General features: G+C 47.5%; 2 protein-coding genes and 1 long non-coding RNA gene across 19 annotated transcripts; 2 read left to right on the top strand and 1 right to left on the bottom strand.

Annotated features, from left to right (window-relative positions):
- Positions 1-20,450: 20,450 nt before the first annotated feature.
- Positions 20,451-22,078, top strand: LOC123071608 (F-box protein At5g62510). The gene has a single exon (XM_044495188.1). It carries the CDS (start codon positions 20,705-20,707, stop codon positions 21,767-21,769), a length of 1,065 nt encoding a protein of 354 aa, XP_044351123.1. The 5' UTR covers positions 20,451-20,704; the 3' UTR covers positions 21,770-22,078.
- A 26,336-nt stretch (positions 22,079-48,414) lies between these two features.
- On the top strand, positions 48,415-57,931 carry LOC123071606 (uncharacterized). Of its 16 annotated transcripts, XR_006434455.1 has the most exons (13): positions 48,415-49,078; positions 49,167-49,967; positions 50,116-50,170; positions 50,338-50,504; positions 50,602-51,831; positions 52,609-52,862; positions 52,972-53,620; positions 54,689-54,971; positions 55,073-56,400; positions 56,481-56,570; positions 56,673-57,351; positions 57,450-57,507; positions 57,590-57,930. It is a non-coding gene; the product is annotated as an uncharacterized lncRNA (long non-coding RNA). The 16 variants fall into 16 exon arrangements; XR_006434458.1 differs by having other exon boundaries at positions 49,167-51,831; positions 55,073-55,820; positions 56,060-56,224; positions 56,317-56,400; positions 57,590-57,931; XR_006434454.1 differs by having other exon boundaries at positions 50,338-51,831.
- Positions 57,932-61,452: 3,521 nt separating this feature from the next.
- Positions 61,453-65,444, bottom strand: LOC123071605 (chloride channel protein CLC-c). 2 transcript variants are annotated; one of them, XM_044495187.1, is made up of 8 exons: positions 65,091-65,444; positions 64,584-64,908; positions 64,303-64,503; positions 64,032-64,209; positions 63,687-63,949; positions 63,102-63,371; positions 61,878-63,009; positions 61,453-61,797 (listed from the first exon to the last, which is right to left on the bottom strand). In XM_044495187.1, exons 2-8 carry the CDS (start codon positions 64,838-64,840, stop codon positions 61,711-61,713), a joined length of 2,388 nt encoding a protein of 795 aa, XP_044351122.1. In that variant the 5' UTR covers positions 64,841-64,908; positions 65,091-65,444; the 3' UTR covers positions 61,453-61,710. The 2 variants fall into 2 exon arrangements, with proteins under 2 accessions (XP_044351122.1, XP_044351121.1); XM_044495186.1 differs by having other exon boundaries at positions 65,103-65,444.
- Between the last annotated feature and the right edge of the window lie 6,645 nt (positions 65,445-72,089).

The following is a 72,089-nucleotide window of genomic DNA, read 5'->3' as shown; positions in this document are numbered from 1 at the left end:
TACGGCAAGGTTTACATCGGGTCTGGTACACAGCATGGCATACATAATAGATCCTATGGCTGAAGCATAGGGGATGACACTCATCTCTTCTTTATCTTTTGCCGTGGTCGGTGACTGAGCTGAGCTCAGTCTCATACCTTGTAACATAGGCAAGAACCCCTTCTTGGACTGATCCATTCTGAATCTCTTCAAAATCTTATCAAGGTATGTGCTTTGTGAAAGACCTATGAGGCGTCTCGATCTATCTCTATAGATCTTGATGCCTAATATATAAGCAGCTTCTCCAAGGTCCTTCATTGAAAAACACTTATTCAAGTAGGCCTTAATGCTGTCCAGAAATTCTATATTATTTCCCATCAGGAGTATGTCATCTACATATAATATGAGAAATGCTACAGAGCTCCCACTCACTTTCTTGTAAACGCAGGCTTCTCCATAAGTCTGCATAAACCCAAACGCTTTGATCATCTCATCAAAGCGAATGTTCCAACTCCGAGATGCTTGCACCAGTCCATAAATGGATCGCTGGAGCTTGCATACTTTGTTAGCGTTCCGAGGATCGACAAAACCTTCCGGCTGCATCATATACAGTTCTTCCTTAAGATGCCCGTTAAGGAATGCTGTTTTGACGTCCATCTGCCATATCTCATAATCATAGTATGCGGCAATTGCTAACATGATTCGGACGGACTTTAGCTTCGCTACGGGAGAGAATGTCTCGTCGTAGTCAATCCCTTGAACCTGTCGATAACCCTTAGCGACAAGTCGAGCTTTATAGATGGTAACATTACCATCCGCGTCCGTCTTCTTCTTAAAGATCCATTTGTTTTCTATCGCTCGCCGATCATCGGGCAAGTCTGTCAAAGTCCATACTTTGTTTTCATACATGGATTCTATCTCGGATTTCATGGCTTCAAGCCATTTGTTGGAATCCGGGCCCGCCATTGCTTCTTCATAGTTCGAAGGTTCATTGTTGTCTAACAACATGATTTCCAGGACAGGGTTGCCGTACCACTCTGGTGCGGAACGTGTCCTTGTGGACCTACGAAGTTCAGCAGTAACTTGATCCGAAGTACCTTGATCATTATCATGGTTTTCCTCTTCAGTTGGTGTGGGCATCACAGGAACGGTTTCCTGTGCTGCGTCACTATCCCGCTCAAGAGGTAGTACTTCATCGAGTTCTACTTTCCTCCCACTTACTTCTTTCGAGAGAAACTCTTTTTCCAGAAAGCATCCGTTCTTGGCAACAAAGATCTTGCCTTCGGATCTTAAGTAGAAGGTATACCCTACAGTTTCCTTAGGGTATCCTATGAATACGCATTTTTCCGACTTGGGTTCGAGCTTTTCAGGTTGAAGTTTCTTGACATAAGCTTCGCATCCCCAAACTTTTAGAAACGACAGCTTAGGTTTCTTTCCAAACCATAATTCATACGGTGTCGTCTCAACGGATTTAGACGGTGCCCTATTTAAAGTGAATGTAGCTGTCTCTAGAGCGTATCCCCAAAATGATAGCGGTAAATCGGTAAGAGACATCATAGACCGCACCATATCCAATAGAGTGCGATTACGACGTTCGGACACACCGTTTCGCTGAGGTGTTCCAGGCGGCGTGAGCTGTGAAACGATTCCACATTTCTTTAAGTGTGTACCAAATTCGTGACTTAAGTATTCTCCTCCACGATCTGATCGTAAGAATTTTATCTTTCGGTCACGTTGATTCTCCACCTCATTCTGAAATTCCTTGAACTTTTCAAAGGTCTCAGACTTGTGTTTCATTAAGTAGACATACCCATATCTACTCAAGTCATCTGTGAGAGTGAGAACATAACGATATCCTCCGCGAGCCTCAACGCTCATTGGACCGCACACATCGGTATGTATGATTTCCAACAAGTTGGTTGCTCGCTCCATTGTTCCGGAGAACGGAGTCTTGGTCATTTTGCCCAAGAGGCATGGTTCGCACGTGTCAAACGATTCATAATCAAGAGACTCTAAAAGTCCATCGGCATGGAGCTTCTTCATGCGCTTGACACCAATGTGACCAAGGCGGCAGTGCCACAAGTATGTGGGACTATCGTTATCAACTTTAAATCTTTTGGCATCTACACTATGAACATGTGTAATATTACGCTCGAGATTCATTAAGAATAAACCATTGACCATCGGAGCATGACCATAAAACATATCTCTCATATAAATCGAACAACCATTATTCTCAGACTTAAATGAGTAGCCATCTCGTATTAAACGAGATCCAGATACAATGTTCATGCTCAAACTTGGCACTAAATAACAATTATTAAGGTTCAAAACTAATCCCGTAGGTAAATGTAGAGGCAGCGTGCCGACGGCGATCACATCGACTCTGGAACCATTCCCGACGCGCATCGTCACCTCGTCCTTCGCCAGTCTCCGTTTATTCCGCAGCTCCTGCTGTGAGTTACAAATATGAGCAACGGCACCGGTATCAAATACCCAGGAGTTACTACGAGTACTGGTAAGGTACACATCAATCACATGTATATCAAATATACCTTTGGTGTTGCCGGCCTTCTTATCCGCTAAGTATTTGGGGCAGTTCCGCTTCCAGTGACCCTTCCCCTTGCAATAAAAGCACTCAGTCTCAGGCTTGGGTCCATTCTTTGACTTCTTCCCGGTAACTGGCTTACCAGGCGCGGCAACATCTTTGCCGTCCTTCTTGAAGTTCTTCTTACCCTTGCCCTTCTTGAACTTAGTGGTCTTATTGACCATCAACACTTGATGTTCTTTCTTGATTTCAGCCTCTGCTGACTTCAGCATCGAGAACACTTCAGGAATGGTCTTTTCCATTCCCTGCATGTTGTAGTTCATCACAAAGCTCTTGTAGCTTGGTGGGAGCGACTGGAGGATTCTGTCAATGACCGCCTCATCTGGGAGGTTAATGTTCAGCTGGGTCATACGGTTGTGCAACCCAGACATCTTCAGGATGTGCTCACTGACAGAACTGTTTTCCTCCATCTTACAACTGTAGAACTTGTCGGAGACATCATATCTCTCGACCCGGGCATGAGCTTGAAAAACTAGTTTCAGCTCTTCGAACATCTCATATGCTCCGTGATGCTCAAAACGCTTTTGGAGCCCCGGTTCTAAGCTGTAAAGCATGCCGCACTGAACGAGGGAGTAATCATCAGCGCGAGACTGCCAAGCATTCATAATGTCTTGGTTCTCTGGGACGGGAGCGTCACCTAGCGGTCCTTCTAGGACATATTGTTTCCTGGCAGCTATGAGGATGATCCTCAGGTTCCGGACCCAGTCCGTATAGTTGCTGCCATCATCTTTCAGCTTGGTTTTCTCTAGGAACGCGTTGAAGTTCATGTTGACATTAGCGTTGGCCATTGATCTACAAGACATATTTGCAAAGGTTTTAGACTAAGTTCATGATAATAAAGTTCTAATCAAATTATGAACTCCCACTTAGATTAGACATCCCTTTAGTCATCTAAGTGTTACACGATCCGAGTCGACTAGCCCGTGTCCGATCATCACGTGAGACGGACTAGTCATCGTCGGTGAACATTTTCATGTTGATCGTATCTTCCATACGACTCGTGTTCGACCTTTCGGTCTCCGTGTTCCGAGGCCATGTCTGCACATGCTAGGCTCGTCAAGTTAACCCTAAGTGTTTTCGCTGTGTAAAACTGTCTTACACCCGTTGTATGTGAACGTAAGAATCCATCACACCCGATCATCACGTGGTGCTTAGAAACGACGAACTGTAGCAACGGTGCACAGTTAGGGGAGAACACTTCTTGAAATTTTATAAGGGATCATCTTATTTACTACCGTCGTCCTAAGTAAACAAGATGCATAATACATAATAAACATCACATGCAATTATATAGTTGTGACATGATATGGCCAATATCATATAGCTCCATTGATCTTCATCTTCGGGGCTCCATGATCATCTTGTCACCGGCTTGACACCATGATCTCCATCATCATGATCTCCATCATCGTGTCTTCATGAAGTTGTCACGCCAACGACTACTTCTACTTCTATGACTAACGTTTAGCAATAAAGTAAAGTAGTTTACATGACGTTATTCAATGACACGCAGGTCATACAAAAAATAATGACAACTCCTATGGCTCCTGCCGGTTGTCATACTCATCGACATGCAAGTCGTGAATCCTATTACAAAGAACATGATCTCATACATCACAATTCATCATTCATCACAACTTCTGGCCATATCACATCACATGATCAATCGCTGCAAAAACAAGTTAGACGTCCTCTAATTGTTGTTGCATCTTTTACGTGGCTGCAATTGGGTTCTAGCAAGAACGTTTTCTTACCTACGAATCACCACAACGTGATTTTGTCAACTTCTATTTACCCTTCATAAGGGCCCTGTTCATCGATTCCGCTCCAACTAAGGTGGGAGAGACAGACACCCGCCAGCCACCTTATGCAACTTGTGCATGTCAGTCGGTGGAACCGGTCTCACGTAAGCGTACGTGTAAGGTTGGTCCGGGCCGCTTCATCCCACAATACCGTTGAGCAAGAAAAGACTAGTAGAGGCAAGTAAGATGACAAAATCCACGCCCACAACAAAGTTGTGTTCTACTCGTGCAAAGAGAACTACGCATAGACCTAGCTCATGATGCCACTGTTGGGGAACGTTGCAGAAAATTAAAATTTTTCCTACGGTTTCACCAAGATCCATCTATGAGTTCATCTAAGCAACGAGTCTAGGGAGAGAGTTTGCATCTACATACCACTTGTAGATCGCGTGCGGAAGCTTGCAAGGTGATGATGTAGTCGTACTCGACGTGATCCAAATCACCGATGACCAGCGCCGAACGGACGGCACCTCCGCGTTCAACACACGTACGGGACGGGAGACGTCTCCTCCTTCTTGATCCAGCAAGGGGGAAGGAGAGGTTGATGAAGATCCAGCAGCACGACGGCGTGGTGGTGGATGCAGGGCGTCACAGCAGCAGGGCTTCGCCGAGACTACGAGGGAGAGACGTAACGGGGGGAGGTGGAGGCGCCAGGGGCTGGTGTATGAAGTCCCTCCTCTCCCCCACTATATATAGGGGTGCCAAGGGGGGGCGCCGGCCCTAGTAGATGAGATCTACTAGGGGGGCGGCGGCCTAGGGGAGGTTTCCCTCCCCCCCAAGGCACCTAGGGGTGCCTTCCACCACTAGGACTCCTCCTAGGGGGAAACCCTAGGCGCATGGGCCTATAGGGGCTGGTGCCCTTGGCCCATGATGGCCAAGGCGCACCCCCTACAGCCCATGTGGCCCCCCGGGACAGGTGGCCCCACCCGGTGGACCCCCGGGACCCTTCCGGTGGTCCCGGTACAATACCGATAACCCCGAAACTTGTCCCGATGCCCGAAATAGCACTTCCTATATATAATTCTTTACCTCCGGACCATTCCGGAACTCCTCGTGACGTCCGGGATCTCATCCGGGACTCCGAACAACATTCGGGTTTCTGCATATACATATCTTCATAACCCTAGCGTCACCGAACCTTAAGTGTGTAGACCCTACGGGTTCGGGAGACATGCAGACATGACCGAGACGCTCTCAGTCAATAACCATCAGCGGGATCTGGATACCCATGATGGCTCCCACATGCTCCTCGATGTTGTCATCGGATGAACCACTATGTCGAGGATTCGATCAAACCCTGTATGCAATTCCCTTTGTCAATCGGTACGTTACTTGCCCGAGACTCGATCGTCGGTATCCCAATACCTTGTTCAGTCTCGTTACCGGCAAGTCACTTTACTCGTACCGTAATGCATGATCCCGTGTCCAACACCTTGGTCACATTGAGCTCATTATGATGATGCATTACCGAGTGGGCCCAGAGATACCTCTCCGTCATACGGAGTGACAAATCCCAGTCTCGATCCGTGTCAACCCAACAGCTACTTTCGGAGATACCTGTAATGCACCTTTATAGTCACCCAGTTACGTTGTGACGTTTGATACACCCAAGGCACTCTTACGGTATCCGGGAGTTACACGATCTCATGGTCGAAGGAAGAGATACTTGACACTTGCAAAGCTCTAGCAAAACGAATTACACGATCTTTTATGCTATGCTTAGGATTGGGTCTTGTCCATCACATCATTCTCCTAATGATGTGATCCCGTTATCAACGACATCCAATGTCCATAGTCAGGAAACCATGACTATCTGTTGATCACAACGAGCTGGTCAACTAGAGGCTTTACCAGGGACATAGTGTGGTCTAAGTATTCACACGTGTATTACGATTTCCGGATAATACAGTTATAGCATGAATAAAAGACAATTATCATGAACAATGAAATATAATAATACTTTTATTATTGCCTCTAGGGCATATTTCCAACACATGCTTGCTTGAATTTTGTTGAGATTGCTTGACTTGTGCTAAGTTAGCTAAAATCTGCCAAAGACTAAAACTGGGAAAAGGATAAATTTTATTTGGTCAAGTAGTCTAATCACCCCCCCCCTCTAGACATACTTCCAACCCTACAATGTGCAAACTAAATCTCGTTGAGGTGGAGATGACTCATAACCTGCAGATGAAAAGAAGAGCTTGCCTACAGATTTGGACGCTCGATGTATCCATGGAAGGCTAGCCATACAAAGTGGTGCTTCGATGCGAAAACTCAAGGCAACCGTGGCAAGGCCCCATCGAACAACGCCTCATTTCCTCTTACTCCACCTATTTCCCATAACTTAGATTCATAATCAAATATTCGGGTGCAATAACAATTTATGTCCGGTTATAAGTTAAAACCAAGGAAATTTAATACTAATTAGAATCTGAGACACATCAAACCAAGGAAATTGATCTGCAAGATGCCCTTGCAGCGCAAGACAACTCCTCCCTTAGCCAATCCATAGACGACAGCTCACTGGTCGCTACTTGTCGGCGCATTCAAACTTCTCCTTTCCCTCTATGACAGAAAATCAACATGTGAACATAAGAATCAAAATAAGAGAAGGAACAAGCAGTAGTCGAGATGTACAACAAGCGTGCGCTTATAAGCTATTATATGTCAGTATGAATGTGCGAAAAACATGGGGCTCTAAACTATAAACCAATTATTAACTAATAATGTTACTTTGGCGACTTCATTGCTTCACATGTCCTTATTTCAGCACAACATGTCATGCATATTTAGAAACCACGACATATATATCAACCGCACTAATATGGTAAACAATTAGCTAACCCTGGCATATTTACCTTTCGCATGTGGTTGTGATCTTTTCGCATTAATCTCCAATACTGAATCATCCATGATCTCAATGTATCCTTTAAAGGGGCCACCAACAAATGGGAGGAGGGGTGTTAACTTGAGCAGTGAAGGAAAGAATATAATGGCAGAATTAAATTTGTCAAATTCCGATGCAGTAGAACATCCCACTGGATGATTTTTGTCATTGCACCTAATAACAGAAAAAAGTAGGAACCCAATTGCGCAAAATTAGGTGTTAAGTAATTTTTCTATGCTCGAAATACAGTGCAACATGGTCTGATGCAATTTTGATACAAAGTAGTACAAAACTAACTACTGCAAAACTATGAGTTCAACACCTAAACTTTGAGTTTCAGTTGTAGAAGTTCTCATAGCAAAAAATATGCAAATCATATAGCATTATTTCCTTACCATGTACTTAGCATCAATAAAAGGACTATTGACAGCCACAACTTCAATAACACCTCTACTGGAGCAATTATGTCTCTTCTCAAATCCTCAATGATTGAATGATCATTAATTTCTTCAATCCTCATAACTGAATATTTCTTGTGTCTGTATGTCACTTGACTCACTCCCTGGCAGCAAGCAACAAAGTCAGTATAAGACAATGCATAGCTTTGTAGCTTCATTACATCAAAGCATCAACATCAGGCCATCATCAGCCCAACACCCTGACAAAGCACCGAGCAACAAGCCAGCAAGTACACACACAACAAGCAAGCACACACGCAGCACGGCAACAGCAAGCACGAAGACATCACACGTGTAATAAGCAGGGCAAGAAGACCAAGAAGAGCAGTGATTCGGAGGAAGTTACCTCGCTGGGGACGGGATTCCTGGCGGAGTGGTGGAGTTGACTCGGGGCGGCGATGGAGGTCACTCGAGGCGGCGCCCAAGGCGACTCCAGGCGGCAGCGGTGGCGTAGCCATGCAGGCAACCTCGATCCAATCCGCCACCCTGCTCTTTTCAATGGGGCGACGCATCATCACCTCCTACTGGTTGCAGCTCTTGTAATGTTGTGGCACCTGCGGCTGCTCTTCAATGGTGAGCCTCCTCCCATGATGGCCGAGCAAGGTGGGTGCAGAGGCAGCGGCTACGCTCACGGTGCAGTAGAGGCAAGCCGATCTGCCTCCTTGGCTGGCATCCGCGCCTCTCCTCCTTCTCCGGCAGGTGACGCCCAGCTGATCTCCTCCTTCCGCGGCTTCCTCGCGACCTGGGGTGGATAAGGACCTTGGGGAGGTGGTGGATCTTGTCGAATGCGGTGGCGGAGCTCCTGGGGCTGCGGGAAGGAGGGAGCTGCGGGTTGGGGGCTAGCCGGGTAGGGTTCGTTCGGCCGTGCGCTCCCTCCATCGTCCCCTGACCTTCTTGATTTCCTCTGCTCCGCCTTTGCCTTCCTCTCCTCTCCCGAGGACTCGCCATGGCTCTCTAGCCCTGCCCTTTGAACCGGTGCGCGAACGGACAAGGGGAAGTCCGGGTGGTGTGGAAGAGACGGGGCTCGGGGTGGAGCATGTGAGGACGGAGGAGGAAGAGCTCGGGGTAGACATAGACAGAGGAGGAAGAGCTCATACCAGGGATGGAGGACGGATGCGGGCGGGGCGGTGGCTAGGGTTCATGCGGCTGAGACGAGTGAGGGAGGAAGGAGGTGGGGGCGTGTGGCTGTGGGGTTTGGGCGACCAATGGGATTTTCGGGATGAATGACCAATCTACCGTTTCACCCCACACCCAGCCAACACATCGCGACCCCATCGACGAAGCGGCCCACCCGTCATACACACATGAAAGAAACAGCAAGGTGAAACACACAGTGAATATCTAACGGATGAGGAGAGCCAAGGTGGGATTTTTACCCTGATCTGACGGCCACGAATGACCCAATCGGGGGAGCCTTCTGGAGGTGAGTTGGCTAGCCTCTGTACTGTTTTAAATGTCCTTCACATCCCGATATTATGCTAAGTGTGTGCATGTGTGCACGATATCAAGATGCTCCTAAAGAATGTCATCTTAAGGCCGTGAAAAGGATAGTGAGATACTTAATCCATACACCAAACTTTGGCATTTGGTATCCAAAGAGGGCCTCCTTTAATCTTGTTGGCTACTCCGACTCGGACTATGCCGGTGACAAGGTTGATAGAATGTCCACTTCGGGTACTTGTCAATTTCTTGGTAGATCTCTTGTATCTTGGTCTTCCAAGAAACAAAACTCGGTATCCTTATCCACCGCCGAAGCGGAATACATTGTCGCCGGTTCATGTTGTGCTCAATTACTTTGGATGACCCAGACTCTTAAAGATTATGGGATATATGTGAAACATGTTCCATTGCTTTGTGACAATGAAAGTGCTATCAAGATTGCTCACAATCCCATGCAACATTCTCTAACTAAGCATATTGAAGTTCGTCATCATTTCATTCGAGATCATGTTGCCAAAGGGGACATTAATCTTAAGCATGTTCGCACCGAAAAGCAATTAGCTGATATATTCACTAAACCACTTGATGAGAAAGTGTTTTGCAGGTTAAGAGGTGAATTGAACATCATTGATGCTTCAAACTTGGAGTAGGAACTCCATTTGATACAGGTACTTGGATGAATCTAAATCTATGAGATTGCAACACACTCACATGTTGAGAAAATCTCTACATCACCAAGTCTCTACACAATGGTGGTTGAAGACAAGGAAGCACGAAACCATTCAAACTTATCCTTTGACAAATTCTATGTTGAGTTTCATGATTGTCATTTGGATACACAAGTGCTCTTCCTTGCAAAACTAACCCATGTAGGTAGACGAACTCAAATTCCAAAGTGGTGCTCCCAACTCTTGATGAGCTACATCAATCTTGAGCAACCCACATAATTTCAACTACATGATCACGATCAACACCACCACCCAAGGTATGTTATTCCATCTTAGAGAAGCTTTACTCCAAGTCATGAGTCAAAGCAACTCGACAAGATGTTAATACATCAAAATGCTTAAACGAAAAATGGTAACCCCATTTTGAGCTTAAACGATGAGTATGACCTATGATCAAGTGATCTCACTTGACTCCTAAGTCAATATACTCTAACATAGGTGACTTTGTCGCCGACCAATTCTAGATGAAGTTCTCTTGTGTTCTTTTCTGTGCTATTGCATTTGTCTCATGCATATTTGTTTCTCCCTTCAAAAAAAACTTCATCCAGATTTCTTTTCTTTTATTTTCTGTTATGCATTCCCTGCATCCAATTCCTTGCAAATCCTTGTGAGATCTTCCTTGTCTAGAGAGCTAAGGTGACAAATGTTTTCTCTATGGTGAACTCGGTCACACCGGTCTGTTGTTTTCGGTCTAACCGAATCCTTTCGATGCAACCGAAGCATAAAAATCGGAGTCACCGATTTCATAGCAGGAAAGACATTTTGCCATTTGTTCCTGCATTACTTTTGAACCAGCTCCACTCAATGAATCTTGTCCTCTACCAGCATCACATTCAACTTGCTGCTTTGTTTTGTGACTCAAGGACCAAACCCATTCGTGACAAAAATCCAGAAGAACCCTTCTTGGAAATTGATGTCGAAGGGGGAGAGAGAGATCACATCAAAGCTTAATCATATCTATAGGGGGGAGAATACTCAAGGGGGAGAGAGAGTAATCATCAAGGACCCTGCTTGGTGTTCAAAGAGGAGAGAAGTCACATGTCTTTAAGAGGGGAAAGACATGTTCATATTTGGTTGTTTGCATTAGCTCTGTTTCTTTTCCTTGAGCTCTGATTTTCTGTTCCCTATCTTCTCCCAGTATCCCATGTTAGATTCAGGGGGAGCAAGATCTAAGGGAAGGAAATCATTGAATTCATTGCACATCTTTACCTTTGGGGACATGTCTATGTTCAACGTGGTACTTAGTACTTACTCTACATGTCAACCCAGTCTTGGTTCTCTTGTGGTTTCTTTTGTTTGCTCTGGCTAGGTGCATTTGTGTTATCTAACCTTGTTTACGCAGGTTCATTCCATCCTAAGCCAACTCAAGACCACAAGGTAAGTATATGCATCACAGTCATGTGTATGAGGATCTCTTGCTGATGTACATACTGTTTGCAAGAAGGACTCATGAGCATGAAGGTACATTTCCCATATTCACATCTTTTGCTCTGATGCATATAGCCAAGATACATGTAACACATTACTTACTCTGCCATGTTTATGCATTCACATTATCCTATATTCCATATTTACATGATTGCATACATGTAGGGGGAGCCTATGCATGTTACATGTCTTTCCAAAGCTTTACTCATTACTCTCTATATCTTTATCTAAAGCTTTGATGTATGTTGTCATCAGTTACCAAAAAGGGGGAGATTGAAAGCACAAGTACTCCCTGGGTGATTTTGGTAATTTATGTCAACATATCTCTTGTTGGACTAACACTTTTACCTAGTATGTTTCAGATAAGTTCAACAATGGAGTGGCATGGACTAGAGGATGTGGAACCCCTTCAAGACGCTAAGGACAAAGGATTGGCTCAAGCTCCAAGCACAAGACTCTACTCTTTCTATATTAGTGATCCAAGATCACATTGAGTCTATAGGAAAAGCCAATACTATCAAGAGGGGATGAGGTGTTGCTTAATGAGGTTTTTGCTCAAAATGCTTAGTGATATGCTCCAAAGCCCTCAACTACTTTCTCACATCCACATATGACCCAAACCAAAAGTCCAACTCGGCCCCACCGATTCTTTCTATCCGACGCCACCGAGTTCAGATGTCATAGCCACTGCCAAAAACCCTAGGCAAATCGGTCTCACCGATAGGGATCTCGGTCTCATTGAGGATTGTAATCTTTGTGTATGTGTGTATTACCAAAATCGGTCTCACCGAGTTTGTGTAATCGGTCCTACCGAGATTACAATGCAAACTCTCTGTTCCTCTTCATAACATTTCGGCCCAACCGAGATGAGCGAATCGGTCCCACCAAGTTTGCCTGGCCAACTCTCTGGTTAGCTTATTACCAAAATCGGTCCCACCGAGTTTGTGTAATCGGTCTCACCGAGATTACATTATGCCCTAACCCTAACCATATCGGTCCTACCGAGTTGCATGTCGGTCCCACCAAAAATCCTAATGGTCACATTATTTGCTAAATCGGTCCGACCGAGTTTGAACATTCGGTCCCACCGAGATTGGTAAGTTGTGTGTAATGGTTAGATTTTGCGTGGAGGATATATATACCCCTCCACCCACTCTTCATTTGTGGAGAGAGCCATCAGAACATGCCTACACTTCCAACATACATTTTCTGAGAGAGAACCACCTACACTTGTGTTGAGGTCAAGATATTCCATTCCTACCATATGAATCTTGATCTCTAGCCTTCCCGAAGTTGCTTTCCACTCAAATCTTCTTTCCACCAAATTCAAATCCTATGAGAGAGAGTTGAGTGTTGGGGAGACTATCATTTGAAGCACAAGAGCAAGGAGTTCATCATCAACACACCATTTGTTACTTCTTGGAGAGTGGTGTCTCCTAGATTGGCTAGGTGTCACTTGGGAGCCTCCGACAAGATTGTGGAGTTGAACCAAGGAGTTTGTAAGGGCAAGGAGATCGCCTACTTCGTGAAGATCTACCCTAGTGAGGCAAGTCCTTCGTGGGCGACGACCATGGTGGGATAGACAAGGTTGCTTCTTCGTGGACCTTCGTGGGTGGAGCCCTCCGTGGACTCGCGTAGCCATTACCCTTCGTGGGTTGAAGTCTCCATTAACGTGGATGTACGATAGCACCACCTATCGGAACCACGGCTCAAAAATCTCTGTGTCTCCAAATTGCGTTTTCACACTCCAATCCCATCCCTTTACATTCTTGCAAGTTGCATGCTTTACTTTTCGCTGCTCATATACTCTTTGCATGCTTGCTTGATATGTATTGTGATTGTTAAACTTGTGCCAAAACTCCACTTCAACTTAAAGAAATTAAAAACTGCAACTTTTCTTGCTTAGTGTCTAATCACCCCCCCCCCCTCTAGACACCTCTTCTCGATCCTTTCAAGCCTCGACTTCGGTCGCCGCTCCTACTACAAAGCACGGCATTTTTTAGTAAAAATAACTATTCACCTGTATTTAAATACAAACAAAGTTATCCCATACCTTGGTTATCTTCCAATTGCTTTTTTATTTGGCCGAGCTCCTCTTCGGCCCACTCCAGTCTCTGCTTCAGTCCGGAGACCTCCGCGATATGAGAGGTTGCAGTCAATAATGATGCCTGATCATTCACATAGGTATTTCCTAATTAGTCTCCTGCGAAATACATTTGATCCTTTGTCCGGCTTTCTTTTCGAAACACCGAACAATATATCAGGGGCTACTATCTATATTATGACATTCTTTTAACTTCATTACTTACCTCAAAGCCTATTAGAAGGCTGGTGCAAGCTTCGGTCAGCCCGCTTTTGGCGGACTGGACCTACTCAATCACCGCACCCATAAGGGTACGATGCTCTTCAACAATGGAAGCGCTTTGCAGCGCCTGTTGGGGATCGTTGCAGAAATTAAAAAAATTCTACGCATCACCAAGATCAACCTATGGAGTAACTAGCAACGAGAGATAGGGGAGTGCATATTCATACCCTTGAAGATCGCGAGACGGAAGCGTTGCAAGAACGTGGATGAAGGAGTCGTACTCGTAGCGATTCAGATCGCGGCGGATTCCGATCTAAGCGCCGGACAACGGCACCTCCGCGTTCAACACACGTGTAGCCCGGTGACATCTCCCGCGCCTTGATCCAGCAAGGAGGAGGGAGAGGTTGAGGAAGATGGCTCCAGCAGCAGCATGACGGCGTGGTGGTGATGGAGTGGCAGTTCTCCGGCAGGGCTTCGCCAAGCTCACGCGGAGGAGGAGAGCTGTTGGGGAGGGGAGGGGCTGCGCCTTGGATGTGGTGCTGTAGCCCTCCCTCCACCCCTCTATTTATAGGGAGAAGGGGGAAGGGGGCCGGCCCCTCTAAATGAGATCTAGAGGGGGGCGGCCAAGGGGGAGGGGGCTTGCCCCCCAAGCAAGGGGGGCGCCCCCTTTAGGGTCCCCCCCAACCCTAGGCGCATGGGCCCTAGGGGGGAGGTGCCCAGCCCACCTAGGGGCTGGTTCCCTTCCACCTACAACTCATAAGGCCCTCCGGGGCAGGTGGACCCTCCCGGTGGACCCCCAGAACCCCTCCGATGGTCCCGGTACCATACCGGTATACCCCCGAATATTTCCGGTGACCGTATGATGACTTCCCATATATAAATCTTCACCTCCGGACCATTCCAGAACAACTCGTGACGTCCGGGATCTCATCTGGGACTTCGAGCAACATTCGGTAATCACATACAAATCTTCCTTATAACCCTAGCGTCATGGAACCTTAAGTGTGTAGACCCTACGGGTTCGGGAATCATGCAGACATGACCGAGACAGCTCTTCGGGCAATAACCAACAGCGGGATCTGGATACCCATGTTGACTCCCACATGTTCCACGATGATCTCGTCGGATGAACCACGATGTCGAGGATTCAAGCAAACTCGTATACAATTCCCTTTGTCAATCGGTATGTTACTTGCCCGAGATTCGATCGTCGGTATCCCAATACCTCGTTCAATCTCGTTACCGGCAAGTCACTTTACTCGTTCCGTAATGCATGATCCCGTGACTAACTACTTAGTCACATTGAGCTCATTATGATGATGCATTACCGAGTGGGCCCAGAGATACCTCTCCGTTATACGGAGTGACAAATCCCAGTCTCGATTCGTGCCAACCCAACAGACACTTTCGGAGATACCTGTAGAGCACCTTTATAGTCACCTAGTTACGTTGTGATGTTTGGTACATCCAAAGCACTCCTACGGTATCCAGGAGTTACACAATCTCATGGTCTAAGGAAATGATACTTGACATTAGAAAAACTTTAGCAAACGAACTACACGATCTTGTGCTATGCTTAGGATTGGGTCTTGTCCATCACATCATTCTCCTAATGATGTGATCCCGTTATCAATGACATCCAATGTCCATAGTCAGGAAGCCATGACCATCTGTTGATCAACAAGCTAGTCAACTAGGGGCTCACTAGGGACATGTTATGGTCTATGTATTCACACATGTATTACGGTTTCCAGTCAATACAATTATAGCATGAACAATAGACAATTATCATGAACAAGGAAATATAATAATGACCATTTTATTATTGCCTCTAGGGCATATTTCCAACAGCGCGGCCAATAAAGTATCCGGCGCCTCTAGGTGGACTGAGGTCACCGGTGGAATAGGCGCACCACCTTCTGTTGAAGAAGGTTGCTGGCCTGATTTCGGAGTTGTATTGGTCTCCGGAGTTGTCTCTGGCCTGGGGCCGAATTCAGGACGACCCCCGCCTTCAGCATCCATGGGGGCCTGCTCCCCCATGTGTCCGGTTGCCGAGGTTTGACCCTCCGGTGCCGCCTCGACGGTCTCCTGAGCTTCGCCCTGGCCTGAGCCCCTTTGGGACGACACCTCAGTGTTGTCCACGCCTCTAGGGGAGGAGGCCGTCGGGAGGGTCTCGCTGTCCATCGCATCCGGGTCCAACGAATCTTCTGACAAAGATTGCTCGATATCGGACCCGGCCGGACTACAGAATATGTGACTTAATATGTTAATGCTATGCAAAAGTGAGACTGGATATATGGATGTGTCCGGGTTTCTTTGTACTCACGATTTGGCCAGGGGCTTGACCCTGGGTTCCCACTCTGGGCTGCTGTCAGTGGCTGCGGTGGATTCGTCTGGAAGGGAGGCTTTCCCCTTCTTAGACGTTTCGGCCTCCAAATGTGGGGAGGTCGTCCTCTTCTTTCTCCCCCTCGTAGGGGGGACTGGCTTTCCTCTTCTTCCTCCTCCTCTCCCTCGTCTTTTTCGGTGGAAGAGTGGGCCTCGGTGTCTTGGGACATCACGTCCGAAGTACCCTTGCGACGAAGCCTGCCCCTGGTCTCCTTGGCCTCCTTCTTGGCCTTCTTTTTCGGTGCCTTATATGGCTCGGGGACCAGCATCTTCATCAGAAGTGCGCTGGCTTGTTCTTCAGGCAGCGAAGCCGGACAGTAGATCCGCTCTACTTTCTTCATCCAGCCCTGGGAGAATCGTTAGGGAAATATTAGGTGTTTTCCCCAAGGTATACAATTAAAGGATACACCTTGAAAACATATAAAGACTTACCGAACTTGCGGAGCGGGACAATTTGTGCCTGCGATCCTCGGCGGTGTCCGGCCACGACTTGTCGGGCTTGAATAGCACCTTCCAGATGTCTTCGTGCGTCGTGCCGAAGAACTCCAGCAAGGTTTGGTGCTTGGCCGGATCGAACTCCCATAGATTGCAAGTCCGGCGTTGACAGGGAAGGATCCGGCGAACTAGCATCACCTGGACCACATCGACAAGTTTGATATTCTTGTCCTCCATGCTCTTGATACGCGCTTGGAGCGTCGTCAGCCCGTCTGACGAAGACCAGTCTAGGCCCTTTTCGGGCCAGGACATGAGCTGCAGTGGGGCTCCAGATCGCAACTCGGGGGCGACGGCCCATTTGGTGCCGCGTGGCTCGGTAACATAGAACCAATGTTGTTGCCAACCTTTGACTGACTCGTTGAATTTACCTGATGGCCATTTGACGTTGGGCATCTTGCTCACCATGGCTCCTCCGCACTCGGCGTGTTTGCTGCCTACCACCTTTGGCTTCACGTTGAAAGTCTTTAGCCACAGTCCAAAGTGTGGCGGGATGAGGAGGAAGGCCTCGCACACGATGATGAATGTCGAAATGTTGAGGAAGGAATTGGGGGATAGGTCATGGAAATCTATCCCGTAGTAGTACATAAGGCCGCGAACAAATGGGTGGAGGGGAAAACCCAGCCCACGGACGAAGTGAGGGAGGAATACAACCCTCTCATGGGGTTCCGGAGTAGGTACGATATGTCCCGCCGCCAGGAGACGGTGTGCGATCTTCTTGGCCAGGTATTCGACCTCCCGGAGTTTCTTGATATCCTTCTCCTTGACGGAGGAGGCCATCCACTTACCTTGTGCTTCGGATCCATACATGGTTGGAGTGCTTTTTGGGCGGAAGAGATGGGTGCTTGGGCGCTGGAGCTCGAGAATGAATGAGCAGAGGAAGAAGAGGGCGTGGGTGAAAGAGGGGAATCCTTATCCCTTTATAAAGGCAGTAAAAACCATGCGCCTCCCCACTCGCCCCAAAGCTCGCTTATTTCCCAAGCGCCGTGCTGATGGCACGATTGGGTTACCCGGGCCCGCATTGATGAGAATCCTGTGATAAGGGGACACGATCTCTGCTTTGATACTACGTGCCAATGAAACCGCGCCTCGAAATACACAGGGGCGGGATGAAAACAGTTCGAATAAAGACCGGGCCATGGCGTGATGTCATGCTATGAGTTGTCAGCAGATTGGACTCGCGGGATATTATACTCTCTACAGTGGTATGTGAAATTTGTTTTGCAGAGCTGGACACGATTCTTATGTTCAAGATCTACTTTGGAGTATTCGTAGAAGGAACCCGCCTTGCAATGCCGAAGACAATCTGCGCGCGGACTCATCGTCATTGAAGCCTGGTTTAGGGGCTACTGAGGGAGTCATGGATTAAGGGGTCCTCGGACAGCCGGATTATATGCGTATGCCGGACTGTTGTGCTAAGAAGGTACAAGATAGAAGACTTCGTCCCGTGTCCGGGTGGGACTCTCCTTTGCGTGGAAGGCAAGCTTGGCGATTCGGATATGAAGATTCCTTTCTCTGTAACCGACTCTGTGTAACCCTAGCCCCTTTCGGTGTCTATATAAACCGGAGGGTTTAGTCCGTAGGACAAGAACAATCATAATCATAGGCTAGCTTCTAGGGCTTAGCCTCTACGATCTCGTGGTAGATCAACTCTTGTAGTACTCATATCATCAAGATCAATCAAGCAGGAAGTAGGGTATTACCTCCATCGAGAGGGCCCGAACCTGGGTAAACATTGTGTCCCCCGCCTACTGTTACCATTAGCCTTAGACGCACAGTTTGGGACCCCTTACCCGAGATCCGCCGGTTTTAACACCGACACTACCTTTGTCAGCACCATCTAGAATCCAGTTGGCCAGTAAAAGGCTCACTTTGTCCAAAGACAAGAAGCAGCTAGAAAGGATGTCGAGAGGGCATTTGGAGTTTTGCAGGCCCGTTTTGTAGTTGTTCGTGGGCCTGCTAAGCAATGAGATCCGAAAACCTTGTGGAAGGTGATGACATGTTGTGTGATCATGTACAACATGATCGTCGAAGATGAGGGTGACGATGCTGCCGCCATTCTGAAATTTGAGAACATGGGTGATCCTATCCAACTTTCGGTCTAGAATCCAGCCACATTTGAAGAGTTTATTCAAATGCATCAACAAATTCGACATGGACCAACTCACAAGCAGCTGAAGGAAGACCTGATTGAGCGTCAGTGGTCGGTGAAAGGGAAAAACAATGTTGGGATGTAATATTTGAACTTTTTAAAATTTAAACTAGTGCTGCATGCGGCTATTTAAACATCTGCACCCTTTGCATGCGCCTATTTAATGCGGACTTAAAAAGAGGAAGGTTGGATGTACGCGTCTAGGGTTGGATGACTGTCTCTCGCATTCGTGTCCGCGTATTTGTCTTTCTATCTGCGGACAGATGCGGGAAGAAATTTGGAAGGCTGCCATTGAAATTTGAAAATGCCCTTACTCTTCGGAAAGAAGAATCTATGTGGGGTGCAAGGTCATCATCACGACTACGCGTAATTGTGACTTGTGAGGTGCACGGCCGCAAGTGATTGAGAGGTTTCCCTTCGGTCGACATGTCTTCCCCAACCTTCAGTCATCATCAGGACCACGTGTAACTGTGATGTGCATGGCAGCATGCCAGCAAGTGATGTGTGATCGCCTCCTCGCACTGTACCAGGAAACGGAATGTCCGGGCAGGGAACTTGCACACTCCAAGGAACGCACAGGAACACCAATCCGTCGGCAACAGCTAGCCAGCATGGATCATGCATGTCAGCATCGTTCGTTGCGCTGTGCCAAATTCTGTTCGGCGGAAAGAACTAGCGAGAGGATTGAGTGGCATCCACACAAACAATGCCGGCGTAGGGTGGCGATATAGTACTACGACGGCCACCGCGCGCGCACTCGAGGACTTCATGATATCTTTCTCGGCCGGCCAGCCGGACGGACGCACCAATCCGTTGCTCTCCGCCACCAATCGTAAAGCAGACAGTACTACATGCCTAGTTGCCCGCCGGTCATCCAGATTCCTTGGCCGGATCGACGGCGACCGCTTGAGCTTTAGCGCGGGAAAGCCGTATCTCAACCACCATTGGCGTCCAAGCAACCGATTCCTCCGCCTCGAAGCTGCTTAATCAGCTCCAGGATCAAGCATCTTATCTCACAGATACATAGATTATTATTAATTAGCAGTAACGCAAAAGGGTTAAGCATACCCGTACGTTAACCAGCTTACATCCTGTTTCTTTCTGCTTATCTGAGAGAGGAGAGAGACATGCGTATGTATGCTTGTTGCTAGTCCGGCACGGCGGCGTCCAAGTGGCAGCTTCGCCGGCCGTCCAATCCAGCCAACTTGTTACGTGGACGCCTCACCGCGCGCATGACGACGGGTTGTAGAGTTGCTTCAACGCAAGTCCAAGCGGAAAGGAGCTCGTTTGCGTGGGCCGGTGTCGTGTGGATTAATTTTAATTTTATCGCGCGACTTCTCTGCCTTTTTGACAAATCTATCGCACCGCCTCGTTGATTCATGATTGCATTTCACAGCACGTACGCAAAGTCCTTCGGTTATTTTTATGCAAGAAGATTAACGGTGAGCTTTCCTTGCTTCTACCCAAAGCAACAAACTAGAAGCGGAACTGAGGCACCGCGTGTCTCCGTCAGTCATCTTTTTCCCCGTCAGACATGTAACAATCTTAGTATGTTGATCGTAGATCACCCTATCCCTGTGCGTGGATACGCTTTTACCAAAAAAAGATGTGTGGATAAGCCTTCCTCTTTTGTAGTGCTACATCATGGTACTGTACGTGAACCTCGCGTCCAAGATTCATCTGGCCACGCAGCGAATTCAGCAGTGAACCGAGGAGTTGCCACGCAGAAACGTCACGTAATCGAGCATGCGTGTATTGTATATATCCAGTGCGCCGCGCCCATAAGTTTGTTGCAAGCACGACTGCCACTTACTCGCTGAATTCGTTGCAGAGTACTGCAGGCATTTAATTCAGGTTTGAAGCAGTCCGAGAATCTCTTTCAAAGGCGGGGAAGCCAAGTCTTGGCCGCTACAACTTATAAGTACCGCGCGCGCTCGCTTTCGCGTGCTCCTGGCCGCTGCTGTTGCACTCAGGTGCGGTGGCAGGGGGTGCGTGGTGGTTGCAGCCGCGCGTCCCCCGGGAGGAGCCAGGTCGCCGGGGATGGACGGCGAGATGGGCGAGGACGTGCTGGCGGAGATCCTCGTCAGGCTGCCGCACAAGTCGCTGGCGCGGTTCCAGTGCGTCTCCACCACGTGGCAGGGCCTCATCTCCGCCGACTACCTCCGCCGGAGGCTGCCGCTCATCACGTCCGGCGTGCTGTTCCACGACGGCCCGCGGGACGGCGAGGGCGGGAGGCGGGCGTACACGTACGCGCGCGCGGCGTCCGCGACCGGCGAAGACGGCGGCGGAGTGGCGGAGGCGGACGACATGTCCTTCTTCCCGTGCCACGCCACGTCCAGCATCATCGACGGCTGCAACGGCCTGCTGCTCTACTACGCGTCCTGCCCGGCGGCGTTCCACGTCGTGAACCCGACCACGCGGCGGTGGGCGGCGCTGCCGGAGCCGCGCAGGAAGACGCTGCTCTCCGTGCTGTCCTTCGATCCCTGCGCCTCCCCGCACTACAAGGTGGTCTGCTTCACCGGGTGGCTGCCCCGGGGCGCCTCCATCGAGGTGTTCGACTCGGAGACCGGTGCGTGGGGCGAGCACGAGCTCGACTTCGGCCTCGATACCGACGCCATGTCTGCCACCATGCACTGCTTCGGCGGCGCCGTCCACGTGCTGGCATACTCGGGCCACGTCGTCCGCATCGACCTCGCCACCATGGCGTGCACGGTCACCGCGCTCCCGGCGCCCGTGAGCTACCGGGCGCGCGCGGGACACTGCCGCGGCCGGCTCCGGTATGCGTCCAGCGACGGCTCGCGCCTCACGCTATGGGAGCTTGTGGACGCGGGCAAATCCGAGTGGGTGGCGAAGCACGAGCTGGGGGTCTGTGACCTCGTCTCCGGCGGCTCGTGCCACCCCGCTACCGCGACCTTCGTGTTCATGGCGTTCCACCCGGAGAGGGAGGTGGTGTACCTGTGGACGCCGTCGAAGCTCATCGCGTTCAACATGGAGCAGAGGCGCGTCGAGGAGGAGTGCGTGTTCGGGTCCGGGAAAGAAGACGCGCAGCTCATACAAATCTGGCTGTTTCCGTTCTCGCGCCATTTGGCCAGCTGCTTGGCCTGAGTGGCGATACCGCACGCCACACTGGGCGAAAGCGCTGAGCAGCTGAGGATGTGACCGCCTCCAAGAATGTGGGTCCGTTTACTGGTCTACAGAAATGTAGTTGCGTCCAACCCTGCACAAAAAAAGATACGTACAGCAAAGTCCAAATAAGGGATGCACGATACGATTATCACTTTCTATATTTGATTGATGCAATGCTTATTCTATTGTAGGGGAATCTATTTGTATTCTGTAATAACGGTCTTGTTCAATTACTTGCCTATTTGATATACTATATTCAATTTCTTACACTATTTAATAATTTGCCTATTTGACTAATCTCGATTTCTTATCATTTGTTGCCAAAGTATCCCGTGTGTGTACCCTCATACTTTCCCGTTAGCATCACATGTTGCATTTTTTTTTTACTTAAAGAAAATGCACTGGTGTTGACCCTAAGGGGATCTCTAGCAATCGCTTATCCTAAAAATTCAAAAGTCATCCTTATCTCACTTCCGTATCAATTTTTAAGTGATTAAACACTTATTAATATATCAGATCCCTTAAAACTTAATCCCTCAAAAAGAATTTGTTGTTAGTTCTTCCAAACATTTGCTTAAATAACTAAAACAAATTCATCACATTGCAAATCAAACATAAAAAAATTAAATGCATAACATCATAATAGAACTACGAGTATAAATAAAGTTCATCGGATCCATCAAACAACTAAACATAACCACAATGTATCAAAACACACCGAATGAACAAGTCCATTAAAAGAAACACAAACACATGGTGGACCAAAAGCCATTATAGTTCACAAGGGCCTCACGCACTCGCACCATCACCGTTGACACCACCATTGTTGCTGCCACCACCACCAAACTTTGCCAAGATGTCCCCACGAGTTAACTCCCGATATTGTCTTTCATTCTCGTCCATCTTGATAAGATCCATCCACATGATAGCACATTCCTCGACCACCCTCTTGTTCATTTGCTCCTCTGCCACCAATGCAAACTTTTGCTTCTCAATCTCAATCCTTTCCTTTGTTTCCTCGGCCTCCATTGCAAGACTTTTCACCTCAAGTTCAAGCTATTTTTCTTCCACTTGCACCTTTCTCTCCCCGGCTGCCGCCTTTGCCTTTCACTTCTCCTCCATCAACTTGATCTCAAAGCATCTACAACTAGACTACTCAAATGCTCCCTATATGTCCGGGCGAACGACCCGATCATTGACAGGTCACAAAATCTCGACCCGACCGCACCCCTCATACCGGCCCTGTACGTCTGGGCTGACCTGAAGGAAATATGCCCTAGAGGCAATAATAAAGATATTATTTATTTCCTTATATCATGATAAATATTTATTATTCATGCTAGAATTGTATTAACCGGAAACATAATACATGTGTGAATACATAGACAAACATAGTGTCACTAGTATGCCTCTACTTGACTAGCTCGTTTATCAAAGATGGTTATGTTTCCTAACCACGGACAAAAGAGTTGTCATTTGATTAACGGGATCACATCATTAGGAGAATGATGTGATTGACTTGACCCATTCCGTTAGCTTAGCACTTGATCGTTTAGTATGTTGCTGTTGCTTTTTTCATGACTTATACATGTTCCTCTAACTATGAGATTATGCAACTCCCGTTTACCGGAGGAACACTTTGGGTGCTACCAAACGTCACAACGTAACTGGGTGATTATAAAGGAGTACTACAGGTGTCTCCAAAGGTGCATGTTGGGTTGGCGTATTTCGAGATTAGTTTTTGTCACTCCGATTGTCGGAGAGGTATCTCTGGGTCCTCTCGGTAATGCACATCACTATAAGCCTTGCAAGCAATGTGACTAATGAGTTAGTTGCGATATGATGTATTACGTAACGAGTAAAGAGACTTGCCGGTAACGAGATTGAACTAGGTATTGGATACCGACGATCGAATCTCGGGCAAGTAACATACCGATGACAAAGGGAACAACGTATGTTGTTATGCGGTTTGACCGATAAAGATCTTCGTAGAATATGTGGGAGCCAATATGAGCATCCAGGTTCCACTATTGGTTATTGACCAAGAATAGTTCTAGGTCATGTCTACATTGTTCTCGAACCCATAGGGTCCGCACGCTTAAGGTTTCGATGACAGTTATATTATGAGTTTATGAGTTTTGATGTACCGAAGGAGTTCGGAGTCCCGGATGAGATCAGGGACATGACGAGGAGTCTCGAAATGGTCGAGATGTAAAGATCGATATATTGGACGACTATATTCGGAGTTCGGAAAGGTTCCGAGTGATTCGGGTATTTTTCGGAGTACCGGAGAGTTACGGGAATTCGCCGGGGAGTATATGGGCCTTATTGGGCCATACGGGAATAGAGGAGAGAGGCCAAAAGGAAGGAGGCCTGCGCCCCCCCCTCTGGTCCGAATTGGACAAGGGGGGCAGCCCACTTTTCCTTCTCCCTCTCCTCCTCTTTCCTTCTCCAACAAGGAAAGGAGGAGTCCTACTCCTCCTCTTTCCTTCTCTAACAAGGAAAGGAGGAGTCCTACTCCCGGTGGGAGTAGGACTCCCCCCTTGGTGTGCCTCCTCCATAGGCCGGCCACCTCCCCCCTTGCTCCTATATATATGGGGGCAGGGGGCACCCCAAAGACACAACAACAATTGATCCTTGAGATCTATTAGCCGTGTGCGGTGCCCCCCTCCATCATAGTCCTCCTCGATAATATTGTAGCGGTGCTTAGGCAAAGCCCTGCGACGGTAGAACATCAAGATCGTCACCACGCCGTCGTGCTGATGGAACTCTCCCTCGACACTCGGCTGGATCAGAGTTCGAGGGACGTCATCGAGCTGAACGTGTGCTAGAACTCGGAGGTGCCGTAGTTTCGGTGCTTGATCGGTCGGGCCGTGAAGACGTACGACTACATCAACCGCGTTGATCTAACGCTTCCGCTTTCGGTCTACAACGGTATGTAGATTACACTCTCCCCTCTCGTTGCTATGCCATCACCATGATCTTGCGTGTGCGTAGGAAATTTTTGAAATTACTACGTTCCCCAACAGTGGCATCAGAGCCAGGTTTTATGCGTAGATGTCATATGCACGAGTAGAACACAAGTGAGTTGTGGGCGATACAAGTCATACTGCTTACCAGCATGTCATACTTTGGTTCAGCGGTATTGTTGGATGAAGCGGCCCGGACCGACATTACGCGTACGCTTATGCGAGACTGGTTTTACCGCCGTGCTTTGCACACAGGTGACTAGCGGGTGTCTGTTTCTCCAAGTTTAGTTGAACCGAGTGTGGCTACGCCCGGTCCTTGAGAAGGTTAAAACAGCACTAACTTGACGAACTATCGTTGTGGTTTTGATGCGTAGGTAAGAACGGTTCTTGCTCAGCCCGTAGCAGCCACGTAAAATTTGCAACAACAAAGTAGAGGACGTCTAACTTGTTTTTGCAGGGCATGTTGTGATGTGATATGGTCAAGACATGATGAGATATAAGTTGTTGTATGAGATGATCATGTTTTGTTGAAGTTATCGGCAACTGGCACAAGCCCTGTGGTTGTCTCTTTGTTGCATAAGATGCAAGTGCCAAATAATTGCTTTACTTTATCGTTATGCGATAGCAATAGTTGCAAGACCAATAGTTGGCAAGACGACCATGTGACGACACATTGATATAGATCAAGATGATGAAGATCATGGTGTCGTACCGGTAACGATAGAGATCATGACAGTACTTTGGAGATGGAGATCACAAGCACAAGATGATGATGGCCATATCATATCACTTATATTGATTGCATGTGATGTTTATCTTTTATACATCTTATTTTGCTTAGTTTGACGGTAGCATTTTAAGATGATCTCTCACTAAATTATCAAGAAGTGTTCTCCCTGAGTATGCACCGTTGCGAAAGTTCTTCGTGCTGAGACACCACGTGATGATCGGGTGTGATAGGTTCTACGTTCAAATACAACGGGTGCAAAACAGTTGCACACGCGGAATACTCAGGTTAAACTTGACGAGCCTAGCATATAACAGATATGGCCTCGGAACACGGAGACCGAAAGGTCGAGCGTGAATCATATAGTAGATATGATCAACATATTGATGTTCACCGTTGAAACTACTCCATCTCACGTGACGATCGGACATGGTGTAGTTGATATGGATCACGTAATCACTTAGAGGATTAGAGGGATGTCTATCTAAGTGGGAGTTCTTAAGTAATATGATTAATTGAACTTAAATTTATCATGAACTTAGTCCAGGTAGTATTTTGCAAATTATGTTGTAGATCAATAGCTCGCGTTGTTGCTTTCATATGTTTATTTTGATATGTTCCTAGAGAAAATTGTGTTGAAAGATGTTAGTAGCAATGATGCGGATTGGATCCGTGATCTGAGGTTTATCCTCATTGCTGCACAGAAGAATTATGTCCTTAATGCACCGCTAGGTGACAGACCTATTGCAGGAGCAGATGCAGACGTTATGAACGTTTGGCTAGCTCAATATGATGACTACTAGATAGTTTAGTGCACCATGCTTAACGGCTTAGAATCGGGACTTCAAAGACGTTTTGAACGTCATGGACCATATGAGATGTTCCAGGAGTTGAAGTTAATATTTCAAGCAAATACCCGAGTTGAGAGATATGAAGTCTCCAACAAGTTCTATAGCTAAAAGATGGAGGAGAATCGCTCAACTAGTGAGCATGTGCTCAGATTGTCTGGGTACTTCAATTGCTTGAATCAAGTGGGAGTTAATCTTCCAGATAAGATAGTGATTGACAGAATTCTCTAGTCACCATCACTAAGTTACTAGAACTTCGTGATGAACTATAGTATGCAAGGGATGACGAAAACGATTCCTGAGCTCTTCGTGATGCTGAAATCGACGAAGGTAGAAATCAAGAAAAGAGCATCAAGTGTTGATGATTGACAAGACCACTAGTTTCAAGAAAAGGGCAAAGGGAAAGAAAGGGAACTTCAAGCAGAATGGCAAGCAAGTTGTCACTCCCACGAAGAAGCCCAAAGCTGAACCAAAGCCTGAAACTGAGTGCTTACACTGCAAAGGAAATGGTCACTGGAAACGGAAATACCCTGAATATTTGGTGGATAAGAAGGATGGCAAAGTGAACAAGGGTATATTTGATATACATGTTATTGATGTGTACTTTACTAGTGTTTATAGTAGCCCCTGAGTATTTGATACTTGTTCGGTTGCTAAATATTAGTAACTCGAAACAGGAGTTACAGAATAAACAGAGACTAATTGAAGGGGAAGTGACGATGAGTGTTGGAAGTGGTTCCAAGATTGATATGATCATCATCGCACACTCCCTATACTTTCGGGATTAGTGTTAAACCTAAATAAATGTTATTTGGTGTTTGCGTTGAGCATGAATATGATTTGATCATGTTTATTGCAAAACGGTTATTCATTTAAAGTCAAAGAATAATTGTTGTTCTGTTTACATGAATAAAATCTTCGATGGTCATACACCCAATGAAAATAGTTTGTTGGATCTCGATCATAGTGATACACATATTCATAATATTGATGCCAAAAGATGCAAAGTTAATAATGATAGTGCAACTGATTTGTGGCACTGCTGTTTGGGTCATATCGGTGTAAAGCGCATGAAGAAACTCCATAAAGATGGATTTTCGGAATCACTTGGTTATGAATCATTTGATGCTTGTGAACCGTGCCATTTGGGCAAGATGACTAAAACTCCGTTCTCCGGAACAATGGAACGAGCTAGTGACTTATTGGAAATAATACATACTGATGTATGCGGTCCAATGAATATTGATGCTCGTGGCGAGTATCGTTATTTTCTGACCTTCACAAGATGATTTGAGCAGATATGAGTATATCTACTTAATGAAACGCAAGTCTGAAACATTTGAAAAGTTCAAAGAATTTCAGAGTGAAGTGGAGAATCATCGTAACAAGAAAATAAAGTTTCTACGATCTGATCGCGGAGTAGAATATTTGAGTTACGAGTTTGGTCTTCAATTAAAACAATGTGGAATAGTTTCAAAAACTCACGCCACCCGGAACACCATAGCGTAATGGTGTGTCTGAACGTCATAACCGTACTTTATTGGATATTGTACAATCTATGATGTTTCTTACCGATTTACCACTATCGTTTTGGGGTCATGCATTAAAGACAGCTGCATTCACGTTAAAAAGGGCACCACCTAAGTCCGTTGAGACGACACAATATGAACTGTGGTTTGGCAAGAAAACAAAGTTGTCGTTTCTTAAAGTTTGGGTTGCGATGCTTATGTGAAAAAGTTTCATCCTGATAAGCTCAAACCCAAATCGGAGAAATGTGTCTTCATAGGATACCCAAAGGAGAAAGTTGGGTACACCTTCTATCATAGATCCGAAGGCAAGACATTCGTTGCTAAGAATGGATCCTTTATAGAGAAGGAGTTTCTCTTGAAAGAAGTGAGTGGGAGGAAAGTAGAACTTGATGAGGTAATTGTACCTTCTCCCTTATTGGAAAGTAGTTCATCACAGAAATCAGTTCCAGTGATTCCTACACCAATTAGTGAGGAAGTTAATGATGATGATCATGAAACTTCAGATCAAGTTACTACCAAACCTCGTAGGTCTTCCAGAGTAAGATCCGCACCAGAGTGGTACGGTAATCATGTTCTGGAAGTCATGTTACTAGACCATGATGAACCTACGAACTATGAAGAAGCGATGGTGAGCCCAGATTCCGTAAAATGGCTTGAGGCCGTGAGATCTGAGATAAGATCCATGTATGAAAATAAAGTATGGACTTTGATTGACTTGCCCAATGATCGGCGAGACATTGAGATTAAATGGATCTTCAAAAAGAAGACGGACGCTGATAGTAGTGTTACTATCTACAAAGCTAGACTTGTCGAAAAGGGTTTTTGACAAAGTTCAAGGTGTTGAATACAATGAGATTTTCTCACTCGTATCGATGCTTAAAAGTCTGTCTGAATCATGTTAGCAATTGCCGCATTTTATGAAATCTAGCAAATGGATAAACAAAACTGCATTCCTTAATGGTTTTCTTAAAGAAGAGTTGTATACGATGCAACCAGAAGGTTTTGTCAATCCTAAAGGTGCTAACAAAATGTGCAAGCTCCAGCAATCCATCAATGGACTGGTGCAAGCATCTCGGAGTTGGAATATACGCTTTGATGAGTTGATCAAAGCATATGGTTTTATACAGACTTTTGGAAAGGCCTGTATTTACAAGAAAGTGAGTGGGAGCACTACAGCATTTCTGATAAGTATATGTGTATGACATATTATTAATTGGAAATGACGTAGAATTTTCTGGAAAGCATAAAGGAGTGTTTGAAAGAAGTTTTTCAAAGAAAGACCTCGGTGAAGCTGCTTACACATTGAGCATCAAGATCTATATAGATAGATCAAGACGCTTGATAAGTTTTTCAATGAGTACATACCTTGTCAAGATTTTGAAATAGTTCAAAATGAAACAGTCAAAGAAACAGTTCTTGCCTGTGTTGCAAAGGTGTGAAATTGAGTAAGACTCAAGACTCGACCACGGCAGAAAATAGAAAGAGAATGAAAGTCATTTCCTATGCATCAGTCATAGGTTCTATAAAAGTATGCCATGCTATGGACCAGACCTATTGTATACTCTGCCCTGGTTTGGCAAGGGAGTACAATAGTGATCTAGGAGTAGATCACTGGACATTGGTCAAAATTATCCTTAGTAGAATAAGGAGATGTTTCTCGATTATGGAGGTGATAAAAGAGCCCGTCGTAAAAAGTTACAACGAAGCAAGCTTTTACACTGATCCAGATGACTCTAAGTCTCAATCTGGATACATATTGAAAGTGGGAGCAATTAGCTAGAGTAGCTCCATGCAGAGCATTATGGACATAGAATATTTTGCAAAATACATATGACTCTGTAATATGACAGACCCGTTGACTAAACTTCTCTCACGAGCAAAACATGATCATACCTTAGTACTCTTTGGGTATTAATCACATAGCGATGTGAACTAGATTATTGACTCTAGTAAACTTTTTGGGTGTTGATCACATGATGATGTGAACTATGGGTATTAATCACATACAGATGTGAATATTGGTGTTAAATCACATGATGATGTGAACTAGATTATTGACTCTAGTGCAAGTGGGAGACTAAAGGAAATATGCCCTAGAGGCAATAATAAAGATATTATTTATTTCCTTATATCATGATAAATGTTTATTATTCATGCTAGAATTGTATTAACCGGAAACATAATACATGTGTGAATACATAGACAAACATAGTGTCACTAGTATGCCTCTACTTGACTAGCTCGTTTATCAAAGATGGTTATGTTTCCTAACCATGGACAAAAGAGTTGTCATTTGATTAACGGGATCACGTCATTAGGAGAATGATGTGATTGACTTGACCCATTCCATTAGCTTAGCACTTGATCGTTTAGTATGTTGCTATTGCTTTCTTCATGACTTATACATGTTCCTGTAACTATGAGATTATGCAACTCCCGTTTACCGGAGGAACACTTTGGGTGCTACCAAACGTCACAACGTAACTGGGTGATTATAAAGGAGTACTACAGGTGTCTCCAAAGGTACATGTTGGGTTGGCGTATTTCGAGATTAGGTTTTGTCATTCCGATTGTCGGAGAGGTATCTCTGGGCCCTCTCGGTAATGCACATCACTATAAGCCTTGCAAGCAATGTGACTAATGAGTTAGTTGCGAGATGATGTATTACGTAACGAGTAAAGAGACTTGCCGGTAACGAGATTGAACTAGGTATTGGATACCGACGATCGAATCTCGGGCAAGTAACATACCGATGACAAAGGGAACAACGTATGTTGTTATGCGGTTTGACCGATAAAGATCTTCATAGAATATGTGGGAGCCAATATGAGCATCCAGGTTCCGCTATTGGTTATTGATCAAGAATAGTTCTAGGTCATGTCTACATTGTTCTCGAACCCGTAGGGTCCGCACGCTTAAGGTTTCGATGACAGTTATATTATGAGTTTATGAGTTTTGATGTACCGAAGGAGTTCGGAGTCCCGGATGAGATAGGGGACATGACGAGGAGTCTCGAAATGGTCGAGACGTAAAGATCGATATATTGGACGACTATATTCGGAGTTCGGAAAGGTTCTGAGTGATTCGGGTATTTTTCGGAGTACCGGAGAGTTACGGGAATTCGCCGGGGAGTATATGGGCCTTATTGGGCCATACGGGAATAGAGGAGAGAGGCCAAAAGGAAGGAGGCCTGCGCCCCCCCTCTGGTCCGAATTGGACAAGGGGGGCAGCCCACTTTTCCTTCTCCCTCTCCTCCTCTTTCCTTCTCCAACAAGGAAAGGAGTCCTACTCCTCCTCTTTCCTTCTCCAACAAGGAAACGAGGAGTCCTACTCCCGGTGGGAGTAGGACTCCCCCCTTGGTGCGCCTCCTCCATAGGCCGGCCACCTCCCCCCTTGCTCCTATATATATGGGGGCAGGGGGGCACCCCAAAGACACAACAACAATTGATCCTTGAGATCTATTAGCCGTGTGCGGTGCCCCCCTCCACCATAGTCCTCCTCGATAATATTGTAGCGGTGCTTAGGCGAAGCCCTGCGACGGTAGAACATCAAGATCATCACCATGTCGTCGTGCTGACGGAACTCTCCCTCGACACTCGGCTGGATCGGAGTTCGAGGGACGTCATCGAGCTGAACGTGTGCTAGAACTCGGAGGTGCCGTAGTTTCGGTGCTTGATCGGTCGGGCCGTGAAGACGTACGACTACATCAACCGCGTTGATCTAATGCTTCCGCTTTCGGTCTATAAGGGTATGTAGATTACACTCTCCCCTCTCGTTGCTATGCCATCACCATGATCTTGCATGTGCATAGGAAATTTTTGAAATTACTACGTTCCCCAACATGACCGGCACACCTCATATTCATGCCAAATCTAGGGCAGATACGGGAAGACCCGGATGCGCCAGAGTGCATCCGCCACGTCAGATTCGGGCATCTGGCCCACCCAAACCCCACATATATTCGTCCCCGTCCGCATACCAGACGAAACCCTAGCCCCTCGACTCCACTCTGCCACAGGACCCGTTCCGGCTATCTCCGGCTTGACAGGCAGCGGATCCGACTCCAAGATCTCCCAATCCATCGAGTGGGCCCTTGTCCCATGCGGACCCAAGGAGGGGATGGTCGTACGATGATAATCCCCAAGTGCAAGGGATTGTCATAGCACTTTTCAATGATGGAGGCAGTAAGTATCGAGTGTTGAACCCAAAGGAGCTAAATGTAAGATTAATATTCTCACAGGTTCTTTCTGCCACTGATACAACCCTGCGTAAACCGAACGTTCTATTTGTCTAGAAACAATAAATAAATCTGCGTTGCAGGTATAAAAGGATAGCTTTGCAAGAAACTAAAAAACTTAAAAAAAGTTAGGAGTTGTCCAAATAAAAGTACAATATAATACAAATAGCGACTGTGCAAAATTTGTGGTAGGATATGCGAAATTAACCCTAGGTAATTGGATATGAAACTAAAGTGATAATCCTCTATTGTTGTTTTTGTATGCGTGAGAGGCCTACACTAACATGTAGCAAAATCAATTGACTACATGTACTTATGATTGGAGTTTTAGCAAGCATCCGCAAATACCAAAGATTCATTAAGGTAAAACCCAATCATAACATTAAGATCTAAGGTCCCTGTCAGTGTCAAAACCGGCGGATCTCGGGTAGGGGGTCCCGAACTGTGCGTCTAGGCGGATGGTAACAGGAGACAAGGGACACGATGTTTTACCCAGGTTCGGGCCCTCTTGATGGAGGTAAAATCCTACGTCATGCTTGATTAATATTGATGATGTGTGTTACAAGAGTAGATCTACCACAAGATCAAGGAGGCTAAACCCTAGAAGCTAGCCTATGGTATGATTGTTGTTCGTCCTACGGACTAAAGCCATCCGGTTTATATAGACACCGGAGAGGGCTAGGGTTACACAGAGTCGGTTACAATGGTAGGAGATCTACATATCCGTATCGCCAAGCTTGCCTTCCACGCCAAGGAAAGTCCCATCCGGACACGGGACGAAGTCTTCAATCTTGTATCTTCATAGTCTTGGAGTCCGGCTGATGATGATAGTCCGGCTATCCGGACACCCCCTAGTCCAGGACTCCCTCAGTAGCCCCCGAACCAGGCTTCAATGACGACGAGTCCGGCGCGTATGTAGTCTTCGGCGTTTGCAAGGCGGGTTCTCCTTCACGCTCCATGTGTTTGCCGGATAGTGTCCGGTTGCTTCATAAATGTTGCGCTCCTTGGCTTCTACGTCCAATAATGGCCTTCTTCCATGTGTCGTACGAATGCAAAAAGCCAGGGTATTCTTACGTTTTTCCCCCTAGCTGCGCGAATAAGCTGCCTGTTAGAGAGGCGAGGATCCAGATCCAAATCATACCATCCTCCTTCCGCAAGTACTCATCGAGGCGCATCTGACAAAAAATCCATTCCAACATGGATAGTCGACGCGGCTCCTCTTCTCGCGCTCCTAGTCCTCAGCCAGGAGATTGGAGGAGATGCTCAGTCCCGCATAGCGAGTTAGTGACGCTCCAAGCAGAGGGATACCTTCCCCCGGCCTTTATGGTTCCGGTTCGAGCCGGACTGGCCATCTACAAGGGTGGGAAGCAGGCGGAGAGCGTCCCCAATCCCTCCAAAGGAGAGCGGGTATGCTTCGTCCCCTACTTAATAAGGGGACTCGGATTTCCTATACATCCGTTTCTCTGGGGGCTCCTGGAGTTCTATGGACTCCAACTTCACCACCTCACGCCTGCCTCCATTTTGCACATCGCGGGCTTTGTAGCTCTTTGCGAGCTGTTCTTGGGCATCGAGCCCCATTTTGTCCCGTGGAAGAGGCTGTTTTGCCTCGTACCCCATTCTCACGAGGGTCGATATATCAAGTGGGCGGAGCCGAAATATGGCGCATCGCCGGGACCGGATATCTATCTGGAAACCCGAAAAAGGCGTCCGGAGACTGGCCTTCGGAGTGGTTCTATATGGAAGACGCCCCGCTGCCGGATCCAGTTCGGATCGGCCTCCCAGAGTTTAGCAACGCTCCTCTGAAGAAACGCCTGAGTTGGCGCCCGCAGAGCCCTCAATGGGAAGATGATAGGAGCGTCCACTATCTAATGGGCCGGATACGGCTACTAGCCCATTCCGGATTAACCATGGTTGGATTCATGGCCACATGCATTATGTGAGGGGTGCAGCCGCTCCAATATAGGGGCCACCCCATGTGGGATTTTAACGAGGAGAATGACGCCACCCGTCATGGCCGCACGGGACCGGGATCGGCCGCCGATCTGGTGAAGATCCTGTCCGGCTTGTACAAGGGGGAGGAGGAGGACTTTCTCCACACGAGTCCATTGAATGGATTCTCCATGAATAACCCTCGAAGATGGGTAAGCGGACGTTTATATATCTGATCCGCGCTTTCAAAGATAAGTGTCTTACCTTATGATTTCGACGCAGGAACTGCGCCGAGATGTGGAGGGCATAAAAAGCCCAACTCCACAACCCGAGGATCCGGGAAGATCCCTTGATCCGGCCTCCGAAGAGGATCCGGACATTAAGGTGGATTTGATTGACGGGGTGTTCCACCAGCTCAGCATAGACAATGCTCTAGTCGCCATTACGGCTGACTACCCCGGTTTATGTCCGGCTTCCCAGGTGAGTACGACCGAAGTCCTGACACCGTTACTTTTTTAATGCTTATTCCTGACCACCGTGTACCAATGGTTCTTGGCAGGAGGTGCCTTTACGGCGGGAAGCCGAGCCTGCGGCGACTGATCAAGCGAGGTCAGTGCGGCCTAGCAGGCGGAAGAGGAGTGCGGCGCAAATCGAAACGTCGCCGCAAAGGTATGGTGCACCATTGTCTTTTAAGGGAAAGAGCGCTCGCCGGACTGAGTTCGGAGAGGGTGCCCACCAAGCCTCCGCCAGCCAGGCTCCAACGCCTGGTCCGAAGGGGGAGGCGAGTGCAAGGTGCGAGCCGGATGCTCCTCCAACGGAGGATGCCGACAGGTTTTCCGCCACCAGGTCTGAAGTGGAGAGCGCCATGAATCACAGGCGCCGTCGGACAGTTCTTCATGACGTGTGTTTCTCCCCTGAGGCGTTAAATGCCTTTAATGCGGGAGACGCGCACCTCCGTGCTGCTCAAGATGGTTTAACCAGAGCCACGGAGCAGTATGTAAAGGACATACGGGTAAGGAATTTTAATAGTTATATATGCCAGTAGCCCCCGAGACTTAAAATAGTTAAACTAAATGATTTAAGGATCATTTGTTATGCAGGATCTTACTGAGAAGAATACCCACCTGTCTCAGGAGCTTCAAGAATGCAAGGCCCAACTTGAGGCCGCACTAGCCGCTGCCGGGGGAGCCACGGAGACCCCCTCTGGTAATTCATATTTTGAAAAAAGAAGTAGTTTATGAAGTGCGACATGTGTGTATAGTTTGACAATAATATTGCAAAGGGTGCCGGACTAGATACGGACAAGCAACAGCTGCTGCGCCAGTTGAAGGCCGGCGAGAGGGTGCTTATGAGGGTGCAGCAGGAGAGGAAAAAACTCCAAGATGCCAACACCCAGCTGGGCGAAGAACTAAAAGATGTTCGGGTCCAGCTGTCTAACTCCGTAAAGGAGAATCGGCGGCTTCATCGCGGCATTTATAGTAAGTGCTTGAGCAAACTCTTTTGAAAAGAAGAGTTCGGCGAGGAAGTTGATTGACAGAAATGTGTCTGTAGGTGTGCTCACGGGTCGTCCGGCGGAGGAGATGCCTAATTCCAGGGGAGACCCTCTTCCCGAGCTGCTGCAACTGCACGAACGTGTTCGGCAGGCGATGGGTGGCGCCGTTCAGGCCTTATGGCCTTCCGTCTCCCTTCCTGAGGGCCTTGGGGGGCTTGCTGAGAAGCTTCAGGGAGTACGGCGACGTCTCCGTCTGTGGAAGATGTCGGCCTGCCGTCAAGGCGCCAGGGAGGCCTGGGCCATGGTGAAGATGCGGTACCCGAAGGCTGACCCAAACCACATGGCCGAGGTCGGACCTGTGGGGCCCGATGGGAAGGAGATCCCTGTGAGCTTGATGTACGGCCAAGTAGAGTTGGCCACGAAATATTCCCAACAGGACTGTAAATTAGACAGCCTGTTAGATGGGATTGAAGAGGAGTACAATCAGTCTGTTTGATGATGTAATTTTAAAATGACATGTAAAATGCCTTCTAGCCGGTTGTAGATCGTTTGCCTTTGCGGACCTTTTCGCTTCAACCTCGGGACCCAACAGTCCGGAGTGTGTCCGAATACCCTGACGGTTATAAAAGAACCGGGGCATGCATGGAGACAAGGCGTAGGGGTCATAATTGCTTTATCAGACAAGTGCCCAACTAGCTATGTTATATTACATGGTTAGTAAGAAACATCTTCCAGGGAGAATAGTTCCGTTAAGGGTTCCTTTCCCTGGGAGGCATGCCCTAAAGTGCATGTCCGGACTGCGAAAATAGCAGAAAAAGCATCTGGGGGCAGATAAATAAGTAGGTAATAAATCATCTTTCAGGTCACCGACCGAATATTCCCTTAAGAACGCTAGCCTTTGGCTTCATCCAGTCTGAGGTACACATCCGGCTGACCCGGCAGTAACAATCGCAGAGATGCTCCCTTTACCTCCTAGCCGAACAATCGGGAACGTAGGGGTAAGCACAGGAGCCAGGCAACCCGGCTTGGCCAAAACTTAAGTCATATCGATGCATATAATGGTGATCAAAAGGTACATGCGAAAGTGTGACACATGTGGTGGGCATGAAGCCCATATAAATAACCTTCTGTTAAAGAAGCCCCCAGGTATAACGAGTGCGAGTAGCACATCGAGTGAGTGCGAACAAAACACAGATTAGCCCTCAAGAGGTTTGTACTGAAAGAGGGAGGAAAAAGGAGGGAAAACAAAGACAGCGAAAAACATGAAAGGTGGACGGATGAAGGAGACGAACCCTGAGTCCGGCGCTAGGCGTAAAATCTTCGGAGACGGGCTGCGTTCCATGGGTTTGGCTAGAGTCGGTTGTAAGATGCGTTGCGTAGACGGTATGCACCGCCGGTAAGGACTTGGTCGATGATGAAGGGACCTTCCCATTTGGGCTTAAGTTTGTCCTTTTTCTTGTCCGGCAGGCATAGAACTAGCTCGCCAATATTGTAAGTTTTGGCCCGTACTTCTCTGCTTTGATATCTTCGAGCCTGCTGTTGATAGAATGCGGAACGGGATTTTGCCACGTCGCGCTCCTCCTCTAAAGCGTCCAAACTGTCTTGCCGATCCAACTCGGCTTCTCTTTCCTCGTACATGCGCACGCGAGGTGAGTCATGAATTATATCGCAGGGCAAAACTGCCTCGGCACCGTATACCATAAAGAATGGTGTGAATCCGGTTGTGCGGTTTGGCGTGGTCCGCAGCCCCCAGAGTACGGAGTCGAGCTCCTCTACCCAGTGCGTGTTAGATTCCGTGAGGGACCGTACTAATCTGGGTTTAATGCCGCTCATGATTAGACCATTTGCTCGTTCCACTTGACCATTAGTTTGAGGGTGGTAGACTGAAGCGTAGTCGAGCTTAATGCCCATGTTTTTGCACCAGAGTTTAACCTTGTCGGCCATGAAATTCATGCCGTTATCAGTGATGATGCTGTGGGGGACGCCAAAACGGTGTACTACCCCGGATATGAAGTCTATCACAGGTCCGGATTCTGCCGTTTTAACCGGCTTGGCCTCTATCCATTTGGTGAATTTGTCCACCATGACCAATAAGTATTTGTGCTTGTGGGTTCCCCCTTTAAGGGGTCCGACCATGTCAAGCCCCCAGACCGCGAACGGCCAAGTAATGGGTATAGTTTTGAGGGCGGTGGGTGGCATGTGGCTTTGATTAGCAAAGATCTGGCAACCGACGCATCGTTGGACTAAGTCCTGAGCATTTGCCCGGGCAGTCGGCCAATAAAATCCTGTATGGAAGGCCTTGCCTACAAGGGCCCGGGCGGCGGCGTGGTGCCCGCCGAGTCCGGCGTGAATTTCAGCCAGGAGATTTCGCCCTTCCTCTTCGGAGATACACCTTTGAAGGACTCCGGTTGTGCTTTTCTTATAAAGTTCTCCCTCATGGACCTTGTAGGCTTTAGATCGCCGAACTATGCAGCGGGCCTCATTTTGGTCTTCGGGAAGTTCCTGCCTGATTACGTAAGCTAGGAATGGTTCCGTCCATGGGGCAATTACTGCCAGTATTTTGTGGGCTGAATCTGTTATTTCATTGGCTGAGCCACCGATTGTGTCAGAATGTTCTGCGTTAGGTGATGCAGTTGGTTCCGGATTGTTATTTCCGGACTCCTCTTCCCATAATACGGATGGCTTAAAGAGCCGCTCCAGGAAGATGTTTGGAGGGACGGCGTCGCATTTTGCGCTGATGCGTGCCAACACGTCTACTGCCTGGTTATTATCCCGGGCTACATGGTGGAATTCGAGTCCTTCGAATCGGGCTGACATTTTTTGGACAGCGTTACGATAGGCTGCCATTTTCGGATCCTTGGCGTCAAAGTCTCCATTTACTTGGGATATTGCGAGGTTTGAATCCCCGCGCACCTCTAGGCGTTGAATACCCATGGAGATTGCCATCCGGAGGCCATGTAGAAGGGTCTCGTATTCGGCTGCATTGTTGGAGTCCGTGTACATTATTTGAAGCACGTATTGGACTGTGTCTCCGGTTGGGGACGTCAAGACGATGCCAGCCCCCAAGCCAGCCAATATTTTGGAGCCGTCGAAATGCATGATCCAATTGGAGTATGTGCTGTACACTTTAGGGAGTTCGGCTTCGGTCCATTCGGCGATGAAGTCAGCCAGAACTTGCGACTTAATAGCTCACCGTGGTTTGTAGGTTATATCAAATGGTAAGAGCTCAATGGCCCATTTTGCAATCCTGCCCGTCATCGCGATTGTTTATAATGTCGTTGAGAGGTACTTCGGAGGCCACCGTTATGGAACACTCTTGAAAGTAGTGTCGCAGCTTCCGGGATGCCATGAACACCGCATACGCGATCTTTTGATAGTGTGGGTACCGGGACTTGCATGGAGTTAAGACAGTGGATACGTAGTACACTGGTTTTTGAAGAGGGAATTTGTGCCCTTCTGTTTCTTGTTCGACGACGAGTACCGCGCTGACAACTTGATGTGTTGCTGCGATATATAACAACATCGGTTCACCCAGGTTGGGCGCGGCCAGGACCGGATTTGTTGCCAATACGGCCTTAATTTCTTCGAGTCCGGCCGTGGCAGCATCCGTCCATTTGAAATGTTCGGTGCGCCGGAGGAGGCGATAGAGGGGCAGTGCCTTCTCTCCCAAATGGGAGATGAAGCGGCTAAGAGCCGCCACGCATCCAGTTAGCTTTTGTATTTGCTTGAGGTATTTTGGGATATCCAATTGTGACAGAGCTCGGATCTTGGCTGGGTTTGCTTCAATTCCTCTACCGGATACAATGAAGCCCAAGAGCTTTCCGGCTGGTACGCCAAAAACACATTTTTCTGGGTTGAGCTTAATGTCATATGCTCGGAGGTTGTCGAATGTCACCCTCAAGTCGTCTACTAGAGTTTCGACGTGTTTGGTCTTGACGACCACATCGTCTACGTATGCCTCTACTGTTTTGCCTATCTGGGTGGCCAGACATGTCTGAATCATGCGCTGATATGTTGCGCCGGCGTTTTTGAGTCCGAAGGGCATTGTGTTGAAGCAGAATGGTCCGTATGGAGTAATAAATGCCGTTGCGGCCTGGTCTTTTTCCGCCATCTTGATTTGATGGTATCCGGAGTATGCGTCGAGGAAGCACAATGAATCGTGCCCTGCGGTAGCATCGATGATTTGGTCGATGCGAGGGAGAGGGAAAGGGTCCTTTGGACAGGCCTTGTTAAGGTCTTTGAAATCGACACAAAGGCGCCAGGATTTGTCCTTTTTTGGTACCATTACCAGGTTGGCTAGCCAGTCCGGATGTTTGATATCTCTGATGAATCCGGCTTCTAAGGGTTTGGCTAGCTCCTCTCCCATTGCCTGTCTTTTGGGTTCGGAAAATCGCCGAAGAGCCTGTTTGACTGGCTTGAATCCTTTTAGGATATTTAGGCTGTGCTCTGCCAGCCTGCGTGGGATTCCTGGCATGTCTGAAGGGTGCCAGGCGAAAATGTCCCAATTTTCCCGAAGGAATTCTCGTAGTGCGACTTCTACATCAGGATTTAATTGTGCCCCAATGGAGGCCGTCTTTGTGGGGTCCGTTGGATGGACCTGGAATTTGACTATTTCGTCTGCTGGTTTAAAAGAGGTGGACTTAGACCTCTTATCGAGTATCACATCGTCCCTATCCACCGTGGAGCGCAGCCCAGTAAGTTCCTCTGCCGCTAGGGCTTCGGATAATGCCTCTAGGGCCAGTGCGGCTGTCTTATTTTCAGCGCGGAGTGCTATATCTGAATCACTGACGAGAGTGATTATTCCATTGGGCCCGGGCATTTTGAGCTTCATGTACCCGTAATGGGGTATAGCTTGGAAGATTGTGAATGCCTCTCGCCCTAACAAGGCGTGATATCCGCTGCCAAATGGGGCCACTGGAACGTGACCTCTTCGGACCTGTAGTTGTCCGGCGAGCCGAACACTACGTCTAGTGTGATTTTTCCTGTGCAACGTACTTCTCGACTAGGGATTATTCCCCTGAAGGTTGTGCTGCTTCGCTCAATGCGGCTCCAGTCAATTTCCATTTTTTGAATTGTTTCCTCATAGATGAGGTTTAATCCGCTGCCGCCATCCATGAGTACCTTGGTAAGACGAAAGCCGTCCACTATCGGACTGAGGACCAATGCGGCTGGTGCTCGAGCTGTTCGGAATTTAGGTTCATCGCTGGCATTGAAGGTGATAGCTGTGTCACTCCATGGATTCGTTGTTGCTACTTGGTAGACTTTGGCTAGGCTGCGGATTGTTCGCTTCCGCATGTTATTTGATGCGAAAGTCTCGAAGACTGTTAATACCGTATTGGTACTGTTGGGCTGGTTGTCCGGGGCTAGAAAGCCTTCGCCACTTTTGGCCACCTGCCATAGTATCCAACATGCTTGAAGGCTATGTGTTGGAGTGGCGCCCTCCGTACTATGGATTTTGCAGGGTCCGTTGAGCCATCCCTCCAGTACGGTTCCGTGCCCTTTAGGGGTTTTTTGCTTTTTGGTTTTTAATCCAGGTGCTTGAGTATGACGCACCCTTTTATTTCGGACTAGGGTTGTATTCAGGGCCGGATTGTCCCAAAACCTGGTTTCGGTTTTCCAGGCGCTCTCCATCGCACAGTATTTTTGTACAATGGTCGCTAGGTCGGCGAAGCGTGTAACTTCGCGACGACTTATGGCGTTTATGATTCCCTTGTCCGTGCAATTGTTGCGAAAAATTGAAATCGCGCTTTCTTCACGGCAGTCCTTTATCCTGTTCATAACCAGGAGGAATCTGGCCCAGTAATGATGTACTGTTTCATCGGGCTCTTGCCGTATTTGAGATAGATCGCTTATGCTTGGGTGGGCGGGTGGAATTAAGTTCGGAACCCCGCCCGATCCGAGGCTCAAAGGCCAAGAAGTTTCCGGATTTGGAAGCTTGGTTTGTTGGATGCCTTCCAACAAATCTGGTCTGATGCCTGACTTTAGGTTCAGTATTTGATTGACGTCCGTCCCTCCGCGGGAATCCGGCATGGAGGGATCGGGAATCCGGACATAGCTGGTTTTTAACATAGAAGAAGAGTCGCCGCATTGTTCCTCTACCACAACAACGTGGTGGGTAGCCTGGGGAGAGTTAATTTCTCTCAGATTAGTTTTAAGACCAATCTGATCGTAGTCTGTAGCGACTCCCAGGGCAGCGATGCGATCCAAGAGCTCGTTTACGGAGGAGAGCTCAATCGGATCTAGCTGCTCGGCGAATTCCGAGCTGACGTGAAGATTGCTTTTGATGACCTGAGAGGTCATCGTCGGAGCGGTGGCCGAACAGGCGGTCATAAGGAAACCACCTAGCTGGATAGTTTAGCCGGCGGCTAAAGCTCCCTTGACGACGGCGCCGTCTTTAAAGACGGGAAAAGGCATCCTTCCTGATTGCGACGGCACAGAGGAACTCTCAATGAAAGCACCAATGTCGGTGTCAAAACCGGCGGATCTCGGGTAGGGGGTCCCGAACTGTGCGTCTAGGCGGATGGTAACAGGAGACAAGGGACACGATGTTTTACCCAGGTTCGGGCCCTCTTGATGGAGGTAAAACCCTACGTCCTGCTTGATTAATATTGATGATGTGTGTTACAAGAGTAGATCTACCACGAGATCAAGGAGGCTAAACCCTAGAAGCTAGCCTATGGTATGATTGTTGTTCGTCCTACGGACTAAAGCCATCCGGTTTATATAGACACCGGAGAGGGCTAGGGTTACACAGAGTCGGTTACAATGGTAGGAGATCTATATATCCGTATCGCCAAGCTTGCCTTCCACACCAAGGAAAGTCCAATCCGGACACGGGACGAAGTCTTCAATCTTGTATCTTCATAGTCTTGGAGTCCGGCCGATGATGATAGTCCGGCTATCCGGACACCCCCTAGTCCAGGACTCCCTCAGTCCCCTTTAATCCCATATGAAGCAACTCACGAACCAGGGTTTTGGTTTCAGTCACTCCATCAACCCATCATAAGCAAATCGATCACATATTTCAACACCCTAAAGCATGAATCCCACATGTGTGCGCAAATGATGGGCACCATAGGAAGCACCATAATAACATACAATCAACAATAGCACATCACAATTAACCCATATGACAAAAATAATCTACTCGAACATAAAGATTCAAGAAACCATCATATAATAATTAAAAACATCTAACACTATGTTCACGTAGGGGATATTATAGCGGGTTGCGGGAGAGTGAACCGGTGAATAGAGGTGGAGGAAAATGATGGAGATGTCGGTGAAGACAACGAAGGTGTTGGGAGAGGGGAAGAGAGAGCCTCCTCCTTCTTCTTCCTCCATGCCCCCCCTAGATGGGGAGAGGTTTCCCCCTCCAGTCGGCCTCCATGGTGCCCGAAACCCCTCCGAGATTGGATCGCTTCTCTCTCTTTCTCTCTCTTTCTCTTTGTTTTAGTACTGTTTCTGAGGCCAAGAATCGTTTCTTTAATAGCAGAGACCCATAACTCCAATCGGGCTGATTTTTTAACACAATCTCCCCCATAAATTAGCTTTCTTGTGGCCAAAGTAGAGCTCCCATATGGGTGGGCCCTAGGGCGCGCCTCTCGGTTGTGTGACACCTCGGGCACCACCTTACGATGATTCCTTTGCCCAAAAATCTGATATATTCCATCCAAAATCACAAACAAATTCAACTCTTTTCGGCTCCATGAATTTTTGACCAATATTTCCGAAAACACTAGAAAATAGGAATTGACCTTTGGCTAGTCCAAATAAAAATAATATAAATCATTGTCAAAAGTATGTAAAAGTGATATGATAATAGCAAGAAACAATCATAAATTATAGATACGTTTGAGACATATATCATTCGCATGGCTCTCCACCTCTCCAGGGAGGAGTCCACCTGACCATGGGTGGGCTCGATTCGGCTAGAATCCATTGCATCCATGCAAATGTCGCTTGGGTCTGCCTCGAGGCGCGTGAGCGCAGACTAGCCGAACATGGTGCAGTCCATTTGGCGCCCGGACCTGGGGTTGGTGCACAACCCCTTTGGTGGCGTGTCCTCTGCGTGGCGTTAGGCTCTGAGTCAGATGTAGCCTATGGCCCGTCCGCTGTGGAGGCGAGGCACATGCCTGTCATGTGCCGATGTTTTCGGGTCAGATTAGCTAGGTCTGCTGTAGATGTTGTCATAGAAACAAGCCATCTTCTCATCCTTCAGGTCGACTGCCAGTGCCCTTTTCTTCTCCACCATGGCAATTGACTCTTACTTGTATGGATTTGAGGATTTTCTAATGAGATATCCAATTATGGAAGCGGACTTTTGACGGGTAACCGATCATTGCCTGCGGACGCGCTTGGGCGCGTCCGCGGACGTTTAGGGGTCGGATTAGCTAGCTCTGGCTGTAGATGCTCTCATACAAAAAAGCCATCTTGTCCTCCTTCAGGTCGACCACCAGTGCCCTTTTCACCTCGACCATGGCAATCGACCCTTCCTTGTATACTACAACACCATCATACTTCTTGGCTACCTTTGCAATACCATTTGGGCGAACATGAGAAGTGGATGGGTTCTCTACCAAGGCATCATCATCAACATTGGTGTTGAGCCTTTGCCTATTTGGTGTTGTTTCAAAGTTTCTTCCTATACACTTCTAATGTCCATCAAGTTCGGTGTACCAATGATGCAAAGCGAAGGCTTGGGAGTCATTTCTCTTGTTCTTTTCCTTGTAAAGAGCTTGCATGATGGCCTCATAGTCGTGCTTGGAGATTTCACTTGGTGGTGCAAGGTTGATCGACTTGCTCAACTAATCCAACCCACCAGTTGCATTGGTTTTGGAGCACACTCTAATGATGTATGAGAGGCCTGAATGTGTTGTTGGAGGGAACAATCACATTGTTATTGTTTTACTCCTCAATTCCGCCCCATAATTTCTTCATTGTTTGGTCGGACCCGACCATGGCACAAGAGATATGTTAATCAAGCTTCGCACAAATCTTTGTCTTCCTTGGTCTTGTAGTTGCACGACCTACTCCTTTTTTTGATGTTTGATCTCCTCGATCTTGTCTACCATCTCGACATTTATCGTCATCTCTTGATTATATTGCATTGACATGTTAATGTCGTCGAAGAGGAGTGTGTGGCTTACATTCAATTGTTCCATGAAATCGGCCGCGTCATCATTAAGTTTCTCATTACAAAAGCAAAGAAATAACTTAGGAATCAATATCACGCTATGCGTCAATATCTTGAGCAATCACAAAACAAAAACGAATCAATCGAAACAAATTTATGTTGTAGGCATATCCTCAAGCCCACTAGCCGCACCCCTTGTCTAATTTGGGTCTGGGTCATCATTGGCTGTCGGTGGTGAAGGAGTTGCCGATGCGGCTGCAGCATGCCGTGGAGCAGTGTTCGACATCGTGGTAGGCCGAGGGGGAGGCGTTGGGGCGACCACAACCTTCTTCCTCTTAACCGCGACAGATGTGATGTCTGCCACCTTGGCCGATGGTCATGAATCCCATTTCCAGTTTACTAAGACAAGGTAGGGTGATGGCAGCGAAGCAACCGATGAGCACCGCTGGCAGACGAGAGTTCTCGATAAGGTTCTTGCCTTGTCACCGTCGTTTTGGTGTGTGCGCGCTGAAATTGTGATTGACGGTGGGTCTCCGGCGCTGGCAAGGGTGGCTAGAGGTGTTGCGACGATGGGGCCAGGGTGGCCAGAGTTTTAGGAGGGAAAGTTATATCGAGGAACTAAACATTATAAGGGAAATGCTAGATCATGCTTAATCCCCCCAAAACAAAAAATTCCCTTAAATATAACTTATAAGGGACTTGCAAAAGATGCCCTAACATACATGCTCTCTCACTGAAATCTCTAAGAGGTGACAAAGATCTTAAAACAAATACGGAAAAATACGAGCACCTAAACCAAGTCTAGAACATGAATTTCGGCTAGCTATGCTGAGGTGACTATTACCTTTTTAAATATAGAAAACCACAACAAGATAGGCAAGTTGTTCCAGATGGTTTATATAGAAGACAAGTACAGTATATGAGAAAAACTAGGAAAATGAAATAAAAGGAGAGTTGATTAGAGCATAACTATGCAAAACTCAACAACAAGAGAATCACCCACTTAAACTAGATTTAGAGCACTATCAAACCAAATATCCATGCTTGGAGTTCGGCAACACCACTTGTTGAAAGCACATACACCTTCTCGAGGCCACAACTACAACCCAAGCAAGTATGAACCGCGAGACTCAGTTGTCCTAGCATGGGAACAAAATTCTTTGAGAATATTTTCAAGGAGCGAAACGACACCCATGGATATTGCCCTCACTGACACCGCCCCACATATCTTATACATATACCCTACTAAACACCAACGTATGGAATTCAATAACCGCACTGGACACCTCAGACCTAATTGGTCATGATCGAATGGACGATATGAAAACAATTTCACACAGTGCCCATAAGGAGGAGAGACACACCCCAATTTCCACTATGGATGTCACCAATCATGTTGGGACAATGATTTCATGTACCAAGCGATTGTGGCAAGGAATTTGATTGGTTATGTCATTATTTCCTCTTCGGATTGCCTTTGCTTTGGTGTGGATGAAGCGAAGAGCGGGCATGCATTGCTAGTCTCTATATCGATATCACGCTTCATAAAGCGTGAAGCATGTACCTTGATGTGGATGAAGCGAAGCGCAGGCATGCATTGACGGGTCCAACCCTGATGATCTAAAGCATGAAGCATGTGCCTTGACTGGACTTATTCAAGAGTTTAAAGTATCAAAAGTAAATCATCGGGCCAATTAGGTGGTTCATGAGTTAGCGAAGTTTAGCTTTGATAATAGATCAGATGGTGTTTTTATTAGTTCTATCCCGTCCCGCGTGGCATATGTTGTAACGAACGATTGTAATAACATTTTAATTAATTAATATATGGAGTGGTGTTTTAAAAAAGATGTTAGACTTTGAGGGGTTGATAAGTTGACCCATTGAAACCGCGTAAGTGTTCAACAAACCTTTGAAAATTGTCGACTGCTCCTCTGAGGCCCGGAAGGATAATAGTGAATCATCCGCAAATGAAAAGCCTCGTCGGCACATGATGACCACACAACTGAACTTGACCAGGCAGTGGTCAGAACACAACGTAGCCAGATCAACGACCTTGGCCACTAGGATCAAGTCATTCCAAGTCTCATCGACACATGCCTGGTCAAGCCTAACTCGCATGTTATGATCACCTTGTTGGCCATTATCATATGCAAACGAGACTCCCAAAAATCCTAGGTCCTCTTCACATAACATGAGGATGTCCTGAAAAGCGACCATATGTCTGTCAGATTTCCTGATCTTGACAAGTGCTCATGTTGCCATAAGACCTCGTTATAGTCACCACACACCATCCAAGTTTCCTGCAAAACGACCTGCGTGCTTGTCAAATGCTCCCATATCAAATACCGGTTCTCCACGAGAGGTTCACAGTACACAAAACTTGCACTCCAACTTGTACCAATATTGTCATCCAGCACATGAATGTCGATGTATCTCACAAAAGAATCTAACACCGTCACTTGCAGGAATTCATCCCAAAACAATGCCAAACCCCCACTGCGACCATCAATGCACATGACACAAAAACCTTACCTAGTCGCCACTTTAGTTTCTCCATGTTATCTGAAGCTTGCCTTGTCACACTGATGAAAACAAACTTCGGGATGTTGACTTTTGAGAGGGCCAACTTCTCACTAATTGTTCGACCCCCCCCCCCCCCACCCCCGTCAGTTCTAGAAAAGGAGATTCATTGTTCCCGACAGTACTCCTCAAAGGATCACACCGATCTAGTTTCACCATCAAGCACACTATTGTTTGTCTTTGCCCTCTTGAAATGGACATGGGCGATATATCATGAAGGTCCTCTCATTTTCCATCTGTAATCGCCGGCATAGTTCTCACAGGGTCCACCGGTAGCTCATCCATCTTATCCCCATATTCAGGAGTTTTTGAGCACTCTTGTCGAAGTCCATGATCTCATCGCCTGGTTTCCCTGCTCCATTGTTGGCATCCCTAGGTTCGGGTCCTTTGCGGCAAGTGCTAGTGTCCTTCGAAACATCATCATCCTTTGTATTGTTGCTTAGTCCATCTCCATCAACCTCCTCCCAACTTTCCACCCCCTCTCAACTTCCTCTAGTCTCATAGTCAGACTGGGATCAACCTGTTTGGGTTATCAACATATAACCAATCTCCAAATTCCGGCCCTATTTGTCTCAGCTTCATGGACCATATTCAACTTTGGAAAGGTCGGATCTGAAACAAACAATATTTTGAATTAGCTTTGCCAATGAAGCTAGAATCCGATTCGGGTCATTTTCAGTGTATTTCTCTGAAGTACGTCCCGGTGTACTTCACCGGAATCAGCTTAGACAGTGAAGCGAATCCACAGCTGATTCGCCATAAGTTGAATTTTAAACAAATAAGGCCTTCATATCTTACCAACATAGATCACTGACTCACACTCCTTGTATTCATACTCAATCTTTCCACATACTTTACAAAATCTCCCTAGGTTCTCATATGTTACGGCATAGACATGTCGTTCCTTCCCTCTGATAATACTAACAAATTAAGTTGGTTCATGGACATCATGGTGTACCCTGACCCTTATGTAGTCTCCTCAGGAATTCCCAAACAACATCCTTGGTTAATTTATAAACAATCTCTTTTGTCTGAACTTTGACATTGTGCAAGCAATTCATTGTTTTGTGTGTGTCTGGGGGGGGGGGGGCAAGCAATCACACCCATTAATGGTGGCGCAAATGGCGATCGCTGGCGACGGACACCTCATCACATTCGCACTATTTGGGGGCCCAATCGGGATCGAGCCTGGAGAGGAAAATAGCTCTCGTTTCCTTCCCCGCTAAGGTTTCCAACACACGCGACCCCTCTCTCTCTTTCCTATCCTCTCCTTCAACCCCTGCCTCTTCCCTGCTGCTCCGCCGCCGCCTCTTTCTCCGCCAAATACACTACATGCCGCCGCCTATGCCCGTGCCCTCTTCATCTCCCATCCCGAGCTCCACCTCCTCCAGCCTCATATCCCCTGATCTTCCCGATTTGGTTCACGGGAGCACACGGGAGGGAGTCTTCGAGTGGTGGCAGCGTCAGATCCCTCCGTCTCGCGAGGCAGGGTCTCCTGTCCGTGCCACGATGCCGCCGGCATGGAGGCCCAGGCCGGGTAGCCGCCGCGGTATCGGGTGCGCCGGTGAGGTCTCTGGGGACCGCGCAGTAGGGGACTGGCGCGGCTTCTGGTCGTTGGTTCCGGCGATGCCAAGCCAAAGATCTGAGTCGTAGAGCCGCAAGTAGCAGCTGGACATCCATCCGCCGACCCCGATAGCAAGCTTCGGCCATCCGCCACCCCCGAGCTCCATCCGTCTGCTGCCCCCTACCCCATCCGGCTGCCTCGGAGTCACAGCCGTGGATAGCCCCATCAGCCGCAACCTTCACCAGCCATGCACAAACCTTCCGAAGACAAATTTTAGGTAAGTGCATGGGATCCCCTATTTGATTCTTATCTGTGTCTACCTATGTATCTATTTATCTAGAACACCTCTCTTGTGTTGGTTGCAGCTATGTTATGCCTGACGAGTTATCCATGCTGTGATAGCTCCATGGGCCTGACGAGTTATCCATCATCCATGTATCTACTAAGTTATCTATGACGCTTAACCATCATCCATGTATCTATCTTTCTTATTAGTACTCCAGAACTAAGTCTTGTTTGGTCATCAATTTGTTCTCTGTTGGCATGTAAATTCTGGATGTTTTTTTTGGTTTCCTCCTAATTTAGTCCTAGGAATGATACAGGTTGTCAAGTTTTATGTTGTTGATCTGCTTCAGGCCATGCTTCTCTGTTTCTTGAATTATAATTGTTTGCAGAATATTTTGTGAGAGTTCCTGATACTTTTCCTTTCTTAAAGAAGCAAACACATATTGTTTTCTTGAAAAGATTGACAGCTTGTACTTCAAATTTACCGTATGGTAGTCATACTAATTTCTGAACCAGCTTAATAGTTTTTGTAGGACCATAGCAAAGAATTATAGCACCAACCACTTTATTTAACGATAGATTTTTTTAGCATCTACTTGTTATACTAAAATATCATGGTTTTCTGAATTTAATATGTAAACGTGTCACCATCGGGCACGCAACTCTCATCTCCACTCTCTGTCATCCGCTAGGGATGGAGGGGCTGCCGAAATCCACCTCATGGAAGAGGGGTAGGCAGAAGTATGGCGGATGTTCCACTCGACGCAAAGTTTTTTGATCTGCCCGTCTTCAAGGGCGTGGAGTGACGGAGGTTGTCTCCCTCCTTCCACACGGTCGCAACATCAGGAGAGGGTTCAACCCCCGTGTGGTTCTGCACCAAGGTCTGTGACGAGGGTGATTGGTAGTTCACCCTTACTATGGATGATTAGTGGAAGTATGTAGCAAACAAGTGCTTACAGTAGGAACATGAAAAGGCTGGCTTGATGCAGTTATGTACTGTATCGGTTCTGAATAACCCTACTTGTGCAGTTTCTGTCAAGAATGGAATCTATGAGTTCTGGAACTGGTTTGATGATAGGACTTGGTAAGAGCCTCACAAACAGCTGAATAATTTAATAATGTGCAGGTTATTTGTAAAGCAAAAACACAGTTAGAATACATGGCTGAATTATCTTCTGCTGCCTTTATTTTGAGTATCCCCTTGGTCGTGTTATCGGTGACACTATGTATCCTGGGTTGACGTTTTGATAGCTGGAAGCATTTGGTGGCATGTTACTGAAAAATGTGCCTGAAATATTTGATCGGTCTACTAAGTTGGTAAACGCTCTAAACATCCAAGTGTTGGTGGAGATCGTTTGCGTGTTACTGCTCCAATTTTCTCAGCAAATGCTTTGTGGGCTACTTACCTCTTGACAAAGGTTGTTTTTTCACAGAAGCATGTATTCTCACAGTAGCCAGAGTGTATCAGTTTTTTATCTGGTAATTCTGTTCTCATTAATGTTAATTTTTCTGTAGGAAGCAAAGGGCACTGGAGCTGGATAGATGCCAGCAGCCATTCTGGCAATGGTAAATTGCACTTTATTTATATATGTTTTCATTTTCATATGCCATGGTCTAAGTGGAAATATAAATACTTCTCGATGAAGCTAGGGATGCCATTAAGTAGCTTTAGCTTTACCTATCTTTGGGTGGGAACATTGCACTCTTTAACAACGAAAGAGAGGGCGAGAGGTGATCCTTCTGCTCTTTACTTGTGAATCTCTATTTCTTACTAGCTCAGGGAACTTGCACCCAACAAATTAATGGATGATCTTGCAAACCTCATCAAGTATATTTGTAGTTAAACTGTGAATTTGAAAACAAAAAAATTGTACATTTGTTCATGTTAAATTTAGATGTGTTCTTGGGCAATAATCGATGGTAGATAATACATGATGAGGGATGGCCTTTATTGCTACAATTACTTTTCCTATCCGTCCTTAGTTTCTTGGATGTATATTAGTTTCTGTTTGCCGGACGCGGAGTAACTGTGCACGAGCTCAAATGCTCTCGTTATCCACAGCGTTGGCTGGCGCCTATGGATGTGTGCGATTATTTTATACTACCGCTGTTGGTCGTTTAGAAATCGAGTACTGTTCTGGAATACGTACACGGCAGCGGTATACACTGGGCCAGGTTTAACGATCGGGATGACGAAAGTTTGCCGCCGGGGAGCTGTTCCATGGATCAGAATCGGAGCCGCCGTCTGATCCGTGGATCAGGAAGTTCGCTTTACCGTCCGGCCGGCCCTGAGTCAAATTGAATGCAGGGTCCAACGTGTTCTTTTGCAAGGCGAGTGGTGGTTTGAAGGTAACGAGTGGGAGATAGAGATTCGGAGCGGCGGCGGCGATCCATGGAGCTTTTTGTGCAGCCGATCGGCAGATACGCGGATGCTTTCTTCGCCGCGCGAGCTTGTCTAGCGCATCTGAGTTAGCTTCTTGACTATGATTTGCTTTTCCCCATGATTTAGATCTGCTCTTCTTGAGGGGGTAGGAGAGTCTGGTGCCTCCCCCATGTAGTTGTGAATGGCGGTGGTGGCGGAGCAAGCGCTGCCGGAGCAGCAGATGGCGGCCGAGAGCGGCGAAGCACAGATCTTGGCGGCGGCGGAGGCTGCAGCGGGCAGAAGGGAAAGCTCCCCTCCAAAGTCCGAGCTCTCGACGGGGAAGAGGAATCCCCTGGCGCCCGGATGGAATCAGAGATGCAAAGGTCAGTGGTAAAGCTTCCTTATGTTATCAGAGATGCAAAGATGTCAGTAGATAAAGATTGACGTCAGTAGAGAAATGAGGCAGCTATAGCTTTCTGGATTCAGAGTATTTAGCAGACTGCATTTACTTGAACCACCCATGATATGAGACATACAGAGATTTTAATTAAGGAAAAATGCTAGCAGTAACGAAACCAGGCTGCTATAGTATTGTGGGTTCAGATAAGTAACTAAACTTGATTCACATAATTAACATTCAGATAAAAAATGTTATGTCATCGGAGATGCAAAGTTCTTAGTAAAGCATAATTGACAGCAGTGAGTAAATAAGGCAACTATAGAAATATGGTTTAAGAGTAGATTTTACACTGTATTTAGTTGAAGTTCCTTGATGTGCGAGATGCAAAGATTTTAGAACAGAAAAAATGACTGCAGTAAAAAAAATCAGGCAGCTCTAATTGTCTGGGTTGGGAGGAGTAAGTTCACTGCATTCAGATACTTGAGAGTAAAATAATGAAAAGCTTCCTTGAGTGATGACTGATGAAAAAAAATAGTACATAAAAATGACAAAACTATAGAAATCAGGGATCTATACGTTTTTGGGTTCAGAGTAGTTAGCAAACTGAATTAAACTGAATCCCCTTGATATCAGCGATGCAAAGACTACAGTAAAGAAAACTGGACTGCAGTAAAGAAATCAGGCACCTATAGCTTTGTGTGTTCAGAGGAGTTTGTACCATGCATTGAGATAATTCATGCTTACTGCCTGGTGTTTGCAGGCTGAGGATTGGTGCTGCTGCACCAAGCATGACACCGTGTCCCGAATCGAATCAGTGCGTTCGAGAAGGCTGTAAGATGTTTTGCAGAGAAGCCTGCTGAAAATGTTCTTGGTACTACATTTGACTCCTTGGGCGAGGCTTATGACTTCTACAATCTGTATTCATGGGAAAAATGTTTTGTCATTCGCTACGGGAAGAGTCGGCCAAATGTGGAGTGGGTAAAATGCATACAGGAAATAGTCTGTGGCTGCTCGGTGAGTACATTTTGTTGCTGTGAGATATTTGTTGTCAGTAAATCACATACATTGGAGTACAAGTTTCATCTTAGAAGCTGATTGAAAGTTTGTACATAACCTGATGCAGGGTAAAGCTGGTGTAGACTTCTACGGGCAGAAGATAATGGGCGGTATATTGCAGAGCATAGAGAAAATCATAAGCACTCACTTTCGCCTAATTTTGCTGACAAAATCCATTGTCCATCACATAAGCATATTGACGTGTACCTGAGAGATCTCATAAAGCAACTCAGGCAAAACAATGTGAATCTGGGCAAGGTTTATAGTATCATAGGTGGCATTTTCGGTTCAATGGAGAATGTTCCCTTCACCAAAAGGTCATTGCGAAATCTGTGTGGGCAGATAAACAGGGACCAAGCGGATGATGATGTGAGGAAGACAGTGGAAGTTTTTGCAGACATTGGAGCCACGGATCTGCATTTCACATACTGGGTTCAGGCTGACACTGAGGGCAGGATCAAGAACCTTATTTGGGCAACTGGTACCAGAAGGTTGCAGTACATATTTTTTTGGAGACGTGATAACATTTGACACCACATACAGGACCAACCTGTATGATATGCCTTTCAGGTTGTTTGCTGGAGTCAACAATCATTTCCAGAGTGTGATAATGATGGGCGTGCTAGTCCAGGATGAGACAAAAAAGAGTTTCGACTGGCTATTCTTGGAGTTCGTCAGAATGATGGGTGGATCTCCACCAGTCACCATACTCACAGGTGAAACTTGTTTTTCTGTTGCTACGAACGTCTGAGTAGGTTCATAGATGTTTATATGGTATGGGTGGATGACGATAGTTGTGAACTGATGTGTATCTATTTTTTCAAACCAAAATCGTGCAATGGAGCTAGCTATCAAAAGCATCATGCCAGACACGACTCATCGGTGGTGCAAATGGCATGTGCTAAATAAAAAGCAAAGGACTCGTTGGGAGTTTTGTACACCAAAAAAACGAGTTCAAAGAAGAATTCCATAAGGCCTTGTTTGACATGGAGGGATTGAGGGGGTTTTCAGAGGATAGTCCCCGGGAGGGCCAGAAACCCCATAAAGCCCCGATGGCCCATTTGATACGTGGGGTTTGCACAACCCACCCCCCTCCGGTCCCTTCCAATCCTCTTATACCCATGCGTTTCAGAACCCTCGTGGAGAGACTCGCGGAAGCCCGGCCTCGAGCGCAGCGGCAGCGCACGCCTCCTCCATGCTCCCCCTACCAAACGAGTTTTTTTAGGAAGATGAATGGATGTGAGGGGAATTGGGTGGAGGGGAGGGATCCACCAAATCCCCTCCAATCCCCATCCCTCTAGAGACTTGAAAACCCTTCTTGTCAAACGAGGCCTAAAGTGGTAAACCACATGTTGACAGTAGATGAATTTGAGAGAGGATGGGAAATGTTGCTTGACAAATACAAGCTGAGAACACATCCTTACATGACACAGCTTTTTGAGATTAGGCATAAATGGTATAAGCCTTTTTTAAGGGTGTGTTTTGTGCGAAGATGACTAGCACACAAAGGAGTGAGAGTGAACCATATGAGGCTTCAGTTTGACAGGGAGTCTGAGGAGAACTACGAGGAGAAACGAACTAGGATTGTAAGCATATTGTCTGTTTATTTTAGCCTTTTTTAGTACTCCCTCCATCCCATAATGTAAGAGCGTTTTTGACACTACACTAGTGTAAAAAACGCTCTTATATTATGGGACGGAGGGATTATGTTTTAACTGTTGGCTTGGCTGCCCATTGCTGCATAAGAAACAAATTTTTAATACTGATGGGTGTCAAAATTTCAGGGTTGACCACTACTGAGAGCGAACCTTGCAGTGGAGAGGCATGCCAGCAAGATATACACGAGGGCTATGTTTGAGCATTTTGGACACATTTTGTATGAGTGCGGGGCTTTTCAGGTTGAAGAGATTCAAAAACATAAGACATACATCACGATCTATAGTGAAGCAGAGAAAAGAGAGAAGTGGTCGAAAATTTCATACAAGGTTACAATGCTTGGGCAATGAATTCGACTGCGAGTGTGGGAAATTTGCACACATGGGCCTGCTGTGTAGCTATGTACTGAAGGTATGTTAGAGTGTCTGCGTTTGGTGAATGACGTATATCTAATTTCGAAGCTATCACATATGAAGCATGGGCCTGAAATCAGGAAAAAATGTTTTGTGCAGGTGCTCGATTTCATTGGGGCTAAAGAAATACCAGCTAAGCATATAGTGAAGAGATGGACGAGGGATGCTTGCGACGTTCTGCCACCTCATTTGATACAATGCCAAAAGGACAGCATACAGAACAACCCTTTATCGTACAGACACTTCATGATGTACTTGCACGCCATGGATCTAGTCAGGCTGGGCGACACTAGCATTGAAGCCTACAATCGGTTGCTGTAGTTGTTCAAGTCCAACTTGATAGTGATGGTACCCTATGTAGAAGTTAGGGATGGTCTTGGCCAGACTGGCGGACAGTGGTGCCGTAAATCAGAGCCCCATGGAGATGGTTGCAGTGGAACAAAACATGATCGTTGATGGAGGTACTGCTCATTTAGTGGACAATGATTCTGTGTCCAGGATAAGCAACATGTTGGAAGGACTACTGGCTCCAGCAAAATAGAAAGATATGGGACGGCCAATGACAAGTATGGAGAAGGCTCCATATGAAGTTCTAAGCAAGAGGACTAGGTTTTGCATAATTTGCAGAAAGCAAGGGCATAAGCGAACTACATGCCCTGACCCTGGTGATGTCCCCAAGCAACCTTCGAAGCCTGCCAAATGCAAGAACTATGGCGTCGAGGGGCACCGACGAAATCATTGTAATAAAGCAATGGAACTAAGGCTGGCACCTGGCAAATGGAATGTAGAAGCTGATGTGGCTCATGATGTCTTTCAGTTATCTTATTTGCTATTGAGGCATATGAATGTAGGTATCATGTTTTAGCTTCGGTGTGATCAGACCGTGGTTACTTTCCAGACAGTGCATGAGTAATATAATATACGGAGTATGTCAGATTGTCGGACCCTTCCCCAGACCCTGCGCAAGCGGGAGCTACATGCACTGGGGCTGCCCTTTTTTTAGTATGTCAGATTGTGTCACTGCTTTTGTTCCAAAATGTTGGCTTGTCCCCAGGTTTTGATGAATTTGTGTGCATGCTTTTGAAGGTAAAACCTTGGCCTGTTGGTGCAGCGGGAGTGGCTGAATTGTTCTGATTCGTTATCTGAAAACTTGTACACTCCTGAATATTGAAAGAGATGCAGATGTGTTCTCGTTCGCTATCTGATTTCTGGATTGTAATCTAAGTTCCGGCCGTCGATGCTTCACAGCAGGTAAACTGTTTGGCATGATGTTTTCGTATGTAAAAAAAATCCCCCATGTAAATGCCCCATGACGCCGGCGAGCTTGTGTTTGAGCGGAGAAGGAGATGGAGGCATCAGGCAGCGGTGTATTTGCTTCCGTACTCACATGGCTCACCAGATATGCCTTGCCGGCGATCATCAACGAGGTACGCTGTAGTGATCATCTGCTTTCTTCTTGGCTAATCTTTATTGGTTCTTCTGATTAATGCTAGTGGTATGTCTTCAGCTTTCAGGGGGGAAGAGCTGTGTGAACCAGGTAGCAGAAAATGAATCTGAAGACACTGCAGATTTGGTGGTGTCCTACGGATCATTTGAGGTGACCAAAAGTTTACATGCGAATCTTTTTGGATGCATTAGTAGTTTGATTAAGTATCCGACCGACCCCTGATTATCTGAAGCATTTGTGCGTCCGCAACAGAGCTCCTTCTCGAACGTCGCTGGATTGGTCTCAGATGAAGATGAATCATATGAAGAGCAGCCGCGCTTGCAGGCTTACATGGAGGCGGATCATGGTGGTGAAGAAAGGACTGGCGACTATGATCCATTTGGAGCCGCAGGGACTGAAGACCTGAATGCCCTTGTTGGTGAAGAGGGAGAAGATGGAGACAGAGGGGAACGAATCTTCGGGAGGAAGGGACGATGGGTTTGCCACAATAAATGCCTTAGTTGGATGGATCCCGTTAGATGACTCACTTCTGAGCCGTGGGACATGTAGTGCGGTCGCTTCTGATCCGCCTCGCGGGCGGTGACAATGTTCGCATTAAAAGCGGTGGTTGAGTGGGCCAAGGGCTCTGAAAAGGCAGCATATACTACTTCATATACGATGAGATATACCAAAGCTGGTGCGAATCTAGGCGTGAGCTGATGGCTAAGATATAGAGCTCATCTGAGCTCGAGCTCAGAATAGTACTTCCGCTGTTTGCCCCCTTTCTTTTTAGGGAAAGTTTTCTTACTGCCACAACTTGGTTGTTCTAACATGACAAAATATTGGATTTATTATCCTGCTAAATACTGGATGCTAGCTCATTTTACTTCAGCTCATAAGGAAAGGGATCTGTATGCAAAGCGTGTCATGGGACAAAGCGTGTCATGGGACGGTATGCTGGAATAAACTCATATAGCCAGTTCATGTTTACCCTTTTATTTACACATATGATTGGGACTAGCTAATTCACATATACAAATATGTTTCTAGAGCAAGGATGAGAAGCACTCCGTACACAACCACAATTGATGGGATGACGGGACTTGAGGTCAAACCACATAGGTTTCGCTTGTTGATATTTCTGGCATATACTTGATGAAATATACATAAATATGTGTTCTTTCTTATAGGTTTGCACCAGAATCAAGCATCAGTTCAATGGGAACTGGAATGATGAAAACATTTGTCGTGCCTCGGAGTGTGGCGCCAAAGAGAAGGACGAGCAGTCAATGGTGTCTTCGTCTTCGCCGGTCGCGCTGGTGTGTCATTCCTTTCCCTGCTCCGCCGCCTAGGATACTCCACCACCACGGGATTCGAGTACGGCCTTGCCTTGGATGGGTTGAGGATGATCAGTACGTCTGGATTTTACCATCCTTCTTGGATGTGATTTCCATTCGGTTTTTCCTCCTTGTTTAGCTTCTCTTCTATGCATGGTGTATATGCCCTTCGGAGGATTGTGTTAATGCATCAAATAGGATGTATGCACCTATTTTATCATGGATCTTTGATCCACAATCTAACAAGTTTTTGTTCTGATGGTTGCAATTATGTGACACGGAAGGTGCTTCTTGCTTGTTTGTTCAAATGACCAAAAGAAAATATCCCCTTCTTTATCAAAAAAGGATTTCCCCCGCTTTGTATTCCAAAGCAACCAATACCGATACAAGGAATACTGGAGCGAACAACACATCAAGCCCAAAAAAAAAGAAGAAGAAACAAATGCTAACAACGGCTGCTCGACAAAGTGTGGATGACCCGCCACTGCTACGCCCTCCAGAAACAAACCATCACAGCCCGAGGCTCCGAACCGCCGCGCACCAAGCAACACCTCCAAGAAGGAATGCGACGCCGTCGACGATGCTGCCCGGACTTGTCCTAGGGTTTCCCCCAGCACACGGAGGGAGATGGGGGATGGATATCACTGACACCCTCCAGGAAGGAATGTTGGCACCCGTAGGTGTCACCGCATCGGAGCCGAAGAACCGGCAAGGATTTCTCCCACACTCCAACCCCACAGCCCAACGGACCGGAGCCGACCAGCCAGACTGCCGCCCACCACCATGTGCCAACGCGGTTGCGCCGCCACCCACGCCGCCTCACTGCGAACACAAACACGAGGCCAAGAGGACCGGAGAGAAGCACCCCACGGAGGGAGAAGCAGCACCGAAGCCGAACGGGAGGGAACCACCTCCACCGCCATCGTGCGGGAGGCCATAACCTCCGGCACCATCGCGGTAGCCGTCCGGACGCGGCAACAGGGCATGCCAGGCCACCCCTGGCCCGGCGAGGCCCGAAACGGGCCTGCTAAGCCCCGCCGCCATGCTGCAGCAAGCCAGCGATGGCGCCGCCGGCACCCTGCCGCTCATCGCCTCTCCCCCACCTCCCGGAAGCCATGAAGCAGATCACCCTGCCGCCAGCCCACTCAGGCCCAAATGAGGCAGATCTGGGCCGGGCAGGCGCCGCCAGACCGCGCCGCCAACGGCGCCGCCGCCGTCCAGAAGTCTGCCCACGCTCGCGCCAGGGATCCCCGCCGCCGTGCTGGACCGCCGCTGCCTAGAAACACCGCCTGGGGTCGCCCTGTCCCGCGCCGGCAGACCCCGAGAGCGGAAAGGCCATGGGGTCGCCAGCACTAGCGTCGCCCGGGCCAGGCCCGCAGCGAGCGCCGGCGACATTGGCAGGGAGGAAGAGGGAGGGGAAGGCACGCGCGGGGGGGGGGGGGGAGGATGGGCGCGGCTGGCCGCCCGCGGGGGCGGTGCGGTCGCGGGAGAGAGGAGGACAGAGAGGTGTTCAGAAAATCGTCCCATGCCCCCTTCTTTTTATAGTACACATTCCCTTACATACATTCCGAAAAATTTAAGCACCCACATTCTAATTTATTTTGACAAGGCCATGGCTGGGGGGATCCCCACATTATATATCTGCTTATATTTCAGTTTAACACTTTTGAGCAAGTTGTTCTTTATTTTGCCAGTGCGTAGATGCGGAAGACCGGCAACTGACGGCAATATGTTGATGTGGCTCCAAGCATAGGTTATTCATGGAGGTACATAGTTTGAATTCACTTTTGTATTATTGTTAGGAGAATGGAGTAAATAATATGCGATGCCTTGTTCTGTCAATACCATTGTAAAGTTTCAGTGTTTAATTTTTTTGGTGATCTCTCATAGGTTTATATATATGTTCTCGGTTTCTAGAATTATACTGTATTATCTGCAGATATGCCACAATTGCCACCGGAGGCCATTATGAATTGTTGTGGGATGGCACAAACAAGAAGAGATGGTATCAGGTCACTTAGTGATAGTTTTGCTTTGGGAGTATTAAGAAGAGTGACGTATTGTGGTTAAAGTCCGCAAAGATATGTTAGCTTTTATTTTGAATTGATGGTTGTGCTCTGGCATCCACCTTGTAACACTGTGATCTACCTGTTAATATAGACCTTCTGGTTTGCTCTGTTTGCTATGCTATGCTATATGCCTGAACATTTTAATGATGTATTTCTGTTAAGTGGAGTACCTTTTTTCTTAACATCTGCCGCTCATTTGGGCTGCATATGCATGTTCAAAAGTACATTGGCAAGATTTGCGCGCCCATGATGGCAGAGGAGGCGCGCCCCTGCCACTAGTTCATTATCAAAGTTGGAACTCAGGGCATTTCTAACCGATCCCCTAAAAATAGTGGAGATCCGGTGGAGTAAACCCTTAGTGGAGTATATTTACTCCACTAAGTGTTGGCCAGACCTAGCCGATCCCCTGAATATAACGGAGTAACTTTTTTGTTTTTTCTCAACTTTGCAATTCTAGTATAAATTGCAACTACATATTACATATAGAAACTAAACATAACTCTCAATGTTCAAGCAAATCATGAATATAGTTTACAAACCAGTTCAAAGTTTACAAACCAAATTATTCAAATTTAAACACACCGAATGGTTCAAATGTATCAAATAGCATGTGACAAAACAATTAGGGCTCGCTAAGACATGGCATGTGATGCTCAACAAGATCTTGTTGGAGCTGAGCATGAACTTGACGGTTCTTGATCTTGAGATGCTCCTTAAGGAATGCCAAGATCCTGTTTGTGTCATACTCTGGCTCAACCGGAGTCCCGTTTGAGATGTACCAAAAGTTCTCAGGCATATCTCTCTCGTCTTCAATGTCATGTTGTGCAATATGATGCAACAAGTCATGATCCACCATAAAACCTTGGAGGTCCAGTACTCGGCAGGGCAATTCGTCGAACACTTGCGGCACCGGCGGTCTCTGCATTGCAGAGACCGCTGGTGCTAGGGAGTACTCGATAGGGCAACAAGTCATGATCCGCCATAGAACCTTGGAGCTCCAGTATGCGGTGTGGTGGTGCACCGTCCGACCGTTGTCGTTCTGACCAAATAGGCCGGCGGCAACGAGAGGGAATGACCTGCATCGGTGTGCAATCAAGGTGAGATGCGTCGGCCGACGGAAAAAGAAGAAGCAAAGAAGGAATCCAACGAATCAACAATGGCGACAGCGGCGGCGTTTCACCTTGATTCCGACAACGGCGACGAGGGCCAAAACGGGCTTGACGTCAGGCAGAAGGGCGGCAGGGAAGGCAGCGAGGTAGCAGGGGACTGGCGAGCAGTCGCCAGGAGTCGCGCCGACGAATTTGTAGGGGCAAGGGGCAACACAAGGGAGATGTGTGGCTTTTGCTCAGTTGCGTGGTAGAGTATATTTAGGGAGAAATTTAGGGCTGGAGTGAAAAAATTACTCCCTTGCGGCGGATAAGGGATCGCTAGGTGCCGATTAAGCCGATTAAAGGAGTAAAACAGAATTTTTACTTCTCTAATCGGTTAGAAATGCACTTAGATACCAACAACTGTACTCGACAGTTCCTCCCACCGACGCATGGTGGTGGCGCGTATAGATCGTAGTTGAAAATCGTGGCGACAATGATGGCTCTCGGTCAACGATAAGCATGCCATCACGGAGTTGACAATGGCTGTCAATCGATATCAGACATGCTAATAAAATAGTCCGCACTAATTATCGATGATTTTCTTACAACTTCAACAAAATTCACTAATTCAGGGTCGGTCACACCACTTCTTCGCGGGGTGCTAGCCAGTGAGCCTAAAATAGCTAAGGGACTCACTAAACTAAACGCAGCTGTGCAGTAGATAGTAGTAGTAGAACTAAAAATACTTCGATATGTGCAAAAAGAAAAACACGTGCGTAAAATATATGCAAAGAAAATGACCGGCGATCTTCCTCTACTCGCGAAGGACGTTCTCGAACAGCCCGCGGATGTACTCCGGCATGAAGTCGTGCCGCGTCAGGATCCCCAGCACCGGCGGTCTCTGCAATGCACACAGACGCGTGGTCAGAGAATGGTAAAAATGGCGGCAAGTAATGGCGGAGCGGGTCAGTGAGTTCTTACCCCGGGGGTCCTCGGCACAACGCACATGTGGCGGAGGCCGAGGTCGCGGAAGAGCACGGCGGCCTTGGCTAGCGACATGTTCTCCAGGACGGTGTAGGGCGACCGGTTGGTGATCGGGTGGAGGTCCACGTACATGTCCATCTCCTCCTCGGTGAGCCTCAGATCGTCCACCTCCATCGCCTTCCCCGACGACCCCACCTTGGCGAAGTCGAAGGGCTTGAGCTTGCGGAACACCTCGGCGGCGCCGGTCTTGACGGGGGCCCTGGTGAAGGTCCTGCCGTTGAGCAGCACGATCAGGTGGGAGCGCAGCACCAGACCGCACAGCTCCGGCGCCGGCGCGAACGGCTCCTCCTCGATCACCGGGAACCCGTTGTGGCCGGTGCGCCGCAGCGTGTTCACCACGGAGCCGACGCGCTCCACGCTGGAGAAGGTGATCACCGGCCCGGACAGCACGTCGCTGGCCACCAGGCTTCGCATGCACGCGTCGGCGTGCACCTCCAGGAAGGGGAGACCCTTCATGCGCACGATCTGCTCGTACACGCCCTTGTTGAAGCAGTCCGCCACCGTCTTGGAGACGAGCAGGACGAGCATGATGAGCGGCAGCAGCAGGAGGTCGTTGGTGAGCTCCAGCAGGATCACGCACACCGACACTGTCATCCGCATGGTGCCGCCGAGGAAGGAGGCCGCACCGACGATCGCGAAGAGGCCCGTGTCGAGGCCCGAGCCGAAGACCTTGCCCACGAGGCGGCCGAAGGAGGCACCGGAGAGGATGACGGGGATGAAGAGGCCCGACGGCACGGCCACGCCGTAGGTGATCAGACCAAGGGTGTACACGCCGATGAAGAACGTGAGCAGAGTGTACACCCCGAACTCGCTGTCCGTGCCGCCGCTGAAAAGGTTGCGGATGGCATCGTCGTTGGTGTTGAAGAAGAGAGAGGCCAGCGCGTTGTAGTGCCCCGCCGGACACCAGAACTTCTTGTAGTTGCCGCTCCGGCCGATGGTCGGGCACTTGCCGGGGGCGAGCTCAGGCGGGCACGGGACGCAGGGAGACAGCGACGACAGGCCGAAGGAGCAGCATGAGGTGACAAGTGAGATGAACACCGTCATGAGGATCTTGTACGGCGCACCCTTCCTGCAAATTCAAATCATTCAGTGATCCGACTTCCTGAAGCTCTCTGAGAAATGCTTTCCTTTCATAATGAGGTCAATTCGGATGAAGATTACTCATTGATGACGCCGTATCTGCGGAGGATCTGGTCGACAAAGCGGTTGAAGAGAGCTCCGAGCAGCCCGCCGAGGATACCGAGCAGTATGACCGCGCCGATATCAGTGGCGGTGTAAGTCGTCACCCGCGAGCTGACGTCGAACATGATCAGACCCCCTTTGCCGAACAGGCCGCAGTTGCCGCTGCGGCAGTACTCTATCAACGACCGCAGCACTATCGCCGACATTGCCGTTGTGGAGAATGTCCTCCACAGAAGCGCACTCCGCCACCTGAGAGATCAGAAGGATAAAGGGTTTCTGTTATATGGAAGTAATGGGAGGGGATTAGCCCGGTTTGAAAAGAAAAAAAAAACTCGCGATAAATTTCATTCCACAGTTCAGTGTGATCATATTATCAGGACCAAAGACTACCAAAGGAGTGATTCCATGTGACAGATGATGAATTTATCTGAAACCAACCTTGGGTGAAATTGCACTTTTCAAAGGAATAAACACTAGTAGAAGTTCTATGCGCACTGTAGCATTTCCGACAAAATCAGGATTGGAAATAGAACATGCACAGTTTTAGTAGTAGTAAAATTTTACCAAGTCGTTGCTTCCTCGAGGGCAAAGAGAACGCCGCCGACGGGGGCGCGGAATGCTGCAGTGACGCCGGCCGCAGCACCGCAGGTGATGAGATCCCTACGATCGAGGTCGTTCTTGAAGTACCTGATCCAGTTCCACGTGAGGCCATACTTGCGCGACCCCCCTTGGCCGAGCATGGCGGCAATGCAGGCACCAGTGTGCACCATAGGCCCTTCTTTGCCCAGCATAAAACCGGCAGACACCCCCAATATGGAGCCAATAATCTGCAGGTCCCAAAGTCACAACTTAATCCTGTCCAATGTGCATCGAAGCATCCATTGACAGTGAGTTAGGAAGTGGTCTGACCTTCACGAAGAGGGTGCTGGGCGCTAGGATGGAGTGGGCGTCGACACCGTTCAGATAGGCCTTCACCTCCGGTATGCCGGAGCCAGCTGCCGCGGGGGCTAAGTAGGCGCAAATCGCAGCTGCGGACCCCGCAAGAACCGCATTGCAGGCCATGTATAGCAGGAACGCTTCCAGGTTCCTGAGCCACAGAGATGGAGATGATGCGCCGTGCATTGTTTGGGTCTTTGGGAGATGGCATTGGTGGTGTACATGTCTGGCAGGCAAGGTATACCTGTTTTGCCGCATGAGGTTGCTGGTCAGGAGCAGCTTGTAGCCGGCGATGTTCTCGACGGCGATGTTGTTGAAGAATCCCACGAGGCCAACGAAGGATCCCACGAGGAGCGCCATGAGCCATTTGAGGACCTGGTACTGGAAGACCTGGATCCGCCCCCTCGACCTCCAGTCCTGCTTGTACAAGTCGTTCTCCACAATCCTGAAATCGATCCGCAGATTAGTACAGAATTCAGGACGAACTTCTGAGGATCGCGGTAGATAGGGTTTAGGGACACGCACTCGTAGTCGAGGCTCTCGATAGGGCAGACGTTGGTGCCGACGACGGCCATCTGCGACGTGGTGTTGGAGCCGCGCTGCCGCAGCAGCGGCCGCTCCAGCCCGCCGGCCGCGTCCTCGAGGTCGCCCCACTTGACCGACTTCGCGGACGTCGGTGCCGTTGCCGACATCGGCGTCGCCGTCGGCGTCGGGGGAGCCTCGGGTACGGGTGCGCGTACGGCGCGTACGGCCAAGGCTTTCTCCCGTTTAGCCATGGCCATGGATCTGTTTTTCCCCAGCCTAATTCTAATCTAACGCGCGGCGTGTTCTTAGATCGTCCGCGCCGAATCTGCAAAACGTAAACACGGGCATTATTGCCGGTAATGGGATAAACGACATGTGTCAAATTAAACGTATCTGGCTTCGTTTTCGTTTAAGAAGAAAGGATCTCGCGGAATGCGATTCTACCCTAACCGCCTAATGGATAAGGCTAGGAATTCAAACGAAACGAGACAAGGATCCGTGGATCACGTGGACTCTTACGACGATGAACAGATTGACCGGATCGGATCTTCAGGGGAAGGACCAGCGCCGGTGAATCTTTTGGGATCACGCGGCGGTGCTGTGGTGCCGCCGGCTCACGGCGACCATCGTCGCCGCCACGGGATTCTCTGCCGAGAGAGACGCTGGTTGAGCACCCTCGACTGCACCGACCTGGCCGTCGGGGTAGGGTCGGAGAGGAACGCGGGAAGCAGGATATACACCTGTGTGGCGATCGATTTTGTTCCCTGCCGCTACTTCATTGCGCTGAGGGAGACGACCAAGTGAAAGAAGGCGACTAATGCGGCTGTCGGGTCAGATCAGCTGGATCCGCTTTGCACGGGATGCATGCAAGGCTTTGCTTGAACGTGGCTATGGCTTCGCAACATATATATGCACGCACCCTGCGTGCAACACAGCTGAAGTATTTATTTTTTTATTTTTTTGACAGTAATAAGACTTTATTTCTCAAATGATAGCCATGTCATTTACAAGAAGTTGAGAAATAAAATCAGGAAAAAAAACTTTCCCAAAAATCAGAAGATCATATTGTTTTTGGGTTCGATAAAGCTAAATTCCTGCCGACTGTAGATTTGCGACAGATCCGCACGCTCTGGATGCCGTCCGTTCTAGATCGTACGACCATCGCGCTCTAAAATGAGAGTTCGCTGATATTACAATTTTTTTGCCACCGCCAAGTGAAAGATAACGCTTCGCTGGCTTCCCGCACGTGCCGCAAACCGCTCCATGGCATTGTCGCCGTCCCCCCGCTCGCCGCGCGCCCCATCTCCCCGACTCTGCCTTCTCTCCCTCGACCAAGCACTCCTGCCTCTCGTCTCATCTCTCACCTCGCTCCACCCTCCCCTCATCTCTCACCGCCGGCACACTCCTGCCGCTTGTCTCCACGCGGCCAAGGATCTGACAACGAGGCGGAAGGAGGCGAGCACTAGCAGGCGCTGGCGGGATCCTCTGGTCGGACCAGGAAGGAGGCGAGCATTGGCGGAAGGAGACGGATGCTGGCGGGATCCTCGGGTGGAAGGAGATGGGCGTTGGCCAGATCCTCACATGGAAGCGCTGGCGGCGCTTCTCAAAGGAAGGCTGACGAATCACAGGCGGCAGGGACTTTGGCATTGTGGTTGAGTTGGGAAGCACACTAACTTGATTGAAGGGACGATTCGATGGCTTGCGGCAGCTTTTGAGCAGAAGTCGGGGACATCTTACCTGGACGGCCGTGTGTACATGTGTGTAGAACTGTAGATGCTGGGCACTTCCTTCCATCTCGCTGATGATCTGTGTAGATGCACACAGTGAATGCATTACTCTGAGTTTTTGACAAATAATGCTTAGTATCGATACTAGTTGAGACGAATTTCGTACTAGTGGTGCTAAATGATGTTTACTGCTAGTATTAGCACTGAATTTAGACAGTACAAAATTCCATCCTACCCTCTAACCAAACACCGAGATGGAACCACTCCATTCCATCTCATTAGTTGTACCAAGCATAGAGATGTAACCGTTTCATTATAGGGGTGGAGCAAGTCGCTGAAACATGCCATGGTCACTTCTGTGCAAATAACACGATAACTCAAACATGGCAGACTTGATAACTTATGTACCCCGATCCTGATAACTTGGTCGGCGAGGATGGGGGTGGGGAAAGTCGTTGAAACATGCCACGGTAACTTATGTGCAAATAACATGATAACTCATATATGGTAGACCTGATAACTTTGTAGGAGGGGTCGGGGTGGGGGTGTCGTTGAAACGTACGACAGTAACTTCTATGCAAATAACATGATAATTCACACATCGTAAGCATGATAAATTATGTACCAGTCCTGGTAACTTTGTCGGAGAGGCCGGAATGGGGAGTCGTTGAAACATACCACGATAACTACTATGCAAATAATATGATAACTCACACATCATAGGCATTAAATTATTTACCCAATCCTGGTAACTTTGTCGATGGGGTTGGGGTTTGGGGGGAGTCATTGAAACATACCACGGTAACTTCTATGCAAATAACATGATAAGTCACACATCGTAGAAATGATAAATTATGTATCCTGATAACTTTATCCGCGGGGTAGGGTGGGAGGAGTTGTTGAATCATACCACGATAACTCTTATGCAAATAACATGATAAATCACACATCGCAGACTTGATAACTCACATATAAATACCATTATAATTTTTTATTTTTTTGTTGAAAAATATACAACCGGTAATTTCTATGTAAAAAGCATGATAATGTATACATCACAGATTTGATAACTAATATCTTACGTTTTAAACACCATGGTATCTTTCATCCAAGGGAAAAAAGTTTTTTAAACATTTTCATCTGTAATTTATGTGTTAAATTACCATACTTCCTCACGCCTTAACCTTCTCGTACTGTAGTTATCAGCCTTATCATGTTATAGTTATCATGTTGCTCATACCATAGTTATCACGTTGGTCATGCCAAAGTTACCAAGCCAAACTTTATTTTTTCTGATATGACAGAAATAAGAAAGGTTCAAATAACATTGTTTATCTATAATAGACAACAACAAAAGGTGGCTTAGTTGGTTATTAGGCTCAATAGGTATTGCATAGACCTAGGTTTGAATCCTCTTTCAAGCACTTTTATTTTATTTTCATATTATGCGATGAAAACCCAGAAAAAACCACTAGCGATTTACCGCGGTTTTTGAGAGAAGGAAAAAAAACAGTGAAAAGAAGCGTGGGAAGATAGCGATCACGTAGGAACTAGTTGTGCGGATCTGTCGCTAACGACCAGTCGACTGATCGTTAGCACAGTCCTTTTAGGTTTGTCTAAAGTCAAACTTTACATACTTTCAATAATCAATAACTTCGTAGAAAAATATATTTACATATACACCACCAAATCAATACCATTGCATATATTTTCACATCATATAAGTTTGTTACTATAAATACTCATATTATTTTCTACAAACTTGGTCAAACTCCATGAAGTTTGACTTCAGTCAAAGCTTTTTTTTTTGCAGGGATAAAACTTGTATTACTCAATCAAAATGACTTTACAATCCTCTTTGGCTATCTCAAAGACCTCGACTGGTCCAAACCCTAACCGCGTCAATGTTCTATCATTAATTCTAGCAAAAGAAGCCAATCTAGCACTGGCTTTATTATGAGAACTGGGTATGTGAGTAATACAAGAATTACAAATGCTTGTGAGCTTCTTTTATCTCATGCACTAAGTGAGCATAGATTGATCTATTGGAAATATGCCCTAGAGGCAATAATAAAAACCGTTCATGATAAATGTTTATTATTCATGCTAGATTGTATTGCCCGAAAAGTAAAATACATGTGTGAATACATAAACTACACAGTGTCCCTAGTAAGCCTCTATCAGACTAGCTCATTGATCAAAGATGGTTATGGTTTCCTAACCATGGACATGAGTTGTCATTTGATAACCGGATCACATCATTACAAGAATGATGTCATGGACAGACCCAACCGTAAGCTTAGCATCGACCGTTTAGTTATTTGCTATAGCTTTCTTCATGTCAAGTATCTATTCCTTCGACCATGAGATCATGCCACTCCCGGATACCGGAGGAATGCCATATGTGCTATCAAACGTCATTTCATAACTCGATGATCATAAAGGTGCTTGTCGGTGTCAAAACCGCCAGATCTCGGGTAGGGTGGGGGGCAAGCTGTGTGTCTAAGGATCGATGGTAAAAATGGACAAAGGGACACAATGTTTATCCAGGTTTGGGCCCTCTTAAAGGAGGTAAAACCCTGCATCCTAATTGATTGTATTCGATGAGTATAGGGGTTACAAGAGTTGATCTACCTCAAGCTAAACCCTAGCTTGTCTAGCCTATGAATATTATGATAGCCTCTACGGAGTAACCCTCCAGTTTATATACACACCGGAGGGGCCTAGGGTTTGTACAAAGTCGGTTCATAAGGAAAGGAAACAATACATCCGGACTCTAATCTTGCCGTCCACGCACATAGGAGTCCTACCCGAACACGGAGGATGGCTTTCAGCTTTTATCTTCACGACCCATTCAGCCCGGCCCGCATCCTCAAGCCAGACACCCGAGGACCCCCGAAACCAGGAGTCCCTCAGTAGCGCCCGAACTTGCCTTCAATGACGATGTAGTATGCGGATTCATGTCTTCGGCTTTGCAATGTGGGTTCTTCACCATACTCCGGATTGATGATAGTTCGGCATCGGTTTCTGAGCCTAGTCTTTATGATTCCTTCCTGTCGTCGCCTCGATTTCCACGCGTTGAGCGAATGCAAACGACCCATAACTTTTTGCAATTTAGCCCTTTACCAGGCGCTGGTGGCGTCTATATAACGAAGTTAGATCCCCAAACGCCACCTCACATCGCCCAAAGAGCACGGGGGCAAACCATGAAAAACTTCAAACCATGGCAAGCGCCCGTGGCTCCTCCTCGCGCCCCTATGGGCCTCAAGAGGGGGATTGGCGAAGCTCCTCAGTATCCCACCTTCAGCTGAGTCGACTTCAAACACAAGGATATCTCCCCCCCCCCCCCCCGCGGATCTAGTCCCCGTGCGGGCGGGATTAGCTTCTATGGGCAATGATGTGTTAGCAGAGAACTTCCCCAACCCCAGCCAAGAGGAGAGGGTGTGCTTTATTTCGTTCCTTCTAAGGGGCGTAGGGTTCCCTATCCACCCCTTCCTCAGGGGTCTATTGGAGTTCTATGGGATCCAGCTGCACAATCTCACACCAGGTTCTATTCTGCACATCTCTGGTTTTGTCGCTCTCTGCGAGTTGTTTTTAGGCTGCTAGGCTCATTTTGAAATATGGAGAAAGTTCTTTTGCCTAGTCCCCCGCCATCAGGGTGGAGGGTCTATATTCGAAGTGGGTGGCGCCGAAGTATGGCGCATAGACGGATCCGGCCACCCTATTGGGACTCCGAAGAGGGGGTCCGAAGAATGGTCTTCGGAATGGTCTTACATCGAGGATGTCCCCCTTCCGGACCCAGTGCGGTGGGGACTTCCCGAATTCTGCAGCGCTCCTCTAAGAAGCTATTCAACTGGCACCCAAGGTGCCCCAAGCTAGAGGACAGTGCGGAGGTAATGAGACTGGTTAGCAAGGTCTGACTACTTGCCCATTCCGGACTCTCCATTGTTAGTCATGGCCATCGCAATAAAACGATGCGTCCAGCCTCTCCAATCCAGAGTGGCCCCTTTATGATGCTATAACGGGAAGGACGAGGCGTCTCATTATAGGGGAGAGAGTCCGGATAACCAAGCCATTCTGGCTGCCATGCTCGCCGACCTTTATAAGGGGGAAGAAGAAGAATTAGCCCGCTTGAATTGTCGGGAAGGCTTTTCCATGTACAACCCCATTGAATGGGTAAGTTGACCATTTATCAGTATTTTTCTTTATTGTTGGGATGCACTAATCAAACTACTCTGGTTGCTTTAAAGCAGACATGGAAGAAGGTAGTCGAAAACATCCATTGCCCCCCCCCCCAGCCAGAGGACCATGCTCGCAACGAAGACCCCGGATTCCACGAGGATCCGGATATATTTGTAGAATTTGAAGATGGAGTCTATCACCAGGCGAGCCTTGACGGCTTGGAGGTAGCCATTATGGCCGACTACCTCGACCTCTATCCTTTCGTTAAGGTAAGTGTTCGGAAATCATTTTAAAAGAGAGATACCTCCGCTCACATCTCACCGACCGCACAGAACCATATTTTACAGGATTGGCGCTCAATGAGCCGTACCCAAGCACGAGCGGTCAAAAGAAAGACAACGCCTTCACTGGGCAAGCGTGCGAAATGACAGGGGACCGGGAGCGCCACTGAACCTCCACCGTCACCAAAGAGGTATATTCCTCACTTCACGCCTAGGTATAAAACCGAATTGTCATTTTCCTCCTCCTTCTATCATCTCAGGAGAGGTACATGGCAAACCGTACCAAAGATCCCGGCCAACCGAGCTGCAACCAATCCGGCGCCAAACTTGTCAACTAGGACGGGGGCTCATACGGGGGTGGCGCCGACAGCTACGTCTTGAGCTTGCATTGGTTTTCTTTGAAGAGGAAAGGGTGGTGCAACAATAGTAGCGTAAGTATTTCCCTCAGTTTTTGAGAACCAAGGTATCAACCCAGTCGGAGGCTCCTCAAAAGTCCCACGCACCTACACAAACAAACAAGAACTCGCAAGAACCACAATAAAGGGGTTGTCAATCCCTTCATGGCCACTTGTGAAAGTGAGATCTGATAGAGATAATATGATAAGATAAATATATTTTTGGTATTTTATAATATAGATTGGAAAAGTAAAGATGCAAATAAAAGTAGATTGAAAGCTTATATGATAAAAGATAGATCCGGGGGCCATAGGTTTCACTAGTGGCTTCTCTCAAGATAGCATAAGTATTACGGTGGGTGAACAAATTACTGTCGAGCAATTGATAGAAAAGCGAATAATTATGAGATTATCTAGGCATGATCATGTATACAAGCATCACGTCCGTGACAAGTAGACCGACTCCTGCCTGCATCTACTACTATTACTCCACACGTCGACCGCTATCCATCATGCATGTAGAGTATTAAGTTCATAAAGAACAGAGTAACGCATTAAGAAAGATGACATGATGTAGAGGGATAAACTCATGCAATATGATATAAACCCCATCTTTTTATCCTCGATGGCAACAATACAATACGTGCCTTGATGCCCCTGCTGTCACTGGGAAAGGACACCGCAAGATTGAACCCAAAGCTAAGCACTTCTCCCATGGCAAGAAAGATCAATCTAGTAGGCCAAACCAAACTGATGATTCAAAGAGACTTGCAAAGATAACTTAATCACACATAAAAGAATTCAAAGGAGATTCAAATATTTCTCATAGATAAACTTGATCATAAACCCACAATTTATCGGATCTCGACAAACACACCACAAAAAGAGTTACATCGGATAGATCTCCAAGAAGACCGAGGA

Source organism: Triticum aestivum, chromosome 3B (genome assembly GCF_018294505.1).
Source record: "Triticum aestivum cultivar Chinese Spring chromosome 3B, IWGSC CS RefSeq v2.1, whole genome shotgun sequence".
Classification (NCBI taxonomy): domain Eukaryota; kingdom Viridiplantae; phylum Streptophyta; class Magnoliopsida; order Poales; family Poaceae; genus Triticum; species Triticum aestivum.
Note: the sequence above shows the minus strand (reverse complement) of the source record. Positions and strands in the feature narration are given on the sequence as shown.

Coding starts and splice junctions, on each gene's coding strand:
- LOC123071608 (XM_044495188.1), top strand. CDS start 20,705: ATGGACGGCGAGATGGGCGAGGACGTGCTGGCGGAGATCCTCGTCAGG.
- LOC123071605 (XM_044495187.1), bottom strand. CDS start 64,840: ATGGCCATGGCTAAACGGGAGAAAGCCTTGGCCGTACGCGCCGTACGC. Junction 63,010..63,101: donor AGATACGGCGTCATCAATGA/GTAATCTTCATC, acceptor TTGAATTTGCAG/GAAGGGTGCGCCGTACAAGA. Junction 61,798..61,877: donor TTGTGCCGAGGACCCCCGGG/GTAAGAACTCAC, acceptor TGTGCATTGCAG/AGACCGCCGGTGCTGGGGAT.